At 41.5% G+C, this 72,089-nt stretch overlaps 1 protein-coding gene across 1 annotated transcript; it reads left to right on the top strand.

Moving 5' to 3' along the window:
- The first annotated feature begins 19,063 nt into the window (after positions 1–19,063).
- Positions 19,064–61,112, top strand: LOC128059959 (fatty acid desaturase 2-like protein FADS2B). The gene is made up of 12 exons (XM_052652197.1): positions 19,064–19,384; positions 31,988–32,098; positions 41,746–41,943; positions 44,065–44,166; positions 47,371–47,496; positions 51,562–51,622; positions 54,252–54,325; positions 54,486–54,583; positions 56,215–56,311; positions 58,208–58,287; positions 59,530–59,655; positions 61,052–61,112. The coding sequence occupies exons 1-12, from the start codon at positions 19,064–19,066 to the stop codon at positions 61,110–61,112; spliced, it is 1,455 nt and encodes a 484-aa protein (XP_052508157.1).
- Positions 61,113–72,089: the final 10,977 nt, after the last annotated feature.

Below are 72,089 nucleotides of genomic sequence, written 5' to 3'. Positions count from 1 at the left end.
CAGCCCGAACTTCCCTCTGAAGTTATCTACAGATATCCATGTTGTTCACTTCTTCATCTCCTTAAGTTTTTGCTCAAATGTCATCTCAGTGAGATGTTTTCTGATCAAACCAATTAAATTGCAATGTCTCCCCCACCCTCCTTAACATCATTACTTTTTTCCTGCAATATTTATCACCAGTTAACATACTATAAATTTCATTTAATTATTTTATATATTATCTGACATCCATTCTTGAATATATGCCTCGGGAAGTTAGATATTTGTGCCTGTATTTTTCTTCTCCTAACTCCACAACTCTCACTCCACTGACTTTTCCCCAGTGTCTAGAATAGTGTCAGTACCTGGTGGCTCAAATGGTGAAGAATCTGCCTGCAATACAAGAACTGCTGCTCATAAGTCGTTTCAGTCATGTCCGACTCTGTGCGATCCCATAGACGGCAGCCCACTAGGCTCCCCCGTCCCTGGGTTCAGTCACTGGCTCAGAAAAATCGCCTGGATAAGGGAATGGCTACCAACTCCATTATTCTTGCCTGGAGATTTCCATGGATGGAGGAACTTTGCAGGCAACAGTCCATGGGTTCCCAAAGTGTCGGACATGACTGAGTAACTTTTACTTTCACTTTAGTTTTCACTTTAGTTTTCACATCATAGATATTAAATAAATATTGGTTTTTATTTTAATTACTCTAATTTCTCATAGCACACTCAGTCTACCTCTGAACTTACAAAACACTTCCCTGGGGTAGGTCAAGAGACTCTGAGTTTCACAACTGTATGTCAAAACTAGGTATTTCGGCCCAACCAATATCCAGCCACTACCTCACTGCTTGAGAAGAACCAAAGGCCCTCACTGCTTGCCTGACTCAGAAAGGTCACTTCACCTATATAGGGCACACTCTGAGAAGATAAGTAGTGCACAGGGAGGTTTCATAATCCTCTTTGCATAAGTTGGAGTACACTGACCCTGTGGCCCCTCTAAAAATGACTGTTTAGGATGCTAATCAAATCCTTCTTCAGAGGAACTGACTACTCCCCCTAAATCCCTTGACTAGCCAGGAGAATTTTCATCATTTCTTCTCCCTTTCAACTCTGTAAGCTCAATGCAAGCTAGTTTGAAGAGATGTGATTAGGATGTGATGCTGGTAAAGGGTGTTCCCTAGGCCTGACAGTATTAATAGAAACAGCCCAAGGTCTATTTTGCTTTCAACACTTAGGAATACAGACTCTATCTATGGACTGAACTGATAGGCACATAGCCCCTTCCCAGATCTCTGCACTTGTTTTTTAACCAATGTCATCATCACCAGGTCTTCCCAGGTAGCTCAGTGGTAAAGAATCTGCTTGCCAAGCAGGAGATGTGGGTTCAATCCCTTGGTTGGGAAGATTCCTCAGAGAAGGAAATGGTAACCCACTCCAGTATTCTTGCCTGGAAAATCCCATGGGCAAAGGAGCCTGGAGGTGCAGGGAGCTAAAGTCCTTTGGGTTGTAAAAGAATTGGATGTGACGGCAACTGTTGATGTTCAGCACTAAGTTGTGTCCAAATCCTTGTGACCCCATGAACTGCAGCACACCAGGCTTCTCTGTCCATCATTACTTTGTTGAGCTTGCTCAAACAAGTCCATTGAGTCAGTGATGCAATCCAGTAATCTCATCCTCTGTCACCCACTTCTCCTCCTGCCTTCAGTCTTTCCCAACATCAGGTTCGTTTCCATTGAGTCAGCTCTTCACGTCAGGTGGCCAAAGAATTGGAGTTTCAGCTTTAGCATCAGTCCTTCCAATGAATATTCAGGGCTGATTTCCTTTAGGATTCACAAGTTTGATCTGCTTGTAGTCCAAGGGACTGTCAAGAGTCTTCTCCAGCACTATAGTTAGAAATTGTCAGTTCTTTGGTGCTCAGCCTTCTTCGTGGTCCAACTCTCACATCCATATATGACTCCTGGAAAAACCATAGCTTTGACTAGATGAACCTTTGTCAGCAAAGTAATGTCTCTGCTTTTTAATACACTGTCTAGGTTTGTCATAGCTCTTCTTCCAAGGAGCAAGCATCTTTAAATTTTGTGGCTGCAGTCACTGTCTACATTGATTTCAGAACCCAAGAAAATGGAATCTGATACGATTTCCAATTTTCTCCATCTATTTGCCATAAAATAGGATCAGATGGTATGATCTTCATTTTTTCAATGTTGAGCTTTAAGACAGATTTATCACTCTCCTCTTTCACCTTCATCAAGAGATGCTGGGAGGCAGTGTGAGGAATCCCACCCGTGGCAAAGGTCATGAGGAAGGAGGCTCAGCATATGCAAAGGTGGGATCGAGCTTCAGGGGTCCCCCTGGAAATTCTCGAGCATCTACCCCCAAAACCAGAGTCTGCCTACCTTACTGCATTATGCTTTCACCAACTCCTCTGACATTAACAGGGGGTTATCCCCCACCACCTTTTTCTGGAAAAAGTTAACTTAGAGCTCCAGCTAACAGTCTCCTGCATACAAAAGGAGTGTCTCCGCTCAAACCCCTCTGGTAGCTTTCTAACTTGCCTGACAGGTCTGTCCGGACCTTTTACAACTGCGCATGTGATTGCTCACAGCCTCCCAACCTCGAGAGGCACAGGAAGCTTAAAACATCCTAGGAATGTAGGGGCTTCCGAGGAGTCAAAATCATTAGAATAAGACTGATTAAGGGTTTCATTGTTGAGCCAATACTTGCTGCCAAGTTTTCATATCTTTTAATGTAACTTTATTTAGTACTTTGAAGGTGATGCAGATTAAGGAAAAACACTAAAGGGAAAATGAGATTAACATTCATTAAGAAAGAGAGCCATAGAATGTTAACAGGCCTTTTGGCCAGAAGATAATGTAAATTACCTGAGACCCTTTGTATACGGAAAGATTTGCAGAAAGAAAGCCTGGTCTTGATAAGGGTCAGGGCTGCTGACCCTGCATAACTTTGTATTATCCACTGATCTCTATGTACAACCAAAAGTATAAAAAGCATTCCTGGAAAATAAAGGACAGACCAGTTTCTCAGACCAGTTTCTCAAACTAGTTTCTTGGAAATCTGGCTCCCCCCGTGTCGACTCTCTCTCTCTCTTTCTCCCTCTCCCTCCCTCTCTTTTGCCAGCTGATCCCTTGGAATGTGGAGGCTCTCCGTGTCTACTTATTTGCCCGGGCTTCTAAGACCCACGCGAGAGGGAGCCCAAGGTGGGGCACCCTCCACTATTCAAGCGGGCGCCTGTGGCCTAATGTAGATGGTGCAAGTTTCTTGTCTTGAGACTTTATTAGCTTTCCATGTAAACCAAGGAATATCGGCCTCTTTTCACCACTAATTTTAGTACTAGACTATTCTTTCCTAATCTCTCTTCATATTTCTAAATAAATAAGTCTCTCCTCGCCGACTCCATCCCCGCTTCAAATACCCTGGATCCAGCGGGCCTGGACCCTGGCAAAGAGGCTCTTTGGTTCCTCTTCACTTTCTGCCATTAAAGTGGTATCATTTGCATACCTGAAGCTGCTAATATTTTCCTGGCAATCTTGATTCCAGCTTGTGAGTCATCCATGCTGGCATATTGCTTGATGTACTCTGCAAAGAAGTTAGATAAGCAGGGTGCTATTAACTAAGCAGAAGTTAAATAAGATTGCCAAGGTAATCTCTCCAATCTGGAGACATGGTTTATTACCGCAGCCATCATTCATTCATTCATGTTTCTTTCAAACTTTACCAAAAAATGAGGGCAGCAGAGGCAGAACAAGAAAAATCAACTGAAATATGGAAGAGCTTTTGCCGGCCCTCATCAGTTCTGTTCAGTTCAGTTCAGTCACTCAGTTGTGTCCGACTCTTTGCGACCCCATGAATCGCAGCACTCCAGACCTCCCTGTCCATCACTAACTCCCGGAGCTCACTCAAACTCACATCCATCGAGTCCGTGATGCCATCCAATCATCTCATCCTCTGTCGTCCCCTTCTCCTCCTGCCCCTAATCCCTCCCAGCATCAGAGTCTTTTCCAATGAGTCAACTCTTCGCATGAGGTGGCCAAAGTACTAGAGTTTCAGCTTTAGCATCATTCCCTCCAAAGAAATCCCAGAGCTGATCTCCTTTAGAATGGACTGGTTGGTTCTCCTTGCAGTCCAAGGGACTCTCAAGAGTCTTCTCCAACACCACAGTTCAAAAGCATCAATTCTTCAGCACTCAGCTTTCTTCACAGTCCAACTGTCACATCCATACATGACCACTGGAAACACCATAGCCTTGACTAGACGGACCTTTGTGTACTAATAAATACCTGCTCTATGTCTTCAAAAACTCAGCAGTGGCCACAGGACTGGAAAAGGTTTGTTTTCATTGCAATCCCAAAGAAAGTCAATGCCAAAGAATGCTCAAACTACCACACAATTGTACTCACCTCACATGCTAGTAAAGTAATGCTCAAAATTCTCCAAGTGAGGCTTCAACAGTATGTGAACTGTGAACTTCCACATGTGCAAGTTAGATTTAAAATGGGAGAAGAACCAGAGATTCAACTGCCAATATCTGTTGGGTCATCAAAAAGCAAGAGAGTTCCAGAGCAACATCTACGTCTGCTTTATTGACTATGCCAAAGTCTTTGACTGTGTGGATCACATTAAACTGTGTAAAATTCTTGAAGAGATGGGAACACCAGACCACCTCACCTGCCTCCTGGGAAAAGTTTGCAGGTCAAGAAGCAAGTTCGAACTGGACATGGAACAACAGGCTGGTTCCAAGTTGGGATAGGAGTACAGCAAGGTGGCTTATTTACATGTTGTCACCATGTTTATCTACATCATGTGAAATGATGGGCTGGATGAAGCACAAGCTGGAATCAAGATTGGCAGAAGAAATATCAATAACCTCACATATGCAGTTAACACCACCCTTTTGGTAGAAAGCGAAGAAGAGCTAAGGAGCCTCTTAATGAAGGTGAAAGAGGAGACTGGAAAAGTTGGCTTAGAACTCAACATTCATAAAACTAAAGTCATGGCATCTGGTCCCATCACTTCATGGTAAATAAATGGGGAAATAATGGAAACAGTGATAGACTTTACTTATGGGAGTTCTGAAATCACTGCAGATAGTGAGTGAAGCCATGAAATTAAAAGATGTTTGCTCTTTGGAAGAAGAGCAATGACCAACCTAGACAGCATATTAAAAAGCAGAGACATTACTTTGCCAACAAAGGTCCATATAGTCAAACTATGGTTTTTCCAGTAGTCACATATGGATGTTATGGTTGGAGTATAAAGAAAGCTGAACACTGAAGATTGATGCTTTTGAACTGTGGTGTTGGAGAAGACTCTTGAGAGTCCCTTGGACTATAAGGAGATCCAACCAGTCCATCCTAAAGGAGATCAGTCCTGGGTGTTCTTTGGAAGGATGCTAAAGCTGAAACTCCAGTACTTTGGCCACCTCATGGGAAGAGTTGACTCATTGGAAAAGACCCTGATGCTGGGAAAGGTTGGAGGCAGGAAGAGAAGGGGATGACAGTGGATAAGATGGTTGGATTGTATCACTGACTCGATGGATGTGAATTTGAGCAAGCTCTAGGAGTTGGTGATGGACAGGGAAGCCTGGCGTTCCACAGTCCACTGGGTTGCAAAGAGTCGGACACAACTGAGCAACTGAACTGAGCTGTGACTTGGAGCAATTTCTTAAATCATCAGTGTCTGTTTCCTTATTTGCAAAGTAAGGATCATATACTCAGCTTTGTTCTACTGGCACTTGTATTAAGTAATAAATATTAAAGACACTGGTGCGTTTCAAAGTGCTTTTTTTTAAACATAAGTTTATTTATTTTAATTGGAGCCTAATTACTTTACAATATTATAGTGGCTCTGCCATACATTGACATGGATATGCCATGGGTGTACATGTTTTAAGCTGAAGCCATTGCTATTATGGATACGGAAAAATACCGTCAGTTGATTGCCCACTATATGGTACTGAAGGTACAAATTTGAACAAGGCACATTGCCTGCCTTGTACTTTTAACAATCTAATGCAGTAATGCTCCAGGTTCACCTGATTTATTCTCTGCTTACTGCTCTGGCTTATCAGAAATCAGTTTTCTTCATGCTAGGGAAAAAAAGATTCCAATTGAGGACAATCAGAGGGTTTGATTTCAGTCCCTTACCTTGAAATGACTCATTTGATCATCTCCAACTCCCTGACCCATGAAAGCAGCACCTGCACAAAACTCTATTTCCTTACACACCAGGTAGGTGAGAAATATAACACACGCAGGGCGATGGAAATGGATCTCACAGAGACAAATGTCTCTCCAAACTCACATCGTGGACATCTTTGCTAATCTCTTAAGTGCAAAGCAGAATCTTTAAAGACTCCCTTGTATAATGTCTGTAATCTTGTTCACCTCATTAATTCAGTCTACATCTGTCTAGTGGGAAACTGAAGTAATCAACCAGATAATGAACACCTGAAAATTTGCCATTGAGAGGCCTGAATTACTCATCTAAGCTGGTGACTTTAGGCAAAATGATTGGGGGAAAACGCTTCTCTCCACCTCATTATGCTAAGCTACACACACACAGACACACAGACACACACATAAAATGTTATGTAATATGACATCATAATATACAGTTTAAGTTAAGCCTCCCTCTGGCCCCAGTGAGCTTGGATGGTGAGAAATGAAATTCAAGGGAAGAAATATGTGATTTAGAACTTAGTTTCTACCACTGCACACATATTGGGGTTCCCTGATAACATATTGTGTTCAGGGTCTAAGTACTTTAAATATTTCTCTATAAAATCAGAAAACCAGGGTTTAAAAAAAAACTAATTACATAAAAAGGAAAAAATACATTTTTTCTCTCTCTCTCTCTTCTGCTTCCCCAAGGTGAAATTAAGCTCAAAGATATTACTTGTCTTAGGGAGGTAGGAAAAGATTTCCCTCCAGAGAATTTTTAGAGGGAGAAGATAATTAGACTCTTTTTGATAAGATATGCAGATGAATTATGAGTGATTATCTGACACCAAGGTGCAAGCAGCTGCAGAGCTGCTTCCCCCCTGAGCTTGCATCTTAGAGAGGCCATGGTTCTTTGCTTTCTGTCTGTTGTGGAAGAAAACCCGAATGCAATTGTAATGTGGCAGGGGAAACAATGAAAGTCGTATTAATTGTAGAAGGTCAATCTATGGAGCAGGAAAGTGGCCTTTCTTTGAGAAACTCTTTAAATTTTATTTAATTCTTACTCCAAATATGACTAAACAACAACTCCAAATGCCTTCTATATGAGGCAAGTCACACTGTTAAGGTTAAACAAATAACCTGAGAAAGGACCTGAAAAAGTATTTGAAGAGATATAATAGCTGAAAACTTCCCTAACATGAGAAAGGAAACATTCACCTAAGTCCAGGCAGCAGAGTCCCAGGCAGAATAAACCCAAATAGGAACACACTGAGACACATAGTAAGCAAACTGACCAAACTTGAAGGCAAAGAAAAATTATTAAGAGAAACAAGGGAAAAGCAACAAATAATATACAAGGGAAACTCCATACGATTATCAGCTGATTTATCAGCAGAAACTCTAGGTGAAAGGGAGTGGCATGACATATTAAAATAATGAAATGAAAGGCCCTAGAACAAAGAATACTCTAACCAGCAAGGCTCACACTCAAGTTTGATGGAGAAATCAAAAGATTTACAGACAAGCAACAGCTAAGGCAATTCAGCACCACCAGAACAGCTTTGCAAACAAATGTTAAAGGAACTTCTCTAAGCACACACACACACACACACACACAGACACACACACACACACACACACACACACACACAAACAGAAACAAGAAAATTACAAATGGAAAATCTCCCCAGTAAAGGCAAACATAGAGTTGTTGCCATTGTTTAGTTGCCAAGTTGTGCCTGATTCCTTGTGACCTCATGGACTGAAGAATGCCAGGCTCCCCTGTCTTCACTATCTGTCGGAGTTTGCTCAAACTCCTGTTCATTGAGTCAATGATGCCATCCAACCATCTTATCCTTTGTTCCCCCTTCTTCTCCTGCCCTCAATCTTTCCCAGCACCAGGATCTTTTCCAACGACTTGGCTCTTTCCATCAGGTGGCCAAAGTATTGGAGTTTAGGCTTCAGTATCAGTCCTTCCAATGAGGGACTTCCTTAAGAATTTCCTCTCCATTGCCCTCCAATGAGTCAATTTCCTTTAGGACTGACTGGTTTGATTTCCTTGATGTCTAAGGGATTCTCAAGAGTCTTCTCCAACACCACAGTTTGAAAACATCAGTTCTTCGACGCTCAACCTACATTATGGCCCAACTCCACATTTCTACCTGAATACTGGAAAGGTGTGAAATCATTTGCACACAAATATAATAAGAAAGGCAGCAACTGTGATAGAGAGAAGAAATGCAATATGTTGGAAATGCATTTAGAATTAAAAGACCAACAACTTGAAGCAACCTTGTTTATATATAGACTGCTATATCAAAACCTCATGGTAACCTGAAACCAAAAATCTATTGGGTTGGCCAAAGAGTTCATTCAGGTCTTCAGACAAATCCAAATGAACACTTTGGCCAACCCAATACAACAGATACACACACAAATAAAGAAAAAGGAACTCAAACATGACACTAAAGTTAGCCATCAAATCACAAGAGAAGAGGGGAAAAGAGGAAAGGAGGGGGAAAGGCCTACAGAAACAAATCCAAAACAATTACCAAAAATGGTAATAAGAACACGGATATCAATAATTACTTTAAACATAAATAGATTAACTTCTCCAACCAAAAGGCACAGACTGGTTGAATGGATAAAAACACAAGACCTGTATACACGTTGTCTTTAAGAGATCCGCTTCAGTCCTAGGGACAGATACAGATGGAAAGTGAAGAAATGGAAAAGGGGAGTCCATGCACATGTGAATCAAAGGAAAGGTGCAGTGGCAATACTCACATGAGACAAAATAGACGTTAGAATAAAGACCATTAAAAAAGACAAAGAAGGACACTACATAATGATCAAGTGATCAACCCAAGAAGAAGATACAATAATTGTAAACATATACACACCCACCATAAGAGCATCCCAATACATAAGTCAAATACAGCCAGAAAAGGAGCAGGGAAAATGACAGTAACACATTAATAGACAGATCATCCAGAAAACGAATAAGGAAACACACAACTTAAGTAGCTTGTTAAGCCAGATAGACGTAATTGATATTTACAGAGCGTTCCACTCAAAAGTAGCAGAATACACATTCTTCTCATGTGCACAAGGGAACATCCTCCAAGATTCACCACATGCTGGGCCACAAAGCAAACCTCAGTAAATTTAAGAAAATAAAAATCACATCACGCATCTGCCCCAACCACAATACTATGAGATTAGATATCAACTATTAGAGGGAAAAAAAAATTGTAAAGCAGGTGGAGGCTAAATAACATGCTACTAAACAACTAGTGGATCACAGAAGAAATAAAACAGAAAATCAAACAACACTTGGAGACAAATGAAAATGAAAGCACAGTCATCCAAAATGTATAGGATGCAGAAAAGCAGTTCTAAGAGGAAAACCTGCAGCGATACAGTCTCACCTCAGAAAGGAAGGGAAATCACAGACCTGAGAAAACCTGACATTATACTTAAAGGACTAGAGAAAGAACAAGCAAAACTCAGAGGAAAACCTGCAGCGATACAGTCTCACCTCAGGAAGGAAGGAAGATCACAGACCTGAGAAAACCTGACATTATACTTAAAGGACTAGAGAAAGAACAAGCAAAACTCAAAGTAGCAGAAGGGAAGAAACCAAAAAGATCAGGACAAAAATAAATGAAATAGAAAGGAAGAAAACGATAGAAAAAAACTCAGTGAAACTAGAAGTGGTTCTTTCAGAAGATAAACAAAGTTGATAAACCTCTAGCCAGACTCATCAAGAAAAAAAGGAAGGGGGCTCAAACTGATGAAGAGATAAATGAAAAAGAAGTTATGACAGACACCCTAGAAATAAAAAGAATCATAAGAGACTATTGCAAGCAACTACAAACAACATGCCAATAAAATGGACAACCTAGAATAACTGGACGAATTCTTAGAAATGAACAATCTCCCAAGGCTGAAGCATGATGAAACAGAAAATATAAACAGACTAATCACAAGTGCTGGCATTGAGACTATGATCATAAACCTCCCCGTATGCCACATTCTCATCTATTCATCTACCTATGGATGGGCATATAGGGTGCTTCCATAGCTTGGCAACTATAAACAATGCTGCAGTGACCATTCCGGTGCACATATCGTTTTGGAATTCGCGGTTTTGTTTTCCTTGGGTATATACGCAGGAGTAAAATTAATGGTTAATGTGGTAGTTCTACTTTTACTTGTTTTTTTGTTTGTTTGTTTTGTTTTGTTTTGTTTCCCATAGGTGTCACAATTGAAGAAAGATTCCTTTCTGAAATATCTAATGGCTCTGCTCAAACTCAGGGGGAAAGTTGGAGGGTCATTAGGATGCAGGTTGACAATAAACTGCTATGTAACAAAATTAGTCATAGTGGAATAACACTGTGTCAAAACAGAAACAGCTTCAGCTATGAAGCCAACCATAACCAAGTTCAAATCCTAGTTGAGTCACTTTCCAGCTATGTTACTTTGAGCTGTTCATATCTATTCTGAAACTCATCTGCAACGGGGCTAAGATCAACTGTTAAGACTGGCTGAGAAGTTGCAATTAACATTCTGAAACATAGCAGTTGTGCAATAAAAGGTAAAAACAACTATGAGAATCAGAAGGTCAACTGCAGTGCTGAATGCAAAGGCATGAATCTGCCACTTGAAACAGCAAATGCTTCTTAGAAAACCACAGTTTGGGTCTTTAGTTTGTCACCTGAAGAGTTTGTTAGGCCATCAGAAATCACCTTTTGCCCTTCATGAGAATTTACTTAGCAGATTTTGCAATTATCATCACACTTAAAGATTATGTAAATGATACAAGAATGTTAACAGCACATCAAAAGATAAATGAGTGCACCTAGCATTAAAGACCTAAGGACACTCCTCATCAGGTGAGAAAGAACAATCAGGGATAACACTGACATCAGTCACAAGGCTTGGCACTGCTAAGGTGAGATAGGAGCTGGGGGGTTAGTTTAAGTGGGACTTGCACTCACCCCCTTTGTCTCCATCACAGAAAGTATATATGACAGAGTAGAGCGTGCACAACGCTGGGTCTTAGCTTTCCACTGAACCAGTCATTCACTCTGTAAGCAAATACTGAACACTAGTTAGTGCCTGCTTTGAAAAATGCAGACGTGAGAAAGGCATGCTCCCTGCCTTCAAACCATCGCTGATCTAGAGGAGGAGAGAGACAACCAAGGTGACGGCAACACGAACAAGACGCGACCAAAGCGGCGACCTCGCCACGGGAAGGGATAGCGGGGCACAAACGAGGAGCTTCAGCTCCATCGAGGCTGAGCACGAGGCAGCAGAAGTGTGTGCTTCAACCGAACTCAAGAATGAGCAGGAGTACCCTGGAAAGGCAGGGTGGTGGGGACTAACCTGGGCGTGGTGACTTCTTTGTGACGTCACACATAGACCTTAACAGGAGTGCAGAAAGTCTAAGAGGGGGGCAGATGGGAAACCACTGTGAGCAGAGATCACACACCCTGCCTTTCCTGTGTATCCTCTAAGAAGGCCGAGCAGGATGATTGGCACATATGTCTACAGGAGATAAATATTTATTATGAAATGTCATATTATCTGAAGATTTAATCCCATATATAACAGAGACAAGTATTTATTATGAAATCTCATATTATCTGAGGATTTAATCCCACACTCAATAGAGCAGAATCATAAGTACATTTTGTCTATGGTTAAGGGAGAAAAGTGAAGACCCAACTTTACCAGAGCAAGGAAAACAGACAGGGCTTCTGTTTATCTAAGAGCCAGAAGGAATCTCAGATATTCTCCAATGCAATGTTCAATGATCAGCCAAAAAAATAGCTTTTGATTTATAAGTCAGTATTCTTTGGGATCCCTGAGTCCTTGAGAACAGCATTAATGCATCACTCAATGTGAGATAAGGACATGGAGACCTCAAAAAGAAAAATGGTTGTGCAATGCATCCAGCTAATCAGCAATGTTCAAACTACCGTGCAATTGCACTCATTTCACAAGCTAGCAAGGTAATGCACAAAATCCTTCCAGCAAGTCTTCAGCAGTATGTGAACCAAGAAGGACCAAATGTACAAGCTGGATTTAGAAAAGGCAGAGGAAATAGAGATCAAATTATCAAAAGCTGTTGGATCATAGATAAAGCAAGGGAATTCCAGAAAAACATCTAATTCTGCTTCATTGACTACACTGAAGCCTTTGACTGTGTGGATCACAACTGTGGGTAATTCTTAAAGAGATGGGAATACTAGACCATATTACCTGCTTCCTGTATGTAGGACAAGAAATAACAGAACGGGATGGAGAAATGCGCTGCTTCAAAATAGGAAAAAGTACATCACGGCTGTTTATTTTCACCCTGCTTATTTAACTTCTCTGCAGAGAATATCATGTGAAATGCCAGGCTGGATGAATGACAAGCCAGAATTAAGATTGCCAGGAGAAATAACAACCTCATGCATGCAGAGGATATCATTCTAATGGCAGAAAGAGAAGAGGAACTAAAGAGCCTCTTGATGAAAGTGAGAGAGTGAAAAAGCTGGCTTAAAATTCAACATTCAAAAGATGAAGATCATGGCATACAGTTTCATCACTTCATGGTAAACAGAGGAGGAAAAAGTAGAAACAGTGACAGATTTTATTTTCTTGGGCTCCAAAATCACTGCAAATGATGACTGCAGCCTCAAAAGTAAAAGATACTTGTTCCTTGAAAGAATAGCTATGACAAACCTAGACAGTGTCTTAAAAAGCAGAGACCACTTTGCCAACAAAGGTCCATATACTCAAACTATGACTTTGCCAGTAGTCGTGTATGGATGTGAGAGTTGGACCATAAAGAAGGTTGAGCACCAAAGAATTGATGTTTTTGAACTGTGGTTTTAGAGAAGCCTCTTGAGAGTCCCTTGTACAGCAAAGAGATCAAACCAATCAGTCCTAAAGGAAATCAGCCCTGAATATTCATTGGAAAGACTAATGCTGAAGTTGAAGCTCCGATACTCTGGCCACCTGATGTGAAAAGCTGACTCATTGGAAAAGACCCTGATGCTGGGAGAGATGGAAGGCAGGAGGAGAAGGGGATGACAGAGGATGAGATGGTTGGATGGCATCACTGTCACAATGGACATGAGTTGGAGCAAACTCCAGGAGATAGTGAAGGACAGGAAGCCTGGAGTGCTGCAGTCAGTGGGGTCACAAAGAGTTGGACGCGACTGAGTGAACAACAACAACAACAATTAATAATGAGGGTTAAAACCCAGATGCCTTGATTAATATTTGCTTTATCACAGTTTAGGCACCACCTTTTTGAATAGGCAACCGCCAGCACCATGACTCTCAGAATCTCTAATTACAGACCCATTCACAGTTCTCAATGGTGCAATTTATGTTTATGGGCAGAGTTTCAGCTTCCAGTTTATCTTGAATAAAACTAAGTCTGTGGAAAGCAAACAGAAAGTGTCAGGATAAATGAGGCCAGCCTACAATGATGAAAAGAGGGTTTTTTAAAAACCCACATTCTTTGGCCTTGTCATATTGCTGATTCGTGCCTTCACACATGAAAGCGGGGTTTGTCTTACATTCTGATTAGATGGTACCTTAAACTTCTGAGCCAAAAGTCAGAATTGTTTTCTTCGTTGAAGGATGGTGGTAACTGATTTTTCGCCAGGAAACTGTAAAAGCAGAGCAATCAGTTTGTGCTGCTCTTTACCTCCGTTCGATCCTTTCATCAGCAGTCCCTGATGAATGGCAGATTGATGTTATCTGAAGCACTCTTAATGGAACAAAGAGGCTAGTACTAGACCTGGGGGATGAATGAACCATCGGGTGTGGCAGTTCAAGAAACTCTGAAAACCTATTTGTTCAGTAAAATCATCTGGGAGACCTAGAAAATGCAGAATCTGGAAACCCCATCTTGAACTAACTGGATCAGAATTTCCACAGGCTGATACCCAGAATTCAACGTTTACTAAAGCTTTCCCGGTAACTCAAAATTATCTAGTCCACCCAAGTAAATTTTTGCAACATTTTTTAGAACATAAGATTCTAATTTCAAATGATGGCATCAACTATGGCAATCAATTCTAATCCTACATGAGATATAAGAACTAGACCTGCTGTCCTTTTCCTTCCTCCAGGTATTTCATCTTTATAGGACCCTGCCTATTTATTCGTTAAACAAATAATTATTAAATACCTATTCTGCTAGACTTGAGAATATGATAGTGGGCACAATAAAAATGATTATTTTCTCATGGAGCCTATTGCTCTCAGTCACTAGAATACTACAAGAGATCTATCCAGGAAATTTTCCTGAATTTATATCTTTACTTTTTTTAAATCTCACTTTTTGCACTTGCTACAGATAAGCCTTTGGGCTTCCTGGTCCAAGTCGTGGAGAGCAACTGTGGTCAATAGCTCTTAAAATTACATATCCTCCACTCAAGATAATAGCTGATTCCAAAAGAAGTTCTCTGGCTCAGCTGGAGCTGAGTAGCTCTCCTGAATCATCCTCTGTGGCTTCGAGGAGAAGGGTCACATTACAGAGACAGAGTTGCTCCAATTGAGCTACATCATCGGAGGCTGGGGCAATTCTATTAGAAAGAGATGATGGATAGACAATTAAATACATTTCAACAGCACTTCTCTGAGGACAACTCATTTGAGCTGCTTACTGTCTGGATTTTGGGTCTGCTCAAATAATTAAGCTCTTATAGTCATTCTTTCATTATTCACTCATAAAACATTTAGTATACATTGACCCAGTCCAAAAGATAAAAAGAATCAAGAATTGTGTAGAGATTAGCAGTTAAGGCAAACAGGCACATAATGAACATTAGTGTTTAGTGAAATATTCTAAGTACTAAGAAAACACAAGAGACTTAAAGATATCTTCACATGTTTCCTTAAAAGAGTCTTAATGGCTATATAGATATTGTCCTGGCCAGGAAAAGTGAGAAGGTTCCCAAACAAAGTATACTGTAGAAACAAAGGTTTCTGTGCAGCAGAAGGAAGTTTCACAGTTGAGAAGTGAAACTATGGCTAGAAGACTAGTCATTGTGAAAGTGATTTGCCTGTCCTGCCACTGTGAGCTGTGAAAATAAGAGCAAGTTACTAAAGCATTTAGTGCTTGTCCCATAGGATTGTTGTGAGGATTAGCTTTTCTAATGCACGTGAAGGGTTTAGAATACTGCTGGCACATCTTTGGTGCTTAATAAACGTTTTCTTATTGTTACCACTGTCAAATCGTCATCACCATTATTTCAAACAAAAGTGCTATTCCTGGGGGTTTTCTTTTACTTGTGAGAGGAGAGCTCATTTCGCTTATCATCATACCACAAATATCATGATTCAGATATGGCCCAGGTGCCAAGGAGTAAGTTCAAAGATCACATACATTTGGTTGCTGATAAGGTCATGATAGATGCCATAGGCTTAGCTGAGGAAATTCCTTTCTTCAAAAAACCACATGCTGTTTTTACATACTCATATACTCCCACCAAGAATTACCAATTCTACTTGGTGTCATAAAAGATTTCTACTGGCTCTATCTGTCATTCAGCCCAGTCCCCACCATGCAGTCCATAAACCAGAATCCAACTTCATTCTTTCAGAATAATATTCCAAAGCACGAACCAATCTCAAAAACACAACTCCACACCACAGAAACAGGTAAATTCCAACTTTAGAATTATTTCCTGTGTATTATTAAGACTTTGGCTCAAGAGATGAGACCAATGCTCCCTTAGGTTTTAGTAAGACTTAGAGAATTGTTTCTATTCCTGCCAATCCTTTATCTCTTCAATTACCAACCATGAGGACATTATCATTTTGAACCAGAAAAATCCACTATCTTTGTGGATTCTTTTATTTCTAGCTTTGCCAAGGACCCCAACCTTGCTTCTTCTGTACAAATAGGGCTCTTTCTATTAAAATTTGCCAGTCACTGTCTAGGTGGTTAGAACGCAGATATAAAGGCCATGATCCTTAGTAAGTGTCCCTGGGTGACTCAGGTGATTAAAATGAACACATACAACATTGTAGGAACCAGCACAAGGCCGGCACAAAATAGATGCTCAACGTGAGCATGTTCAGATGAATTTTGTCTCTTACACTGAGCCATAAGACACTAATTATATTTGATTGGCTTGACGTTTAAAACACAGCAAGTATATGTGATTCAACCTAATGAGGGGTCTGATGGGATTAATCATTGGGTATTGTTGGAGTATGAGGAAATAGCTACATGGACTAAAGATCTGGCTTTTAAAAATTCAACTTTTTTCCTTGTTAGAAAAGCAATATATCAGAGAAGAATCTTAAAGAATAAGTTCATTTGCACAATTTCTCCACTTTAACTGCCACTCCTCATATGCAATCCATCATCACCTCTCCCTCGGAGTACTGCAAGAGCTTCTTAACTGGCTTCTCTGCTTTCATTCTTCTTGCACTTGGGCAGGAACTTGGGTGAGCATACATGTACACACGTACAATGGACATGAGTTTGAGCAAGCTCCGGGAGACATCAAAGGACAGGGAAGCCTGGTGTGCTGCAGTCCATGGGGTCACAAAGAGGTGGACACGACTGAGCAACTGAACAGCATAAAAGAAAAACTGAACACATAGGAGACTTCCCTGGTGCTCTAGCAGTTAGGGGTTTGCCTGCCGATGCCACAGACACAGATTCAATCCCTTGTCCAGGAGGATCCCACATGCCATGGAATAACTAAGCCACAGCTACACCACAACTACTGAGCCCACACTCTAGGGCCAACAAGACAGCCACCAAAGCCTGTGTGCCTAGAGTCCATACTGCACAGCAAGAGAAGCCACTTCAACAAAGAGCATCCCTTGTTCACTGCAACTAGAGAAAGCCCGTGCTAGGCAATGAAGACCAAGCACAGTGAAAAATAAAATAAATAAATAAAAATAAACAAACGGGACCTAAGTAAAAGCTTTCCACAGCAAAGGAAACCACCAACAGAACAAAAAAGAGAACTTAATGAATGGAAGGAAATATTGGTAAATGATATGAGCAAAAAGGGATCCAAACAACATAAATGGCTCATACAACTCAACCTCCAAAAAACAAACAACCCAGTTAAAATATGGGAAGAAGAAATGAATAGACATTTTTCCAAAGAAGACATGCAGGTGGCCAACAGATACATGAAAAGATGCCCAACATCGTTAGCCATCAGGGAAATGCAAATGAAAGCCACAATGAGGATTAAAGAAAAGGAAAAAAGAAAGAAAAGACAAAACCTCAAATTGTAAACAGAAACAAGAACAAGGTAACATATACACAAAAGCAACGACAACAGAACCAAAAACAAAACAAAACACAAGAGGACTAAAGAAACCAAAGAAGAAATTGAACAATTTTTAAAAAGCTAAAATAAATAAATAAATAAAACCAAAGCAGAGTGCCAACTGAAGAATAAAGCAAAGAAAACAAAACAGACAAAAATTATCAGAAATCATTAAAAGATAATTAAAATGATTGAAAGATGAAATCTTCACACTTTTGGAAATAGGGATGGGCTTCCCTGGTGGCTCAGATGGCAAAACATCTGCCCACAATTCAGGGGAGACCCAGGTTCAGTCCCTGGATTGGGAAGATCCCGTGGAGAAGGAGATGGCAACCCACTCCAGTATTCTTGCCTGGAAAATCCCATGGACAGAGGACCCTGGTAGGCTACAGTCCATGGGGTTGCAAAGACTTGGGCACCACTGAGCAACTTCACGTTCTTGAGAATATTATACTAAGTGAAAAAAATCAAGCAGAGAAAGACAGCTACCATATGACTTCACTCCTTTCTGGATACAAACGTGAAATGTTAAAAACAAACATACAGTGCTCCTCGAGTGGGAGTGCTGGGAGGATGGTAGAATGGGTAAAGGTCAACTGCATGGCAACTGATGGAAAATAAAACTTTTGGTGGTGAGCATGCTGTACTGCTTCAGAAGTTGAATTATATTATAATTTCCCACACCTGAAATTTATATAATGTTGTAAACCAATGTAACCTGAATAGAGTGTTACAAACATTTTAAAGTCAAAAATGCTTTTTTCAGAAATTTAAAACCCTTAGGGAGAAATAACAGCTGTCAAAAGAACAATTTGCTGTATGACTGAGGGAATTCAAACAGGGGTTCTATGACAGTCTGAAAGGGTGGGATGGAGAGGGAGACACAAAGGATATGGTCGTACCTGTGGCTGATTCTTGTTGATGTATGACAGAAAGCCACAAAATTCTGTAAAGCAATTATCCTTCAGTTCAAACTTTTTTAAAAAAAAATTTTAAGTAATCTGAGAAAAGAAGAATAAAAGGAAGATTTCCAATCTTAACAACAACAAAGAAAGAACATTTCCCAATTCCAGGAGGCGTTCATAGCCTCCTAGAGGTTTGGCAAGTTTCTGCTCATGTGTTGAATTAAAACAACTCTTCCTTTCAATGGGGGAGAGCTAATGATCCTGACCCAGCATGATGCCAGTGCAGACAGTCAGCAAAGGAGGAGCCAGCCCCTCCTCCCAGGGGTCAGGCCACACCATCCTCTGGGCTGTGATTGGCTCCAGCTCTTGACTAAGGGACACTTAATGATGGATAAGAACTCTGCTAAAAGATCAGCCAGCAGAGAGAAGAGAGAAAGGTAGACCAACATTCTGGAGTGCGGGGAAAGGTAGTACAGTCTTCATCAGGACAAAAAAGACACAGGACAGAGAAGTGAGAGGCTGGGAAGGAGCTCACCATCAGGTTTGCCAAGAGTCAAGTAGGCTAAACAGTTTTCTGTGTAGGCTTACTTCACAGGAGAGGGAAAAGGTCATTCTGTAGTTCAGTCAGGTGAGGATTAGAAATCCCAGGTGTCAAGCCAGAAATTCTAAAAGTACAAAGACAATGACATTTGAAGAAAAGCCTGAGGGCAATGGGAGCCTCATAGATGAGAACCAGCTGGACCTAGGTGCGAAGCATCAGCCAAATGGGAATCCAGGAGCAAGTGGGAAAGCCAAGCTCTCTGCAAGGCAGGAGGCGAATGCAAAGTGTGACTTGCCCAGAAAAAGCCTCAACACATACACCTGGCAGGAGATCCAGAGACACAATCAGAAGACTGATCAGTGGCTGGTGATCAATCGCAAGGTCTACGATGTTACTGGCTGGGCAGACCGGCATCCCGGTGGGCGGCAGGTCCTCCACTACTGCGCTGGGGAAGATGCCACGGTAAGGTGCTCAAAGCCTGCCCTCTCGCTCTCTGTTCCAGCTGCTGGGTGGCTGGGACCTTGGCTGTCTTTCCAAAAGCATTTCAACTATGTGTTCAAGCTCCATGATCACTCATCTCCTCCCAAACCAATTTTCTAGGATTCCTATCCAGCAAAAACTTGAAAGCTAATTGCACTAGGTTTGGGGTGGGCTCACATGCTGACAGTAGATACTATGTATATTGCAGGTTTTGGTTTTTGTTCTTGGCATTATGTTTTTTGTTTTATTTGTTTGGTTTTGAAATGTAGTTATTGTCTTATAAGAAGAAAATTACAAATAGGTGAGCAAAATCTGGGAAAAACGTCTTCACCCACGTAGAAATTTCTCAGACTCCTAACAACTGGGGTGCGTGAAGTAGACAGCAGTCCATCTGGCGAGCATCAGAATGTTGAGCGGTGTTTGAAGCGTACAGTGACACAGGCTTTTAGACTTTGTAGAGCTCTTTTTAGTCGTGCAGTTCATTCAGTGGGATACAGGTGATACAGCCCACTTTTATGGAAGAAGTAACTGAAATCAGAGTGGTTAAGTGACTGACTCAAGTTCACCAAGCCAGCAGATCTCAGATTCAAAACACTTATCTTTCTTAACTTTCAGTCTTAACCACTTTCCTTCACTGGTTTTCCTCATAACTCTCCTCCACCAAAATAGCTGAAAAAAATAGACTTTCAATGGAGGCCTAACATACCATGCATCATGCATGTTAAGTAGCTTTCAGTTCAGTTCAGCCGCTCAGTCATGTCTGACTCTATGCGAACTCATGAATTGCAGCATGCCAGGCCTCCTTGTCCATCACCAACTCCCGGAGTTCACTCAAACTCATGTCCATCAAGTCGGTGATGCCATCCAGCCATCCCATCCTCTGTCGTCCCCTTCTCCTCCTGCTCCCAATCCCTCCCAGCATCAGAGTCTTTTCCAATGAGTCAACTCTTCGCATGAGGTGCCCAAAGTATTGGAGTTTTAGCTTTAGCATAAGTCCTTCCAAAGAACACCCAGGACTGATCTCCTTTAGAATGGACTGGTTGGATCTCCTTGCAGTCCAAGGGACTCTCAAGAGTCTTCTCCAACACCACAGTTCAAAAGCATCAATTCTTCGGCCCTCAGCTTTCTTCACAGTCCAGCTCTCACATCCATACAGCCACATTCAACTCTTTGCGACCCTATGGACCACATCCCGCCTGGCACCTCTGTCCTTGGGATCCTCCAGACATGAATACTGAAGCACGTTGCCATGCTCTTTTCCAGGGGATCTTCCTGACCCAGGGATCGAACCTGTATCTCTTACCTCTCCAGCAATGGCAGGAGTGTTCTTTACCATCAGCACCACTTGGGAAGCCCTAAGATACCACAGACACATTCAAAGGCATGGCCTCATTTAAACCTCACCATAAGGAAAGTGAATGGTATTCCCATATTAAAGATGAAAAAAACTGATGCTAACACATGAAAATAATGTATCTCACAGTCCACAAATAACAGCGACAAATTTTAAAAATCAGATAGGTTTTTTACCATAAAGCCCTTGATAGCTGATCTTAAAAATAAAATTTCCATTTAATATTGAAGAAGGAGGTTTCTCAATCCTTAAATATATTTAGGACTCCCTTCTAAAATATTCTATAAGAAAGTTGGTTTTAGCCCAATTAGGAACTTTTTCTCCATATTATACACACGAAGAAATGGAGAATAAAAGGTGTTAAATAAACTAATTCAAGATCAGAAAATTAGCATATTATTGAGTAGAAATTTAAACAGATTATTTTTATGTTACCCTTATTGTTTTCATGTTAGTATATAATTTTTCCAACTGGTTTCAAAGCATAGGACTAAAAATATTGATTCATGAAGCTCTGCTCTGTGAGTGTTACCTGACTGATAAAAACAGAATACACAAGCATACGGCAAGCTTGCAAAGTAAGAAAGATTTTGGTTTTTGACACTAGCAACATCTTTCCCCAGTTCTCATTTTCTCCAAATTTCTCAACTTCTCTGTCTAATCAGGGTCTTCTACGATCTTCTTGTCTTGATTCTGTAGTCAGAGAAATGCCTTTATGAACACACCCTTCCACATCTCCACCACTCCAATCTGATCTGATATTTTTAAAGCAAAGCTCAACCTTTTCCTGGGAAAGTGTGCATGAGCTTGTAGTCCATGATGGGAGTCTCACATGTGTCAGGAAGACCCTAGGAAGCCAGAGAGCTGAAGATAGAAGAAGCCAAGTGACAGGCATTTGTGTAAGAATTGAGAGAAAAATTAACAAAAATAAAGGGAAAAAATACTTGTTGACGAATAACAGAAAATCACAAAATTCTGTAAAGCAATTCTACTTCAATTAAAAAAAAATAAAGTGGCAAAGAAAGAGGGAAAAAATACCACAGATCTCATCTCCACAACACAAAGAAAATATGGACGATGCTTTTCTAACACAAGTCACAGAATCAGCTCAGAGGATGTGTTAGGAAAATATGAACCTTCAACCACCTTGAATATAACTGGTAGATGTAGCTTGCAGAAAGCAGGTCAGCTGATGAATTTGCAATTTGCTGGTGAGTTTTTATCTCCCAGAAGTTAGAGAAAGACCACGATTCTGCATCCAATTCTAGTCAACAAGGAAGAATTGATTAATAAAATAGAAACAATCAGAACCTGTGGGAAAATACCCATGACACCTCAGGATTAGTGCCTTAAGGATGAACACCCTGAGCATGGTCAGTCATGTACCCTAGACTTTTAGAAGGCAGATCCAGAATGTTCAGAGGAAAGTCCCCAGTGGATGATGGCTAGAGAAGATGGAAGGGTGCCAGGAGAATTCTGACAACTGAGGTATTCCATAGCCACTCAGAGTCCATGGAGCCTGAGGTGTGGTATAGTAGTTAGATAAGCCTGGGAAAGTCTCTGAAATGCTCTGGAACTCAGCTTCATCATCTGCATAATGGGAATGACCTTACCCATCTAATTAGAAAATGAGACTAAAGCTTGTAAAGTGTTTAGCATAATGCCAGACACCCTTTTCATTAAACCATAGATATTGTTATTTGTATCACACGTCCATAGACTCAGAGGTATGCTTAACATTTCCTGTTTACCACCTGCTTAGAAATCTTGATTGTTTGCTGCCAACTCTTTGGGAACAGAGGAGTATGTGGTGGGGAAACGGCGAGACTCTAGTTAGAGAACCTGAGGTCAGATGCTGTCTCTCTACAGCCTAAAAAGTGTTTGCAGGTGGTGCCCTGAAAGGCAAATGTGCACCAAATATGATCTCTGTGCACAAGCCCTGGACCATAGCTGCACCTGCCCAGAGGGGGGCATCTTTCCTTATTTACATAGAAACTCTTCTCCAAGCGTCCATCCTTCTCATGAAAAGTACATAATGATACCAAGGTAGCTTGTTCCATAGAGTCACTCATTCATTCATTCATTCATGTGGTCAATCATTCTAAAACTTTTTGAGGTGTCCAGTCTAATGATTAAGAGTACAAATTTGGGCATGAAAGAGGTGTGGTTTGCATCTTGTCTCCACTACTTACTAGGAATGTCCTGAGGAGCTTGCTGAAGCCTTGGAGCCTCAGCTCCTTTATCTAGAAAGTGGGATAATGATACTTCTGTCTTAGTATGGATGTCAAAGTCAGCAGAGATAAAATAAAGGTCTTCTTTTTATACCTGGCACAGATTAAACACTCAAAAATGACATTTATTATTCCTTAGTTATTCTGAGATAAGTTGTCATTTTGTCCAAAGAATTTTACTGAGTTAGTTAGTTAGTTCAGTTGCTCAGTCATGTCTGACTCTTTGCCACCCCATGGACTGCAGCACGCCAGGCCTCCCTGTCCATCACCAACTCACAGAGTTTACTTAAACTCATGTCCATTGAGTCAGTGATGCCCTTCAACCATCTCATTCTCTGTGATCCCCTTCTCCTCCCACCTTCAGTCTTTCCTAGCATCAGGGTCTTATCAAATGAGTCAGTTCTTCACATCAGGTGGCCAAAGTATTGGACTTTCAGCTTCAACATCAGTCCTTCCAAAGAATATCCAGGACTGATTTCCTTTAGGATGGACTGGTTGGATCTCCTCGCAGTCCAAGGGACTCTCAAGAGTCTTCTCCAACACCATAGTTCAAAAGTATCAATTCGTCAGCGCTCAGCTTTCTTTATAGCCCACTCACACATCCATACATGACTACTGGGAAAAAATCATAGACTTGACTAGATGGACCTTTGTTGGCAGAGTAACCTCTCTGCTTTTTAATATGCTGTCTACGTTGGTCATAACTTTTTACCCAAGGAGTAAGCGTCTTTTAATTTCATGGCTGCAATCACCATCTGCAGTGATTTGGGAGCCCAAAAATATAAAATCTGACACTGTTTCCACTGTTTCCCCATCTATTTTCCGTGAAGTGATGGGACCGGATGCCGTGATCTTTGTTTTCTGAATGTTGAGCTTTAAGCCAACTTTTTCACTCTCCTCTTTCACTTTCATCAGAGGCTCTTTAGTTCTTCACTTTATGCTATAAGAGTGGTGTCATCTGCATAACTGAGGTTACTGATACTTTGCCCGGCAATCTTGGTTCCAGCTTGTGCTTCATCCAGCCCAGCTTTTCTCATGAGGTACTCTGCACACAAGTTAAATAAGCAGGGTGACCATATACAGCCTTGACGTACTCCTTTTCCTATTTGGAACCAGTCTGTTGTTCCATGTCCACTTCTAACTGTTGCTTCCTGACCTGCATATGGATTTCTCAAGAGGCAGGTCAGGTGGTCTGGTATTCCTATCTCTTTCATAATTTCCCACAGTTTATTGTGATCCACACAGTCAAAGGCTTTGGCATCATCAATAAAGCAGAAACATATGTTTTCCCAGAACTCCCTTGATTTATTGATGATCCACAGGATGTTGGCAATTTGATCTCTGGTTCCTCTGCCTTTTCTAAATTGACCTTGAAAATCTGCAAGTTCATGGTTCATGCAATGCTGAAGCCTGGCTTGGAGAATTTTTAGCATTACTTTACTAGCATGTGAGATGAGTGCAATTGTGCCCTAGTTTGAACATTCTTTCACATTGCCTTTCTTAGGGATAGGAATGAAAACTGACCTTTTCCAGTCCCATGGTCACTGCTGAGTTTTCCAAATTTGCTGGCATAATGAGTGCAGCACTTTCACAGCGTCGTCTTTTAGGATTTGAAATAGCTCAACTGGAATTCCATCACCTCCGCTAGCTTTGTTCATAGTGATGCTTCCTAAGGCCCACTTGACTTCACATTCCAGGATGTCTGACTCTAGCTGAGTGACAATACTATCATGATTATCTGGGTCATGAAGATCTTTTTTGTACAGTTCTTCTGTGTATCCTTGCCAACTCTTCTTAATATCTACTGCTTCTGTTCCGTCCATACCATTTTGTCCTTTATTGAGCCCATCTTTGTATGAAATGTTCCCTTGGAATCTATAACTTTCTTGAAGAGATCTCTAGTCTTTCCCATTCTATTGTTTTCTCTATTTCTTTGCATTGACCGCTGAGGAAGGCTTTCTTATCTCTTCTTGGTATTCTTTGGAACTCCACATTCAAATGGATATATCTTTCCTTTACTCCTTTGCTTTTCACTTCTCTTCTATTCAAAGCTATTTGTAAGCCCTCCTCAGACAGCCATTTTGCCTTTTTGCATTTCTTTTTCTTGGGGATGGTCTTGCTCCCTTTCTCCTGTACAATGTCACGAACCTCCATCCATAGCTCATCAGGCACTCTATCAGATCTAGTCCTTTGAATCTATTTCTCAATTCCACTTAATAATACTTACAGATTTGATTTAGGTCATACCTGAATGGCATAATGGTCTTCCCTACTTTCTGCTATTTAAGTCTGAATTTGCTGATAAGGAGTTCATGATCTGAGCCACAGTCAGCTCCCAGTCTTGCTTTTGCTGACTCTATAGAGCTTCTCCACCTTTGGCTGCAAAAATATAATATATCTTTTTTCGGTGTTGACGATCTGGTGATGTCCATGTGTAGAGTCTTCTCTTGTGTTGTTGGAAGAGGGTAAGTCTATCATACAAGACACAGGCACATCAATTCCTATTATAGAACATATTGTTGATTTGATTGTTTCTTCAAAATATATGATTTAAAACTAATGCACAATGCTAATAACTAAAGTCAAGGCTTAGACCTTCTCACCTAGAAAAGCTTACCTATGAAAAGCCAGAAACAACCTATATGTCCAGCAAGAGCAATTAATCACATAGATTACAACATGTCTGTATGAAGCATCCTGCATGCTAAGTTGGGCTAAGTTACTTCAGTCATCTCTGACCCTATGGAGCCCACTAGGCTCCTCTGTCCTTGGGGATCCTCCAGGCAAGAATACTGGAGTGGGTTGTCCTGCTCTCCTCCAGGGGAATCTTCCCTACCAGGAACCGAACCTGCATCTCTTATGTCTCCTGCATTGGCAGGTGGGTTCTTTACCACTAGCACAACCTGGGAAGTCCCAAGTTTTATACAAGTAAGTGAACTATATTTCCGGGTTCCACAAAAGAAGTAAACACACACCTCTTGTGAGGTATGCACAAGAGCAGACAATTCAGAACAAAGGAGTCATGGTTATCACCAAAGCTGCATGCTAAGCCACCTCAAGTCTGAACATCAGGGTCTGAGAGGGACACTGAGAAACTCAAGCTCTTCATCAGAATAAAAATCCAATATGACAGGAAAAAGTTGACAAAAGCCTGGAGGAAATATAGCAAAATTTGTTTCAACTGCTTGGAAGACTGCAAGGTGGACGAGGATAGAGCTGTGTGCAGGTCCAGAAGACTCCTGTGGAATCAGCAGAGGCAAGGCTGGGGTGGGGCAAGAGAGGAGGTGTACAGAGGTGGCATACAGATCAGGTTCACATCACGAGGAAGCACCAGCAGAATAGGTCTCCCGGCTTGGCCACATCCTTTGCTCAGCTCAATCCTGGTCGATATGATGGCTTGAGGATGAGAAGAGGGGAAGGAGGAAGAGAGGATGAAGGGTGTGCGAGGTAAAGAAAGAGAGGAGGAGGGGGAGAAAGGGTCTTGAGTTCTGAGCGAAGGACTCTGGATTTTACCATCGCTGTAGGTCTTCCTTTCCTCCCACTGCCGGTAATGACACTTCTCTAGCCCAGCATCCTTCCCTACACCCAATCCTACAAGGAAACCAACCAGGATTCTAGCTGTTTGTAAAAGGAAACTTGTCATCAGTCATAACTGCATCTTTTGTGGGCTGTCAACATTTTTTACTTTAAAATTAAATTTTAATTTGATTTTCATTTGAATGATGGTTCAAGTTGAAAACAAGGTACAAGAGTAAAGAGACAAGTGCAGTTAAAGGGCTAATGGGTGGCAAAGGCCATGAAGAGGGACTCTTTCAAATGTCAGCCTGGTGGTTAAGTAAAGGCTGAAGATCAAGAAGAGTTAGTCAAGGCAGAATGGTTACAGGCATCTGTATGGCTGAGTCCCTTTGCTGTCCGCCTGGAGCTATCACAACATTGTTAATAGGCTACGGCCCCATATACATTTTTTTTAAAAGAATCAAAACGAAAGAAGGAGTCCAGGGAACATGCTGAAGTCCTGAGAAAGGCACTGACAACAGAAATGAGGAAGAGGGGTGGATAACCAGGAGACATAATTTATAACAGGGGATAAGTGGCTGGGTAAGTAAGCAGGGGTAAGGAGTCTAAACTGTCTGATGGATGCCTTATGTAGGTAGGTGGGTGGCAGTTGCCATTACGAGATAATGAAGCCGGAAAGATGAACAGCTTTGGTGGGGGCAGTGGAGATAGAGAGAGAGTCTGGCCTGGAGCTTAGTTAAGTATATCACAGGAAAAAATCTCAAATAATGAAAATTCTCAAATAATAGAGTGAGTTATGGCAAAAATAAATAGATAAATAAATACCACTCTGTTTATCCGTGTGGGTGGAGGGGAATCTTAGTGACTTCATGTAAACATTCTCCACTCCAAAGTGGCTCTTTTCCCAAATGAAGGCAAAGACTATATTCTCCAGATAAATCAGCCTACTCAAAACTTGTGATCTCCCAGAAATACAAGGGACCTTGATTTAGCATTTGCCTTGAAACAGGTGAGATCTGAGAAGGAACCAGAAGAGGAACTACCCAAAGGTGTAGGAATGGGTGTCCGCGGTTGGGTATTGAATATTCTGGTGAGGTGGTGTTTTTTTTGTTTTGTTTTGTTTTGTTTTTCGGCTGTGCTGAAAGGCGTGTGGGACCTTAGTTGCCCAACAGGGATGGAACGCACACCCTCCATTGGAAGCATGGAGTCTTAATCACCAGACTGACAGGGAAGTCCCCTGTGAGCTTTTTGAGATAAGTAAATCAAAATTTATGTTCTAGTTATATTGTTTTGTGACTATATACATAAATTCACCATGGGTGGGTTTTTTTTTTTCTGAATTTTGGGAAATTTCAACCCACTTCAGAGGAACCAAACAATGATAATAATATAAAAACATCATCATTTTAATAGCATCTGATTCCAAAGCTTAAGCTTTCTGTTGCTCAGCTAAGTCTTCGGCAAGGTTATGTAATGACGGAATAAATGAATGAAGGAATAAATGAATGAAGGGATAAATGAGCCCATGGAGCAGACTAAGTAGTATCCACAGTTAGAAAACAAATCAAAGCCTCAGAGATTAAGCAAATTTCCCGACATAAACAACATGCCGCACTGCTCCCTGCAGTGTGTTCTGGTGTAAGCTTAATAGGCACACACTTTGATTGATTGCAGAACAATATTTGGCAAATGGAGTGTCTCCTGAATTTCAACCCACACATACCCTCTAGGCCAAGTGCCTTGATGCGGGGCACAGCCTGTACAGAGTAGTTAAATTACAAGGACATGATCCTTCTCAGGCCTTCTCACTTTACATACTTGTCTCTCCCACTAGGGATCATACTGCTCTTCCAATAATGGGCACATTTCCAGCCCCCATTAAATATCAGCAAAAAATCAGCAGGATTTCAAAGTCACTGTGAAAGCAAAGATAATCACATCTTTCCTCTCTGCTGATACTGTTTGGGAAATGATCAGTTTTAAGAGGAGCTACAGTGTTAATTTATGAAGAGGTTAGGAAATAGAGATGATGGTTGAGAAGTGAATCAAAAGATAACAGATGAAAATGAGAGATGATAAAGTAGTTAAGAGATCAGAAAATAGAGATGCTGAGGGAGGGGAAGAGACAGCAGTGCTTAAGACCCATATCCTTTGAAATCAATACTTCTCAACTTTCTCCTTTTTAGAGAAGTCATATACTGCTCTGTTCATTCACCCTTCCCCTTATTCATCCGCCATCTCTTGATCACATGTCATATTCCAGGCACAGTGAAAAACATCAGGTATAATTTAATCAATAATGCATTGTCTCAGTCTTCAAAAAAGTAAAAGCCACTAGAGAAAGGCCTTTGTGAATACACAGGTTCACTGCAACATCATTTGAAAAGCTTTAGGAACAAAGTGTCATGGGAGCCCAGAAGAGTCATGGGAAGCCCATAAATAACTTTCCTAACTGTGTTAAGAAGCCATATTTCATCTGGATATTCAAGACTGAGAAGGAACTTTTAAGTAGGAAAAAAAAAAACATGGAGGAAAGCAGTCAAGGCAACGGGAGCAGCATGTATTAAAAGCTTCAGAACTATACAGGGTCCTGCAGTGTTTACCGAATAGGGAGAGTTCCACCGGACAGGATGAGGCATGAAGCGTATGGTGAGAGGTCAACCTGGAGAAGTAGGTTGGGGCCACAGACAAAGTGACACACGTGATTAAAACCTAAGGTGGGGAAACACTTTACTAACTGCCTAGCATGCATATACTGATCTTAACATCCTCCCCAAACAATCTTGTGTCACCCTTCTTTCAGGAAAAGAACTGTACATGTTAAGGCTGGAATGGACCTTTATGGCTTCCTGGCTGTAAAGCCACATAGCCTTGAGTTTAAATCCTGGCTCTCCCACTTACTGTGGCAATGTTCTGAGATTTGGAGTCTTTATATGTATAACAAAGTGATGGAACCTCACAGAAGTAAGTTGATGATGATGAGCTGGCCCATAGAGCACCTTGTACACAGGATACACTAAGAACATGGTGTTACTCCCTCTCGCCTTCATTTACCCCTAGACTTTCTTCAGGAGGAGCATACTTGTCAAATAAAGTTAATTAAGAAAAAATAACAACTCATTTTTGAAGGTCTTTTGAGAAGATTTCACAACTTACTCAGTATCTAGACTCTAATAGTGAATTCCTTCAAACTGAATATTCTAAGACTGCCTGAGCCATATTTGTACTGCCCATTAATGCAATGAAAAGAGTTCCACACAGCAGGGCAATTCTTACTCTTCTGGAAAACTCTGTAGGTCTTCAGGCTCTGTTGTCACAGTATTGACCTGTGAATCTTGCTGAAGATCAGAAGAAACAGTGAACCCAGAGGAATATTAGCTTCAGCACACTGTTCCAGGGCTCTGGGCGACTTCTCAGAGTAACATGCAAGTCCAGGGCCTCACCCCTGCTCTACACCCTGACCTTGATCCCTCAGAGCGTTTCTCACTCTCCTCTGTTCCTTAACAGCAGGCAGAACATGACTTTTCAGTATGGGCCACCCTGAAATGTTTTAGTCACATTGTTTATCACCGAATGACTCTCATCCTGGTTAGGTAAACTAACTTTAGTGTCATTGAATGTGACAACGAAAACACATCTTTGGAAGCAGCATTTCCCAAGGGGGTCAGAGCAAGTGTACAAAGGCAGAAGGAGCAGCAGGTCCTGGACTGGTTCTCACAGATACAAATCCCTTCTTACATCACCGAATCTAGAAAAGTGAGTCTAAAGAGTTGATACTGCACCCTTCTGAATAGCCTCATTCATGTCATATATATACATACAAGCCTATGCATATGAAAATGCTCTATGTGTAGGTTTGTATGTAGTTCTAGATGTATCTAAAGTTGCTTTAGATTTTGAAGATGGAGGGTTCATTGTCTTCACTAAAACAATTCAGAGCTCACTCCGAGTGGAGTATGGAAAGAAAATCTCTGAACTGTTATATTTAATTGAAGAGAAGGAAGGCAGGTCGCTCTTATCCTGTGTATCTTAGTCATTCAGTCATGTACAACTCTTTGCAAGGCTGTGAACTGTAGCCCATCAGGCTCCTTTGTCCATGGAATTCTCCAGCCCAGAATACTGGAGTGGGTGCCATTCCATTCTCCAGGGTATCTTCCCAACCCAGGGATCTAACTGGGGTCTCCTGAATTACAGGCGGATTCTTTACCATCTGAGCCATCAGGGAAGCCCAGAGGCACACGTATAGGAAAGAGAGCTAATATGTTTGAGAATTTACTATAAACCACTCAGATTCTAATCAGCTCAATTAATTTTTATAACTTTATAAATTGAGTAGCTATTACCATCACTCCCATGTTAGGGAAGAGAAAACAGGAGCATGGACTGGTCAAGAGACTTGTCCACAATTACACAGCAAGCATAGACTTACGTGTAGGAAGGCTGCTCGGGGATCCGGTTTCTTAATCAGCACTCTGCAACACCACCACTCCAGGGTATTGTGTGTGGATTCCACATATTCAAATTAATAAACCTTGGTTATTTTTCTTCATAAAGACCATTCCTATTCTCAAAACCATAATAGCATGAAGTCCAGTGTCTTACTCTTGGAGAAAGCTCCTTCCCCCAAAGCAGTTTAAATCCCTCGAGGAAAAAAAAAAAGTCTATGTCTTCTTTCCAAACTTAAGCAGGACATGAGAATCAACACTGCTTCTCATAGCCACTTGGAGTTACTTACTACTTAACATGGGAATGGAGTTGGAAAAATATAGTGGGTCAGCTTTATTTTGTGCCTGTCTCCAGCCCCTACAGAGAATGCTATGGTGCTTTTTTGTTTTTTGGTTTTTGTTTTTTAGAAAGAATGCTAAGGCTTCTTCAGTGATAAACTTAGCCAAGAAAGTGCCACTTTAGACAACTAAGGGTTCAAGGGCTTTGCTCCCATGCTCTCTTAGACATTTGTTATCATCATCAACTTTAACTTGTCTTTCCTTGGAAATAACTCAATGCAAGAGCCTCTGTCCCCTGGTCCTTGACCAAGAACTAAAAGAGAAACTGATAGATGTGGTTTGCATAGGCAGTCTTGGTTGCTGCACGCTCCAAACAGTGTGAGCAACTTCCACACCAAGCCTGAGGTTTGACTCTAAAGATTCACCATGGCCCACAATCTCAAAGCCAACTACTTCTTCTCATGCTCAATAAAATAAACAACAATCTCTTCCAATGCTTGGGGATCAACTTTCCACCCAGGACTTGCCTAGTAAGCCATGCACTCAGTGGGTGGATCTTCAGTGTGAGGCTCTCATAGAAGAATTTCAAGGGTAACTCTGATCAGTGAACTTGAAGTATCAACCTAGAGTTAGAAGTAAATGCTCTATAACATAGTCTGTGCTGATTCCTAAGGTCGGTACAGAATGAGGTAAGAAAGGGGAGATATCTGTGAATAAGCATGTCATTTTTAAGCCTCTAACAGTTCTCTCTGATTCACAGGACGTCTTCAGAGCCATGCATCCGGACCCTGACATTGTGCGGTTGTACCTTAAACCACTGCTCATTGGAGAGCTTGCTCCGGAAGAGCCCAATCAGGAGATAAACAAAAATGTGAGTGAGGTCTCGGGACCCAAGAGTATGTGGAGAGATGAGGAAGAGGTATATTTCAGGGGCAACTTATCATTTTCTGTGGGAAACCAGCCATTCTGCCTGGGAGGACCTGCAATAGCATAAATGCTGTTAAGTCACTTCAGTCATGTCCGACTCCAGGCGACCCCATAGACGGCAGCCCACCAGGCTCCCCCGTCCCTGGGATTCTCCAGGCAAGAACACTGGAGTGGGTTGCCATTTCCTTCTCCAGTGCATGAAAGTGAAAAGGGAAAGTGAAGTCACTCAGTCATGTCCGACTCTTAGCAACCCCATGGACTGCAGCCCACCAGGCTCCTCCATCAATGGGATTTTCCAGGCAAGAGTACTGGAGTGGGTTGCCATTGCCTCCTCCAAATAGCATAAATGAGTGGATTCCAAATATTTCAAAATAATGACATCCTCCTGAGATTCTCAGAATTCTTAAACCTCTGAGAAACAAAGGAATGGGATGCTTGGCCCTGTGCCAAATGGTAATTCCATGTTTCTAACTACCTACTTCTTGTCACACAACTTACAAGTAACTTTTCTTTTTCCATGACTGCTTACAATTGTTTGATGTTCCCTGTTAAACCAGTTTCCATGAGAGCAGAGACTATGTCAATTTTGCTCATCCCTCAGTCCTCAGTACCTACTGGTGCAGGATTGGACCTGTAGTAGGAATTCCATAAATAGCTGTTGAATCAATGATGTGACTATATCCTAATTATAGTTCTTTTTACCATTGGAGAAATTACAGTTCCAGGAGAATAAACTACCTTCTGAAAAGCAAAGACAGGAACTCCAGTTCACCTCTACCTGTCTCCAAACCTTTGGGTATTCCCCACGAAAAGCACCACTTTTTTATTTCACCAAGACTTTGGTTGACTGAAAAAGTGTCTTCAAAGGGCAGGGCCTCCATAAGACTAGAATTCACTAGAATGGTTGCACACAAAGCTTAAAGGGATTTTAGGTAATATTAAGCACTTCTTCTTTTTTTTTTTTTTTTTTTTTTTTTTGCACTTCATGTTTTAAAACAGCTTACAATTGTACCATTCTTTTGAAATACTTTGTACAAGGTGGTGATCCAGATATCACTGTGCAGCAGAAAGAATATGAATTATATTTCCATTTTAAGAAATGAAGAAACAAACTCACAAGGGGATAGCAGGAATCTGAGGAAAGAGGACTGGTTAAGTGCAAGCCCAAGACGAATACTTAGGCTGACACCTGAGGCCCATGTGCATCCCTCAAGGCTGTGTGCCAGGAAGCAAAGCACGGTACTGAGACGAGTGGGCCATCAGGCACACAGACTGGACACAGCCCGGTTCCTATGACAAGGTGTAGGAGCCGAGATATTGTTGTTCGGTCAGTAAGTCATGTCTGACTCTTCACGACCCTGTGAACTGCAGCACACCAGGCCTACATGTTCCTACACTATCTCCCAGAGTTTGCTTGAACTCATGTCCATTGAGTCCATGATGCCATCCAACAATCTCATCCTCTGTCGCCCTCTGCTCCTCCTGTTCTCAGCCTTTCCAGGCACCAGGGTCTTTTACAATGAGTTGGTTCTTTCCATCAGGTGGCCAATGTATTGGAGCTTCAGCTTAACCATCAGTCATTTCAGTGCAAATTCAGGGTTGATTTCCTATAGGGCTGATAGGTTTGGTCTCCATGCTGTCCAAGGGACGCTCAAGAGTTTTCTCCAACACCACAGTTCAAAAGCAACGATTCTTTGATGCTCAGCCTTCTTTCAGGTCCAACTCTCACATCCATACCTGACTACTGGAAAACCCATAGCTTTGACTATATGGACATTTGCTGGCAAAGTAACGTCTCTGCTTTTGAACATGCTATTTAGGTTTGTCACTGCTTTTCTTCCAAGGAGCAAGCATCTTTTAATTTCATGGCTGCAGTCACCAGCTTCAGTGACTTTTGGAGCCCAAGAAAATAAAGTCTGTCACTGTTTCTATTTTTCCCCATCTATTTGCCATAAAGTGATTGGACTGAATGCCATGATCTTCATTTTTTGAATGTTGAGTTTGAAGCCAGCTTTTTTACCCTCCTCTTTCACCTTCATCAACAGACTCTTTAATTCCTCTTCACTTTCTGCCATTAGAGTGGCATGATCTTATCCGAAGTTGTTGATATTTCTCCCAGCAATTTTGATTCCAGCTTCTGCTTCATCCAGCACAGCATTTCACATGATATACTCTGCATATAATTTAAATATGCAGGGTGATAATATACAGCCTTGACATACTCCTTTCTCAATTTGGAACCAGTCCATTGTTCCAAGTCTGGTTCGAACTGTTGCTTCTTGACCTGCATACAGGTTTCTCAGGAGGCAGGAAAGATGGTCTAGTGCTCCCATTTTGTTATGAGTTCTCCACAGATTGTTGCGATCCACAAAGGGTCAGAAGAAACAATAAACCCAGAGGAATGTTAGAGTAGTCAGTGAAGCAGGTTTTGTTTTTGTTTTTGTTTTTTCAATTCTCTTACTTTTTTCATGATCCAACAGATATTGGTAATTTGATTTTTTGATTCCTCTTCCTTTTTTTAAATCCAACTTGTATATCTGGAAGGTCTCAGCTCATGCACTGTTGAAGCCTAGTTTGAAAGATTTTGGGCATTACCTTGCTAGCATGTGAAATGAGAGCAATTATGTGGCATTTTGAATGTTCTTTGGTCTTGCCTTTCTTTGGGATAGGAATGAAAACTGATTTTTCAAGTCCTGTGACCACTGCTGAGTTTTCCAAATTTGCTAGCATATCGAGTGTAGCACTATAATAGCATTATCTTTTGGGATTTCAAATAGTTCAGCTGGAATTACACCACCTCCATTAGCATTAAATCACCTCCATTAGCATTTTTCATATCAGTGCTTTCTAAGGCCTACTTGACTTCACACTCCAAAATGTTTGGCTCTAGGTGAATGACCATATCATTGTGGTTATCTGGATCATTAGAACTTTTTTTGTAGAATTCTCTTTATTCTTGCCACATCTTCTTACTATCTTCTTTTCGGTGAGGTCTTTACCATTTCTGTCCTTTATTGTGCCCATCTTTGCATGAAATGTTCCCTTGACATCTCCAGTTTTGTTGAAGAGATCTCTAGTTTTTCCCATTCTATCATTTTCCTCTACTTCTTGCTTTGTTCGCGTAAGAATGCTTTCTTATCTCTACTTGCTATTCTCTGGAACTCTGCATTCAGTTGGGTATATCTTTCCTTTTCTCCTTTGCCTTTCACTTCTCTTCTTTTCTCAGATATTTGTAAGGCCTCTTCAGATCCCACTTTGCCATTTTGCTTTTCTTTTCCTTGGGGATGAGTTTGGTCACCACCTCCAGTACAATGTTATGAGCCTCTGTCCATCGTTCTTCAGGCGCTCTATCAGATCTTATCCCTTGAATTTATTTGTCACTTCCACTGTATTACTGCAAGTTCCTACCTGAATGGCTTAGTGGTTTTCCCTACTTTCTTCAATTTCAGTCTGAATTTGGCAATAAGGAGTTCATGATCTGAGCCATAATCAGCTCCCAGTCTTGTTTTTGCTGATGTATAGAGCTTCTCCATCTTTGGCCACAAAGAATATAATCAGTCTGGCTTCAGTATTGACGATCTGGTGATGTCCATGTGTAGAGTCATTTCTTGTGTTGTTGGAAGAGGGTGTTTGCTTTAACCAGTGCATTCTCTTGGCAAAAATTTGTTAGCCTTTGCCTAGTTTCATTTTGTACTCCAAGGTTAAGCTTGCCTATTACTCCAGGTATCTCTTGACTTCCTACTTTTGTGTTCCAATTCCCTATGATGAAAAGGATATCTTTTTTTGGTGTTAGTTCTAGAAGGTGTGGTAGGACTTCAGAGAACCATTCAAATTCAGCTTCTTCAGCATTAGGGGTCAGGGCATAGATTTGGATTACTGTGATACTGAATGGTTTGCCTTGGAATCGAACAGAGATCATACTCTCATTTTTGAGACTGCACCCAAGTACTACATTTTAGACTCTTTTGTTGACTATGAGAGCTACTCCATTTCTTCTAAGGGATTCTTGACCACAGTAGTAGATACAATGGTCATGTGAATTAAATTCACCTATTCCCTTACATTGTAGTTCACTGATTCCTAAAATGTTGATGTTCACTCTTGCCATCTCCTGCTTGAGCACGTGCAGTTTACCTTGATTCATGGACCTAACTTTCCAGGTCTCTATGCAATATTGTTGTTTACATCATCAGGCTTTACTTTCCCCACTAAACACATCCATAACTGGGTGTCATTTCTGCCTTGGCCTAGTCTCATATTCTTTCTGGTGCTATTTCTCCACAGTTTCCCAGTAGTATATTGGACATCTACTTACCTGGGGGGGGGGGGGGGTGCTCATCTTTCAGTGTCATAGCTTTAGCCTTTTCATACTGTTCATGGGATTCTTGAGGCAAGAATCCTGAAGTGGTTTGCCATTCCCTTCTGACCGTGTTTGGTCACAACTTTCCACCATGGCCCATCCGTCTTGGGACCCTGACTTTGAAGGGCTTGAGACTGTGGGATATGAGTCTAGGCCAGTTACCAAACCTGTCTGTGGTTCAGTGTCTCTCTGTGTAAAATAGCAACAATAGAATCAACCATATAAGTGTTATTGGGAGATTACTGAAAGAGTTAAAGGCATTTAAAGTGCTTAGAACAGTGCCCGGAATGTAGAAAATGTTCAATAAACTTTAGAGACTACAATTATCATAAACTCAGCAGTCACGCAAGTACCTTGCAAGCCTCTAACTTTACAGAGTCATTTAGGGCAGGACGCACTAGGGTAAAAAGAGGAAATGATGCAGAGCTTTGTTGTTTTCCCTAAATATTTTCTCTAAGGAAAACATAATCCCATTCATGGTTGAGAGCTATAATTGTTCATTATCTAAAACAGTGTTGATCCCTGAGGGTAAAGAGCTGATATGAATTTTCTTTGTGCATCTGTGATTACCTGGAGATATGTATATAGACAATTAGTGTTTGAGCACAAAACTGAATGTCAGGAAGTACAGGCTAAAGTCCAGCTTCCATCACTTGCTGAGGATTTCACATTAATCACTCTTCTGGGCTTTAGCGATCCCCAACAGTACAGTGGCTGTGATGGTAAAATCAGCCAAGCTTGGAAACACCCTGTTGCTGGTGTTCAGTTGCTAGGTTGTGTCTGACTCTTTGTGACCTCATGGACTGCAGCACGCCAGGCTCCCCTGTCCTTCACCATCTCCCAGAGCTTGTTCAAACTCTCATATCCACTGAGTCGGTGATGCCATCCAGCCATCTCATTTTCTGTTGTCCCCTTTTCCTCATACCTTCAATCTTTACCAGCATTAGGGTCTTTTCCAATGAGTCAGCTCTTCCTATTATGTGGTCAAAGGATTGGAACCTCAGCTTCAACATCAGCCCTTCCAATGGATATTCAAGACTGATTTCCTTTAGGATTGACTGGTTTGATCTTCTTGCAGTCCAAGGGACTCTAAAGAGTCTTCTCCAACACAACAGTTCAAGCATCACTTCTTCGGTGCCCAGACTTCTTTATAGTCCAATTCTCACATCCATACATTACTACTAGAAAAACCATAGCTTTAACTAGACAGACACTTGTTGGCAAAGTAACGTCTCTGCTTTTTAAAATGTCGTCTAGTTTTGTCTTTTCTTCCAAGAAGCAAGCAAGGTTCAGTTTCATGGCTGCAGTCATAGTCTGCAGTGATCTGGGAGCCCAAGAAAATAAAGTCTGTCACTGTTTTTATTGTTTACCCCATCTATTTGTCATGAAATCATGAGACCAGTTGCCATGATCTTCATTTTTGAATCTTGAATTTTAAACCAGCTTTTTCACTCTCCTCTTTCACCTTCATCAAGAGGCTCTTTAGGTCCTCTTCACTTTCTGTCATAAGGGTGCTGTCATCTGCATATATGAGATTATTGATATTTCTCCTGGCAATCTTGATTCCAGCTTCTGCTTCATTCAGCCCAATATTTCTCATTATATAGTCTGCATAGAAGTTAAATAATCAGGGTGACAGCATACAGCCTTGATGTACTCCTTTCCCAATTTGGAACCACTCAGTTGTTCCATGTCCAATTCTGTTACTTCTTGACCTACATACAGGTTGCTCAGTAGGCAGGTTAGGCGGTCTGGTATTCCCAGCAATTGAAGAATTTTCCACAGTTTGCTGTGATCCACATGGTCAAAGCCTTTAGCATAGTGAGTGAAGCAGAAGTAGATGTCTTTTGGAATTCCCTTGCTTTCTCTATGATCCAACAGATATTAGCAATTTGATTGCTGGATTCTCTGCCTCTTCTAGATTCAGCTGGAACATCTGGAAGGTCTTGGTTCACGTATTGTTGAAGCCTAGATTGGAGAATTTTAAGAATTCTTTTGTTAACGTGTGAAGTGACTGCAATTGTGCAGAAGTTTGAACATCCTTTGGCATTGCCTTTCTTTGGGATTGGGATGAAAATTGATTTTTCAGGTCCTCTGGCCACTGCTGAGTTTCCCATGTTTGCTGGCATATTGAATGCAGCACTTTAACAGCATCATCTTTTAGGATTTGAAATAGCTCAGCTGGAATTCTATCACCTCTGCTACCTTTGTTGGTAGTGATGCTTCCTAAGGCCTACTTGACTTCACACTCCAGCATGTCTGGCTCTAGGTGAGTGATCACAAAACCATCATGGTTATCTGGTTCATTAAGATCTTTTTTGTATAGTTCTTCTATGTATTCTTGCCACCTCTTCTGGATATCTTCTGCTTCTGTTAGTTCCATATGGTTTCTGTCCTTTATTGTGCCCATCTTTGTATGAAATTTTCCCTAATTTTCTCAAAGAGATCTCCAGTCTTTCCCATTCTATTGTTTTTCTCTATTTCTTTGCATTGATCAGTGAGGAAGGCTTTCTTATCTCTCCTTGCTGTTCTTTGGAATTCTGCATTCAGATAGGTATATCTTTCTTTTTATCCTTTGCCTTTCACTTCTCTTCTTTTCTCAGATATTTGTAAGGGCTCCTCAAATACTGCTTTGCCATTTTGCAGTTATTGTCCTTGGGGATGATTTTGATCACCATCTCCAGTACAATTTATGAACCTAGGTCCATAGTTCTTCAGGCACTCTGTCTATCAGATGTTATCCCTTGAATCTATTTCTCACTTCCACTGTATAACTGCAAGTGATTTACTTTAGGTCATACATGAATGGCCTAGTGGTTTCCCCTACTTTCTTCAATTTCAGTCTGAGTTTGGCAATAAGGAGTTCATGATCTGAGCCATAATCAGCTCCTGGTCTTGTTTTTGCTGACTGTATAGAGCTTCTCTATCTTTGGCTGCAAAGAATATAATCAATCTGATTTTGGTATTGGCTATCTGGTGATGTCCATGTGTAGAGTCATCTATCATGTTGTTGGAAGAGGGTGTTTGTTATGACCAGTCTGTTCTCTTGGGAAAACTCTGTTAGCCTCTGCTGAGCTTCATTTCGTACTCCAAGGCCAAGCTTGCCTGTTACTCCAGGTACCTTTTGACTTCCCTTGCATTCTAATCCCCTATGATGAAAGAAAGCTAAGCGCTGAAGAATTGATGCCTTTGAACTGTGATGTTGGAGAAGACTTTTGAGAGTCCCTTGGACTGCAAGGAGATACAACCAGTCCATCCTAAAGGAGATCAGTCCTGAATATTCATTTAAAGGACTGATGCTGAAGCTGAAACTGCAATACTTTGGCTACCTGATGTGAAGAACTGACTCATTTAGAAAGACCTTGATGCTGGGATAGATTGAATGTGGGAGGAGAAGGGGATGACAGAGGATGAGATGATTGGATGGCATCACCACCTAAATGGGCATGAGTTTGAGTAAGCTCCAGGAGTTGATGATGGACAGGGAAGCCTAGCGTGCAGCAGTCCATTTGGTCACAAAGTGTCAGACACGACTGAGCGACTGAACTGAACTGATGATAAAAAGAACATCTTTCTTTGGTGTTAGTTCTAGAAGGTCTTGTAAATCTTCAGAGAACCATCCAACTTCAGCTTCTTCAGCATTAGTGATCAGAGTACAGACTTGGATTACTCTGCTAGTGAATGGTTTCCCTTGGAAATGAACAGATATCATCTTTCATTTTTGATTTTGCACCTAAGTACTATATTTTGAACCCTTTTGTTGACTAGCACACTTGTGTGATCTATTAAAGTTATCTGTGGCCACCAGCATTCTGATGTTCATGGGGTCTTTAGAGATGAGCCCATCCAGACCCTTCCCAGGTATTGGATCATTTAAAAGTTGTATCAGTGAATTTTGAAATGAATTTTCTTGCTTCTAGGATTGTTCATAGCTTTTTTTATTAATATTTCAAATTTTACTCTTTTCTTTTACATCTGAACAATCAAGTTTTCATTCTTATACCCTGGTCACTTTCTCAACAGTCTGAGTTTCAAACCCACTATAGTTATTAAGCTAAGGAGATATTTCTTCCCAGGCCTTCTGCTGACTCTCGAGTATGTGCAAGTTCATAAATCCATGCTGGCACTTGACGTACATACGTAAGCACAGTACATGTACACAGAATAAGGACTCCTTCAGCCAATAGACACACCACAAATACCACAGGACACCCTGTCTTGTTCCTCAGAGCTTCTGAGCATCTCACAAGAAATTCATCCTTTGAGCTAATCTAAGTGAACTCTATCTTTCATAAAGGAGTATTTTGCACACACTAAATAGCTGATAACATAGAAAGTAACACAGAGCCGTATAGATAGCAAAGTTCCCCAAAGTATAATCAGAGATCAAACAACACATTGATTTAAAAAGGCAATTATTATTAATAGCTACACACTTCTACATACAAAACAGACAAACAACAAGGACCTACTGTTTGGCAGGGATCTATATTCAATATCTCGTAATGGTCTACAATGGGATAGACTCTGAAGAAACGATATGTGTGTGTGTGTGTATATATATATATATATGATTTGCTGTACACCTGAAACCATTACAACATTGTTAATCAACTATACTTCAATAAACCTTTTGGTTTGGAAAAGTAGAAAATTAATTTAAGGGGTTTTCCCTGGCAGCTCAGTTGTTAAGACTTCTCCTTTCAATGCAGGGGGTGCAGCTTTGATCCCTCGTCAGGGAATCCAGATCTCACATGCTTCACAGCCCCCAAAAAAACAAAAACGTAAAATAAAAGCAATATTGCCACAAATTCAATAAAGACCTCAAAAGAAATTATCTGCATCAAATTTGTTTAATTAATCAGTTTTTAAAAGAATTGTTAAAGTTATGTATCTGTTCACTGAACCTCCTCCATCCCCCCAAAAAGAAGTAAGTTATAAGTCCCATTACAATGTGAGGACAGTTTACAAATCACTACTCATTTGTCTCTTCTCCAGGAAAAAAAAAAAAAAAATTATCATAACTTGTTTTAAGCATTTTGCTTTCTGTTAATTTTTTAAGGTTTCATTTTCTTGTTTAAATTATGCCTAATTAAATTTATTAAATAAATAAATGTCTATTCATAAAATTAAGGTATCATACATTGATAAAATAGATTAATAATATATGCTCATCTGTGCTCCCTTTCCACTGAAGGAACTAATTCCTTTCTTGCATGCTTATTTCACAGTCCCGGTTGGTGGAAGATTTCCAAGAACTGCGGAGGACATTAGAGACCTTGAATATGTTCAATGCCAACCTGGGGTTCTTCTTCCTTCACCTTGCCCAGATCTTGATTTTGGAGGCCCTGGCTTGGGTAATAGTGTGGCATTTTGGCAGTGGCTGGCTTATCACAATATTCATTTCTTTTCTTCTCACGGTTGCTCAGGTAAGTATGTACCTTAAGCCCAGGCAGTGGCTCTATGGGAAGCCTCAGAATTTTTCTTCTCTCTTTACACTGGTATCAGTGGCTGCCTGGCACTTCCTGTTAAGCTAAGTTATCTGTAACATGGGGTAACAATTTTTTATGGAAATATTCTGAGGAGAACTAAGCAAGTTACTCTGTAGAGTACTTAGCACAGAGACTGGCATGTGGTAAATATCCTTGACAGTTGCTGCTCTTTGGCCGACGTTATCCACACAATGTCAGTAACTGCAGTTCCGTTCTAGGCCACGTAACCTTCACCTTTGTCCTTCGTTCATTAACCAACCAACATTTCTCATGGTTGTTCGACGATTTTGTTAAGATTATAGGCACACACACGAGCTTATTTTGGTCTCTTTTTAATCACTCAGTTGTTTCCAACCTTTTTGACCCCATGGACTGTAACTGGCTCCTCTGTCCATGGATTTCCTCAGGCAAGAATACTGGAGTAGGTTGCCATTCCCTTTACCAGGGAATCTTCCTGACCCAGGGATCAAATCTGAGTCTGCCACATTGCAGGCAGATTCTTTACTATCTTAGCCACCATGAAGAAAGGAAGCCCCACATTAATTTATACCTATAAGTGTGTGTGTGTGTATATATATGTGTATATATATATATATATATATATATCACTATTTATACATGCTGTTTAAACATGCTTCCACTTTAAAAAAAAAAAAGATTCTACTAAAAAGAAGTTATATATCTGTATTTTTTTAAAAAATTACGTGAGACCCTAGCCAAAAGCCTCATTTCACCAATACTTATCAATACAGCAGTCTATGAAGAGAGTCTATTTACTATTACATGATAATAGGATGGTTTTTCCAGTGGTCATGTATGGATGCGAGAGTTGGACTGTGAAGAAGGCTGAGCGCCAAAGAATTGATGCTTTTGAACTGTGGAGTTGGAGAAAACTCCTGGGAGTCCCTTGGACTGCAAGGAGATCTAACCAGTATATTCTAAAGGAGATCAGCCCTGGGATTTCTTTGGAGGGAATGATTCTAAAGCTGAAGCTCCGTTACTTTAGCCACCTCATGCTGAAAGTTGACTCATTGGAAAAGACTCTGATGCTGGGAGGGATTGGGGGCAGGAGGAGAAGGGGACGACCGAGGATGAGATGGCTGGATGGCATCACGGACTCGAAGGACGTGAGTCTGAGTGAACTCCAGGAGTTGGTGATGGACAGGAGGCCGCAATTCATGGGGTCGCAAAGAGTTGGACATGACTGAGTGACTGAACTGAACTGAAGGATCATGTATTCTACCAGAAATGGCAATCAGCAACTGGCATGTAGCAGGGCAATTGATAAATCCTTTGAATGAAGCACAGATCTCTGAAGATAGCATTCTATGACCACAACACTGTATTGTGGACACAAAGGGAAACACACCTGACCCTGCACTTGGGAAATGGTCTTCCAGGGGAGGAGCTGGTCATTGAAATATCTAGACATGATATAAGGCAGAAGGAAAAGAAACAAGCATGTGCTGTTGGAGCAGAAAGAGGTATCTAATTCTAATTGAGGCAATTGGGGATGATTTCATGGAGAATTAACATCAGTGTTAATTACAAAATTTTATCTGCTCATTTTTTTCTTGAAAAGTCAACTTGCTTTATTCTTTGAAAAACAACTTTTGGAATCAAGAAAGGAAACAAATATTTGACTGCTTAGCATTATCAGGAATTTTACATGTATTCAGCTGCAAAACAGCTGAATGAGCAAGGTATATTATAATCCCTGCTTCTCAAACAAAGAACTGAGTTCAGAGGTACCGACTAGCTTGCCAAGAGTTGTATAACTTGTAAAGTGGTGAAGGACAGTTTAGAGCCCTAGTCAACCTGACTCCAAAGGCATCCTCCTTCCATTCCACAATGGAGATTCTGGCAGTTGAGAGAAGAGTATTGTCAGCTAACAGAACCACCTGTGCAAAGGCACAGAGATGGGAAAGAACATAGCAAGTGTCGATACACACACAGATCTCTCAATATTCCCAGGGGTTCCCGAGTCTACCAGAGGGCTCACTTACTAATTTCTTCTTACCTTGTCAACTTCTCTGACAGTAACCCTGTCTCTTCTAGGCTCAGGGTTCATTTCTGCAACATGACATGGGACACCTTTCCATATTTAAGAAGTCCAAGTGGAACCGCCTGATGCACAAATTTGTGATGGGTCATCTCAAGGTACAGAATGTTCCAGGAGTATGATGGGATTCTGAAAGTCATTTCACTAAGCAGTGCTTTCTACATACACTTATCAGCAAAAAATGTTACTACACACCCCACAAGTAAATGTAAATATACTAACAATGTAGTGACTACACACACACACACACACACACACACAAACATTATAACATATATGCTAAAATTAGAATTTTAAATGTTTAGGAGAAATGGTTAATTTTATTTCAGAAGTTCTGTTTTTTCTTAGCCAACAAACTATTTGGCCCAATCCCTGGTACACCATTAAAGAACCACTTCTCAGGACATATACCCTATAAAGTCATGAGTAGAGATATTCTTAGAAGGGGTCTGGACATGTACTTCTAGGAGGCTAGGGGAATCCAGCAAACCATTTAATCCTGGGAAGACAATGTACAAATAAAAGAAATGATGCAGAATAGATAAAAGTTTAACAAAAGAGAGAAACCATGGAAAGTTAGATGGCTCGGTTTAAGAGTTGAGGGTTGCAAAATCCAGACTACTGGAAAAAGCAGGGGCAGTTGGTCTTATCCCCCTCAGATATGCTCCAGAAGGACAGGAACACTATCCTATGCACCCCTGAAATGCAGCACCTAACAGAGTGCCTAACACACAGTAGGCCTTCAATAAGCATTTGTTGAATGCATGAAGGAATGGATGGATGGATGGAATGATGGATGGATAGATGGACAGATGCTAGATAACAGGACATGGATTGATGAAAGTAGGTTTTAGCCCAGGCTCTGATAATGCTCACTGTGCAACCCTGAACAAGTCAGATTCTATCTCTGGCTCTCAGTGTTCTCATCTCTAAAACTAGGACTTCAACTGGATATCAGCTTTTCTATGATGTTCTAGGATTTGGTGAGAAACCAAATGACAGAATGATCTCTGTTCGTTTCCAAGGCAAACCTTTTAGAATCACAGTAATCCAAGCCGAGCTAACTCTGCTAGCCTTTGCCCTGCTTCATTTTGTACTCCTTTTCAGTATTCTTGCCTTGATAACCCCATGAACAGGATGAAGTGGCAAAAAGATATGACACTGAAAGATGAAGTCCCAGGTCGGTAGGTACCCAATGTGCTACTGGAGAAGAGTGGGGATGTAACTCCAGCAAGAATGAAGAGACGGAGCCAAAGTGAAAACAGTGGTGAGCTGTGGATGTGACTGGTGGTGGAAGTAAAGTCCAGCGCTGTAAAGAGTGATATTGCATAGGAACCTGGAATGTTAGGCCCAAGAATCAAGGCAGATTGGAAGTGGTCAAACAGAAGATGGCAAGAGTGAGCATCGACATTTTAGGAATCAGTGAACTAAAATGGACCCGAATGGGCAAATGTAATTCAGATGAACATTATATCTACTACTGTGGGCAAAAATTCCTTAGAAGAAATGGAGTAACCCTCATAATCAACAAGAGTCCTAAATGCAGTACTTGGATGCAGTCTCAAAAATTAAAGAATGATCTCTGTTCATTTCCAAGGCAAACCATTCAATATCACAGTAATCGAAGTCTATGCCCCAAACACTAATGCCAAAGAGGCTGAAGTGGAATGGTTCTATGAAGACCTGCAAGACCTTCCAGAACTAAAACTGAAAAAAGATGTCCTTTGCATCAAAGGGGGCTGGGATGTAAAAATAGGAAATCAAGAGATACCTGGCGTAACAGGCAAGTTTGACCTTGGGATGAATGAAGCAGGGCAAAAGCCAACAGAATCTTGCCAAGAGAACACACTGGTCACAGCAAATACCCTCTTCCAACTTTATTATTCTTGTATATATTTCAAATATTTTCATTTTAACACAAAAGAAATATAAAAATTCTTTCTTCATTCTGAGGCTTTGAATCTAGTATGTATTATATCCTTACACAGCCCGCCTCAATTTGACTGGTCACTTATTAAGTGCTCAGTGGCCACAAATAGATAAGGGCTACTCTATTGAGCACTGGAGATCTAAAATACACATTAATCATTTTTTGAGAGATGTCATATATTCAGTAAAAGCTATAACTATTGCTTATTCTTTTATAAATGATTAACATAATCGGGGAAGGGAAGAGAAATTTAATATCTCAATATGCCAGTATTCTACACAGGAATTCATGTCTCCTTAAACAACCCATGCAGGTAAATGTCATTGTATTATACTATATTTACTGAAGATGAAACTGAACATCAAAGGGTAGATAATTTTCCCAAACCACACAGATGCATTTATACATCCAGTGGATGCAAGTAAGTTGATGTGCTTCCAAATCCTTTTCTCTGTTAAAACCTTAAGATTTTGACTGAAAGAGAAAAAGTCCCAAACAACTTAATCAGAGATGACATGAGCTCAGCATCAACTAAAATACTTTTATTCTTTCATATTTAATGAGATCACTGAAGCTTGAACACGTGATGATCAGAGGCAAACCCCCATAGGAGATGACTTCAGATCCATGATTCTTTAAAATATTCGTTGAAGTAGGAACCCTGGGGCCATTTTCCCCCAAGAACTAATTAGTTTTAGAGCTGAAGTTTCTTTATTTATAAAATAAGAAGTGTTTTATCTGCTCTACCTATTTCATGTTTCTCTTTTAAAAGGAGGACAAAAAAAAAATGGAAAAACATTTCATTTCAATGGTTTTTATTCTTCTTCATTATCAGGAGTTGTTTTAACCTGGAATTTGTGTTCCTGGGTAAGATAATTATTTGCTGGTAAGCTTTTAGAGCCTCTAGGCAATGAATCATTCTGTGACCCAGGAATGAGGGGTGGCGGCATGTTCCAGGAATCCATATCCTAATTAAACTTTGGAGATGTAGGCAGAAAACTCTGATTGTTACTATTCAGACGCTGGTCAGGTCCGACTCATTGCGACCTCATGAACACAGCACACAAGGCCTCCCTGTCCATCACCAGTTCACAAAGTCGCTTTTTTCACGTCCATTGAATGGGTGGTATCATCCAACCGCCTCATCCTCTGGCATCCCCTTTCCTTCCTGCCCTCAGTCTTTCACAGCATCAGGGTCTTTTCCAGTGAGCTGGCGCTTCACATCAGGTGGTCAGGATTGGAGCTTCAGCTCCAGCATCAGTCCTTCCAATGAATATTCAGGGTTGATTTTCTTTAGTTTTGGAAAACTCTGATAATGAAAGATATTTCAGGAGAGAAATCTTGCATCTAATGAATGTTCTTTTCTCCTTAGGGCTTATCTTCAAAATGGTGGAACAACCAGCACTCCCTACACCATGTAAAAACAAACATCTACCCCAAAGACCCAGATATTGACACAGGCCCATTTTTTGTTACTGGAGATTTACAACCTGTCGAGGTATGTTTAGAAATCCTAAGCACTAGAGAAATGTTTCAGGAAGTAGTTCTTGGAAAGGTCTACGCCTTTGTCTTGAGGAGATCAGGCTGGAGATTCTGGCTTCAAGTATGTTATCAGAGAATCTCTTTTTAAGTCCAGGATATAGATTTTATTCATTTTTTAATATAAATTTATTTATTTTAATTGGAGGTTAATTACTTTACAATATTGTTTTGGTTTTGCCATACATCAACATGAATCTGCCACAAGTATACACATGTTCCCCATCCTGAACCCCCCTCCCTCCTCCCTCCCCATACCATCCCTCTGGGTCGTCCCTGTGCACCAGCCCCAAGCATCCAGTATCATGCATCAAACCTGGACTGGTGATTCGTTTCATATGTGATATTATACATGTTTTAATGCCATTCTCCCAAATCATCCCATCCTCACCCTCTCCCACAGAGTCCAAAAGACTGTTCTATACATCTGTGTCTCTTTTGCTGTCTTGCATACAGGGTTATCGTTACCATCTTTCTAAATTCCATATATATGCGTTAGTATACTGTATTGGCGTTTTTCTTTCTGTCTTGCTTCACTCTGCATAATAGGCTCCAGTTTCATCCACCTCATTAGAACTGATTCAAATGTATCCTTTTTAATGGCTGAGTAATACTCCATTGTGTATATGTACCACTGCTTTCTTATCCATTCATCTGCAGGATATAGATTTTAAATAAGTGAATCTGGTGTTGTAAGAAAAGAAGAAAATGTGGAAGGAATGACTTCATGATCTTAAAAATCATTCAGGCTAAATCACATAGAAGGCATAGCAGTACATTCAACAAGTGCTAAATCATGAAACATCTATATATCTAGTTATGTCAACTAATTCTAGCTGTTGGAGGAAACTAAGCTGTTATTTTTAGTTTAGGTTCGTTTTGGTTCATTTATACATGAAACTCAGCTCAAATGCCTCATAATACACAGGACCTCGCCTCTAATTCAGATTTCTTAAGGACAAGAAAAAGGAGGGCAAAATCCAGGATGTCTCAGCTGTTGACTTTCTTAAACCTCAGCTTAAACACCAGCATGTAAGGATTATTACCAAGATTTTTAGAGTCTGCTTTCAAGATAGAAGGCAGAAGGATAACCACAGAAAGGTACCTCTTTCCTTGAGAAGAAATGATGGATCCTGAGAATTACGTGCTTAGGAAGAGGCTCTGTTTCCTTCTGGAAGAATTTAGGAGCTTTCTAAAAACAAAGGAGTGTAGCTTGGTCACTTGCTGTGTGGACTTTGTTGTAACCAGAATTGTGCAACTTTCTCAAAATAGGATTTCCCACTTTGGGAAGACAACCTTCTTCCAATTAGGGAAAAGTCTCCTGCCAAGATATAAAGAAAATAAAAGAAAGAAAGAAACCTTGACTGCATTCTTCAGTCAGTTGTTCTTCACAATGACTCCACAAACAAGTCAGAGCTCTCCAAAGTTTGCAAACACCTAAAGTGAAGTCGTTCAGTCCTGTCTGACTCTTTGCGACGCTATGGACTGTAGCCCCCCAGGCTCCTCCACCCATGGGATTTTCCAAGCAAGAATACTGGAGTCGGTTGTCATTTCCTTCTCCAGGGATCGAACCTGGGTCTCCCACATTGCAGGCAGACTTTACAGTCTGAGCACCAGGGAATCCCTGTGAACTCCTCTGCTGATCACTAAACTTATAACATTTTGAATTCTCTCCTCATTCCCTCACAGCAATGAAGATCTGTCTCACTGGAGTTCATGAGGCAGCCTGACCCCCTCCAGAAGTCCCTCCTGTAGAACTGTATCCAGTTCACATGCTGCCTCTTCACAGAGGATGGAGACATCATCACTTCTCCATCATTCAAGAGACGTATCCCTTGAGGCTTAGGTTTCTATTTACTATAATTTCAAAGCCAATGCACACCACATTACTTACAATCAGTTAATCTCTAAATTCAGTTGTTTTACAACACAACTAATTCTGATAAGCCTTAAATGTTTCTGTTCTTCCCATTTTACTGTCAGTCTTTCTACCACTTTCTTCAAACATTCATTCCTTTAACAAGTATTATTTAAATCCTCTAGGCCCAGGTCCTGTGCTCATACTCTGGAAAAGTTAGACTTCTCCTTTGGAACCATACTCATAAATCAATCCTTCACCTACATTTGCCAACTCTCCAAAATTCTCCACCAACTCCCTCTTTCAAGTTTCCTACCACTTAAATATCCAGAAGCTTGGGAGTAACTGCAAATAACTATCATTACTTTATCACCATGACATTTATTTTTATTTATGATAGTAAGAGAACCAAGGGTCAAGTCTAATATCTAAATAACAGAAGAAATATATAGAAGGGAAGGTGTCAAAAGAATGGGAAAAGCAAAAAATTAAAAACGGCTCACAGTATTTTAACTGAACATAAGGTAAAATTATAGAGGGGGTTTGAATTATCATTTATTCATTAATTCCTTCAACTAAACATTTATCAAGTGTCTCTTAGGTTATAGAGTTAAACCATTACTTCTATGCCTCCTCTCAAGATATTTGCTGCCTTTGTGCATTTGGGCACAGACTAAATTAACTAAGAAGACTCCTAGGAAATGACTCAAATTCCCAGTGGTAAGTTTATATATTATCAAGCCTTAAAATGAGTAAACCACAGCATGAGATCCATGATGGAATTAAAGGATGAAAGATGAAGTAGATACCAGGGTTATGACTATGTGTTTTATAATGTAACTATTCAACAAATCTCCGTTAAACGGATGAATGGATACAAGCAGACTGAGCTTCAAACAGAATTCTAAGCACATAGGTTGAAGAAGACCTTGAAAACTTATCAGAAATATTTCTCCTCCATCACCATTCTATTTACACCAGGACAAAAATTTTAAAATGGCTCCCATGAGAATAATAATAAATGATCAGTTCACTTCAGTTCAGTCGCTCAGTCGTGTCCGACTCTTTGTGACCCCATAAATCGCAGCATGCCAGGCCTCCCTGTCCATCACCAACTCCCGGAGTTCACTCAGACTCACGTCCATCGAGTCCGTGATGCCATCCAGCCATCTCATCCTCGGTCGTCCCATTCTCCTCCTGCCCCCAATCCCTCCCAGCATCAAAGTCTTTTCCAATGAGTCAACTCTTCGCATGAGGTGGCCAAAGTACCGGAGCTTCAGCTTTAGCATCATTCCTTCCAAAGAACACCCACGGCTGATCTCTTTCAGAATGGACTGGTTGGATCTCCTTGCAGTCCAAGGGACTCTCAAGAGTCTTCTCCAACACCACAGTTCAAAAGCATCAATTCTACGGCGCTCAGCCTTCTTCACAGTCCAACTCTCACATCCATACATGACCACAGGAAAAACCATAGCCTTGACTAGATGGACCTTAGTCGGCAAAGTAATGTCTCTGCTTTTGAATATGCTATCTAGGTTGGTCATAACTTTTCTTCCAAGGAGTAAGCATCTTTTAATTTCATGGCTGCAGTCACCATCTGCAGTGATTTTGGAACCCAAAATAATAAAGTCTGGCACTGTTTCCACTGTTTCCCCATCTATTTCCCATGAAGTGATCGGACCAGACGCCATGATCTTCGTTTTCTGAATGTTGAGCTTTAAGCCAACTTTTTCACTCTCCTCTTTCACTTTCATCAAGAGGCTTTTTAGCTCCTCTTCACTTTCTGCCATAAGGGTGGTGTCATCTGCAAATGGAATAAACCATCCCTGCAAGAATTGCCCACATTTAAATAAAGAAAAAGGCACCACAATATTTCCTTCCCCTTCAGCTCTGGTTCCTCAGTGCCTTCACTTTGACAGTAAATGAACTCTGACCAGATGGCTCTTTCCATAGAGATTCTACACACACACACACATGCACACAGAGACACACACGCACACACACAGACACACATGCATGCACACAGACACACACATATGCACACACACATGCACACACATGTACAGACACACACACGTGCGCACACACACGCACACACCACAGCCTTGAGTATAGTAACAGAAGTCTAGATTGTTCTTACTTTCGTTCTATCCTCTCTCCATTCAGTATGGCAAGAACAGAGTCAAAGTCTTCGACTACGAGAAGCAGCACCTGATCTTCTGCCTGGGTGAGTCACCAGAGAGCCACAATCCTATCACCCCGTTTCCCGGAAGCAAACAGCTGTCGAGCCAGAAGGCGTGACTGAAATGCTCCCACAGAGAGACGATCCCAGGCCTTGTGCCTCGGAAAAACAGCCTGCTTTATTTCAGACTTACTGGGGTGGAATCTGAAGAGGAAAACAGAAGAGTGATTAAGCATTCTTAATGGGCATCTCATCACTCTGGCTACTGTACAGGGAAGGTGATGGTCCAAGAAGGATGGGAGGCAGGATGCCAATCAAGGGGTCTGGTATCTGTGACTCTCGTCCTGGATAAACTGAAGGCAATACTTATCAAGAAGAAAAGGACAGTGGTATATGGATAGGGAGGAAAAACAGGAAAAGAACGCTCAAGCACTGACAGTAGGTGCCAAGAAAAGCAGAGTCTCAAGAATAAAAGTCAGCTGTAGAGCTTCTGTGTGGAAGAAAGTTGACTGTTCCCACAGCTTACATACAGCTGTAGAAGGTATTTGAGTGGACAGATATACACACACACACATACACACACACACACACGCACACATTTAATAAGACAGGTCGGGATATGTTCTAGGCTTGAGAGAAAATAGAGTAGCTGAATAATGCTAATAACAATACAAATATTAGAAGCAAAAGTGTTTTGCTCTTAACCAAGTCAAACTCATGATTGCTCACGAAGAAAAGTTTAGGACCCCAGAATATGCTCATCTGAAACACGCTTACTCATTTGGAAAAGAAACCCAAATTAGGAAAGATTCCAAACATTTCCTATAGATCAGTGGTTCTCAACTAAGAACACTGCTGCCCCCAATGGGACGTTTGACACCGTATAGATACTTTTTTGATTATCGCAACAAAGAGGGAAGAATGGTATTGACACCCATGGGGCAGAAGCCAGGGATGTTATGAAATGTCTTATAGTACACAGAACAGCCCTGAACAATAAAGAATTATCTGACCCTAAAATGCCAACAGTGTTAAGATTCAGAAACTGTTACAGATGATCTGACTTGCCCAAACATTGGCCACCAAGGGTCATCTGTCTCATGCCTGACCGGGATAGCCTGTAAGTCCATTTTCTGAGACACGAGGCTCAACCACCACTGCAGCGTCTTCCAGGGCTAGAATTCTGGGGATTTCTCCTAATGCAGTTATTCCCTTTCATGACCAAAAAGGGTGTGGAGAACATTGGTGCCCCAGTTTGAAAGGGAACTCTTCCAGCCCAGACAGACGTATATTCACATAAGAAAAAACTGTTGGAGTCTCTTATCTGAACTATCCTCCTGTGTGTAGTAAACCAATACAGCCTTAGCTTATGAGGAATGGATGAATACCGTAGCTCGCTGCAGAATGCCCAGCTTACAAACCACATCATCCTCAGGAGCTGTTTCATTTTGTCATTTTCTTTCAAATGTCTTCAACGTAGTATGACAGGTACAAATGAGTCATACTCAACCTGTCAGAGAGAGATGAGGCTTGACACTTCATAAAGGTGGCGAGACAGCTTTCATGCAGATTCCTGTAGTAGGGAAAGGTAATTCAGTATAGGCTGAGCTCAACTCTCCAGCAATGAAAGGTGGGAGACTTTTAAAACACTGGGACATGCTAATGGAAATCAGGGAAAGAGGATAAAGGGAGGGGAAGCTGGTCATGTGGTTAAGCCACCCGTGGCTTCTCACTGGTGCTTATCAAAGTCAAACTCCTACCCTCCCAGAGGCTGCAGGACAGAGCCCAATCTTCAAAGATTGTATTTCAAAGGGATAACTCCCAAGTCCTTGAGAAAAACATTTCTGGGTCAGAGAAGATCCATCTCAGAGGGACAGATTAAGAATTTTATAATTGTAAGTTTTCTAACAAATGATTGCAGAAAAGGAGGTCAGAAGCCTACTGAACAAGCAGTAAGTTCTTTAGACAGTCTTGAACTTTCTCAGGCAGGGACTTTAAGGTGTCAGTGTCATCCCAGGAGCACGACCTTAAATTGTTCTTAGAAACTATTTCTAGCATTTGTGTGAGTTTCTTAGTGTGTAGGGTGGAGAAAATCATTTGTGCTGACAGTTCACAGACTCTGAAAATCTATGGGTCACATTTGAAGCCTAGTTAGGACGGGGACTCAGAGCATCTGACTAAATTTTGATTAAGAAGAGAGTTGTCAAAATCTGAAGGGCCTCCATATGACTCCTACCTGCTCCAGGCAACTTCACTGGTCCTGGGGGAGATGCAGGTCTGCTCTGTATCTGCCACCTCAACATATTGTGACAGGGCCCAACATGAAGGATCGTGAAGAATTGAAGGATTCCAGGGACCTTGAGAAAACTTGAAAGCTCACAGCAGAAGCCCTTCCAGGATGCCTTCATGGAATGACTCAGATCTTCAAAGCTTCCCTAGTCTCCTTAAGGGAGCTTGAACTGAAGGCCCGGTTCACCCTCAGAGGCTCTGAAAGCCCAGCAGCATCCAGGATGTGGTTGTGGATTTCCACCGTGCATCCTTCTCAGGGGCAACACTCCAGGGGCAGCATGCTAGGAGATCACCTCCCGCTAGGGATCAGTCCGCTCATGTGTTCACTATCTTCTTGTTTTTTTTTTGTTTGTTTTCTTCTTCTTCTTCTTCTTCTTTTTTTCAGTTTCCCCCTTTGTCGTACCAGTATATTTCAACCTGAGGTCCATTCTACATATGTGCCACGGAAGGCACTGGGAGGTGAGTCACTCGATTCCTTCTCTAGACCTAGATCAGGCTGGTAGAAAGGGGAAGGGTAAATGCTTGATCCTTTCCAGAATCAGCTTCCTTGAGTATAAGGATATAAGACTTAACCAGTTTTATTTCCACTAGCTTAACTTTCAAGCACTTCTTTCTGCAGGACATTGCCTGGGCCATCAGCTTTTATATCCGCTATTTCATCACATTCGGTCCTTTCTACGGAATCTTCGGAACCATGGTTCTCATATATTTAGCCAAGTAAGAAAACAATAATATTATCCTACTTTTACTGCCTGGATGGTCCTCTTACCTTTCTTACTTGATCTATTTATGATTAGCAAAGGTTTGCAGTTTATGACACCAGACTGCATTCTTGTAGCTGAGACACTTCAAGAAAATGTGGGATAAAACAGCTGAAATAGTTGAATGAGTTTCTGGGAAACTGCATTTGCCCAGTCTTGCTTGTTTTCCCACGTGATTAATTCCCAATTACAGTATAGTAGTCCCTCAGCATCTGAGGAGGATTAGTCCCTGGACCCACCTCAGTTACCAAAATCCAAAGATATTCCAGCCCCATAGTCATCTATCCATATATGTGGTTCCACAACTGTGGACTCAAGCAACCACTAATCTTGTAGTACTGTGTGTTTTCTTAAAAATATCCATATTTAAGTGGACCTGCATGTTTCTCAAAGGTCAACTGTATTCTGCCTGATCACCAAGTCCTTCAAACTGTAATCGAGCTGGACATCATAATTCTTACCAAAGATAACAGGAGGCCAATCTTTTTAAATTTATTTTACAACTACAGATTTTCCCCAAACCAAAATGACTTTAAACTGAATAACCCTCTTCAACTTCCCAGTGTATTCCTTCCTCATTCATTTGCACTACTATTAATAAAATAACGGTAGCTACTATGCATCAGGCAATTTGCTAAAGGCTTTACCTTGTGGGCTGCCCTGGTGGCTCAGACAGTGAAGCGCCTGCCTGCATTGTGGGAGACCCAGGCCAATCCCTGGGTCAGGAAGAACCCCTGGAGAAGGAAATGGCAACCCACTCCAGTCTTCCTGCCTGGAGAATCCCACGGGTGGAAGTGCTGATGGGTACTGTCAGTGGGGTTGCAAAGAGTCAGACACAACGGAGCAACTTCATTCACTTCACATGCATTGTCTTATTTGATGTAATCAAAAACGCACACCCAGGCAAGGCAGATAGTCTCAATTTCATTTTTCTGATAAGAGAACTAAAGTTCAGAGAAATTAAATCCCTTACTCAAGAGCAAATAAGGGCCAGTAGCAGTGCCAAATCAGAGCTTGTACTCAGTTCTATCTGACGACAACAGCCAAGCTGTTAATCACATTGCGTATATCCTTAATTTGCTGTTGCTTTAGTCGCTAAATCATGTCTGACTCTTTTGTGACCCCATGGATTGTAGCCTGCCAGGCTCCTCTGCTCTGGGGATTTCACAGGCAAGAATACTGGAGTTGGTTGCCATTTCTTTGTCCAGGGGATCTTCCCAACCCAGGAATCAAACCTGGATCTCCTGCACTGGCAGATGGAATCTTGACCACTGAGCCACCAGGGAAGCCTGACCTTCAGTTATCTAGGTATCTTCTGAGCCTGGCACCAATGCCTACAGAAAATACTGGGGACACTGCTCTGGTCCAGTAGGCTGCAAGACAGGTAGTGTGACTGAATACCTAGTGTGCCATCTTTAGATATGAAAGGTCTGCAAAGATGAAGAACAAACAACCACCACATGATGGAACCTCTGAGTCACTGCCATTTCCTCTACTGCTCAGCCAGATCTGCCAGTGGTTACGCAAGCCCAGTGACTGGAACTTAGACTCCCCAAGGAATGATCATATCTTCTTATTCTCTTAAAGGTTTTTGGAAAGTCCCTGGATTGCATATGTTACCCAGATGAGCCACATACCAATGAAAATAAGCAAAGAGGGGAACCAGGCCTGGTTCAGCTCTCAGGTAATAATGCTGTTCCGGGAAAACATCCACCAAAGCATTCTGATTACTGTCTGATTACCTCAAATAATGTTTGTTGGAGGCTTGCCAGGGGCCAGGCACTGTCAACTGTTTTGCATGTAGCTACATGAGATGTTGCTACATGTACCTACATACTCAGAATATTCCCACTTTGCAAATGATAACATTGAGGTATGAAGAAGCTGCACAGCTTGTGCAAGATCACACAGCTAAGTGGCAGAAGCAGGTTTTGTTTATTTATTTGGCCACACTGTGTGGCAGGCAGGGTCTTAGTTCTCCTACCAGGGATCAAACCTGTGTTGAGCACACAGTCTTAACCAGTGGACCAGTGGAAATTCCCTAGAAGCAGGTTTAAAACCTCAGCAGTTTGATTTCAGAACCTTGGCTTTTAACCAAGGCTTAATAAACTACAGTCCAAGGGACAATCTAGCCCAGTTTTTTTTTTACTTTATTTTTTTAAGTTTTATTGGAACACAGCCACACTCATACATTACATATTCTCTATGATAGTTTTCATTCTAAAACAGCAGAACTGCATAGCTGAAATGCAGAATTGAAACATTTACTGTGCGGCACTTTACAGGCAAGGTTTACTAAACCTGCCTCAACATGATACGATCTTTCAATGAATCTCACACTCCTAGAATAACAGAAGGGAGAACCCTGGAATCCCCCTCATTTCATTGTACAGATAGTGGGGCCCAGAGAGGAGACTCAGTATTCTCAGCAAGCATGCTGTTAACGATTAAAAGATTCATGACCCATGTGGAATACCACTGCCTCCTAAGCCTGACACTGGCTATGCCATGATTAACTGGAGAATCCAGTCATCATACTGCTTCCTTCTCCATGCTCATTTGCAAATTCAGTGAACATTCCACACAGTAGTGATTCTCAATCTTTTTGGTCAAGAAATCACTCTTAAAACTTATTGAGAACATAAAAGAGCTTTTGTTGCTGGAGGTTATATCCACTGATACTTACTGTATTTGAAATTGAAACTGAGAGTTTTTAAATATCTATTAATTAATTTTTAAATAACACAATAAAGCCGATAAAGGTTAACATCAGGGTGATTACATCATCCCATGCTTAATAGCCTCTGGAAAAAACCATGCTATAAGCGTGCATGAATGAAAATAAAAAAGGCAAATACTGCCTCAGAAGTATTATGGGGATCATTTTGACCTTGAAGATCCCTTGAAAGTGTCTTAGGGACCCCAAGGTGCTCTAAAGTACACTCAAGGAACCCTGACATAAAGCAACTGCAAAAATACCGTTCAAAATGGCAACAACCCTAACAAGAATTAAATCTTAGAAAGGCACTGAATAAAAATCACATTCATAAGCATTCTAAGTAGTCTGAAGAATCCTATGAACTTTGTACAAAATAAAATACATTAGATTAAAAAGGAAGCTACTTGTATATATTAACAAATGTATTTCTATGCACAAAACTCTTGATTTAAGCCCTTGCATGCTTTATTCCCCATTTAGAAGTCCTTTAAGTCTATTCTGTGGTAATAATATTCAAACTCCTATAATTTCTATGAGTCCTACAATCCCGCTTCCATCTGCCAAAGTCCTTACCCATGATACCTTAGTCTTCTGATTTTGAGGGCTGATAGTGACTTAGTCCTCTCAGATCCTATTCACTTCTTCGTATCTGTTGCCTTATCAATACTTCTTAGCAAAATGCCTATTTTCTTTATAACTGTAAGGTCCCTGAGACCTGGGACTTATTTTTATCCCACATGGTTTGTTACATAAAATACGTACTCAATTAGCACTTGTTGAATGATGGATAAACAAAAGAATGACTAAATATCTTGTTTGATATGGGTTCATTTATATCTAATGTAAGCTTTTTCTTTGCAGGTCTTGGCCACCTGTAATGTTGAACATTCCTTTTTCAATGACTGGTTCACTGGGCACGCGAACTTCCAAATTGAGCACCAGTGAGTAAAAGAAATAGTTTATGATAAAGGGCAAGGGCTGTCACTAATAACCACCATCCATAGAGTCCAGAGAGGAGCAGGAGACTCGCAATCTTAAGGGAAAAAAATGAACCAGGATTCTCTAAAGGATGCTATTTTTCAATTAACGACAATGATAGATAAGGGAAGAAAGAAATGAAGGAAGTGTCACAATTGCAAGTAAATGGAGTGAAATCTTGGAAAAGTATCAGTGACTCAGTTTCCAGATTCCTATGGGCTTAGGAAATGGTGATGTCTTTGCATTTTCTTTGTTGGCAAAACCTAAGAAAAATCAGGACACTTGAGTAACCAACTTGTGTTCAAACTTAACTATGCTATAATTCAAATATTTACTTATCTGTGTCTTTAGAGCCAAGTTTACAAAATAACTAATGAAGTGGAGTCCCTGCTGCAATTTATACATGGTATCTGGAAATACTTTGCCAATGGGTCAGTTACCAAGAGAAAATGGGTAGTTCACACCTTGATGCAAGTTAAAACACTGAGAGTCAATTTCCCCAGAGTGTCAGGGGAAAGGCTTTCCACATTCTCTTTGTCTAACCATGTGAGTCTATGATAGTCAAAGAAAGAACAAGACCTTTATTTGTTCAAGGAATTTTTTTTCATTCTCTCTCTCATATTAGGGCTTGAAAATTTCAGCAAAAACAAAACAGAAAGATTCTTACTCACAGTTTCATCAAAGGAGAGGTTTCCATCCGAGACGATCATCCGGGAGACTGATGAAAACTCGGGATTAAAAGTCCATCTCTCCTCACTTCTCATTCCTTTCCGGGGACTTTGAGCTGTCCCATCACTTAATAAACATTCATCTATTCTTGCTAGGAAGGTAGAAAGAGAGACTAAGACAGAGATTAGCAGGGGCAGGGTGGGCAGTTCAGTATTTCCAGTTCTCTAGGTAGTTCTAAATGGTAGAAAGTTCTAAATGATTTACTTTCATTGGATCAGGCCAAAAATAACAAGTTGATGGAGCTAAAACATATTCTCTTAGTTCTTCCTAAACATCTGCCACCCACAAGGCTTGTAGAGGTTTAAGGGATAAGATGAGTCTGGCAGCAAGTTTAATTTCCCAGAACAAATGTATTGTGCAAGGTCAAGGTTGGGTCTGTGTGGCTGATACCATTTTATTTTGTAAAAGGGGAAAGGGAACTTTGGGTTTCTCCTTAGGTCTGAGAAGTTTTATATCTCCTTTCTCTGTTTCCCTAGTCTATTTCCCACAATGCCACGCCATAATTATCACAAGGTGGCACCTCTGGTGAAGTCACTGTGTGCCAAGCATGGACTACCATATGTGAAAAAGCCCATGATGAAGGCATTTGGAGATATTCACAGGTAATAACAGTCCCTCAACCCACAGCTCTCATTTCCCTTCACTGTTGGTCACCAGACTCTTCAATGCTTTATGCATCATTCAGCCAATAGCTATTTATTAAGGAGCATCCACGTGCCCAGCATGGACCTGAGGCTCAGTACGGAACAACACTAACACAGAAATGATAACAGTCATTCCTACCATTTACCTGCTGCCTTCTGGGTACTTCTTAGCAAAAATACCTTGACACCCTACTAAATTTCAAGCTTCTTATAAACCAGGGTTATGCATTATTTGTCTTTGTATCACCCACAGAGCCTTGACATGCTTTAGAACTTAACCGGTGGGAGGGACTCTCAAATCATCTGGTCCAGGGTTGCAAACTAAGATGCTTGCAGGGTCTGGTGGGACAGGCAGGCGTGACTCTTCCTACAGGAACTGAGAATCCGTACTCATCCTGAAGCATTCACAGTTCCCTGGAGGATCCTGTGCTTCTCAAATTAACTGCCAAAACCTTGGCTGCCATTTTTTTTTAAGATTAGGAAAAAGAAAAACAGTGTCCTATTAATATGGATAAATCATGCAGCAAGGCTAGACCTAGTCACATCAGATCCCTGAAGAGTGGCCCATCTTCACTGTCTACCATTGCCCTCCTCCTTTCCTGCCCTCCAGATATCTGACCTCCCTACAGTTGCCACAGAACTCCCTGCCCCTTGCCATGACCCATCCTTGGTCACCTTTTCTTCTACCGGAATAATCTTCCAACTTGCCACCCGCCTCCTGTCACCTTCTCAAGTTCCATTCACTCTCCAAAGCTCACCTGAAAGGTCTTTTCTTCATCTCAGTCCTCCCTTGCCCCCAAGACTACACCTGTAGAGAAGAAGAGAAATGCTTGGTTCTCTTCATGTCTGACCTTTATCACAATCATGGTTCAAGAGCATATTGGGTAATACGTGTCTCCCAGTGCAGACCAGGAATTCCAGGTGGACAAGACTCTCATCACTCCTATTCACTCCTGTATCACCAGAGCCTAGAAAAATATTTCCCTTTTTAAAGTAGGTGAGGTAGGTGGGTACAGGATGAGTTGGTTTATAGTTATATGATTTATCTTATAGAGATTCAGCAGAGCTTTTTCTTTTCATACTGGAGAAAAGGGAAATGATGCTTTGGGGTACAGAAAAGCAGGCAACAAAAGAAAATCTCAATCTCCTCCATATAGAAAATGTGAACTCACCTTCTAAAACATAAGTCAGAGTGTATTTGACTCCCTCCACCGGGCAAGATAGAAAGAGGCCTTTCAGATATAGCTGAAAATGACAGCGTTGTAAACTATTAAGTAAAAGAGCAAATGTTCCATGAAGTAGCTCCTTTGACCCGAATCTCACCTACTCATGATTTTGTCTGCTCCTCTTGCAGGGCCCTGAAGAAGTACGGAGCCCTCTGGAAGGAGGCTTACTGCACACATTCAGAAATATAATCCAGATGTGCTGGTGCTAAAGAGAAAAACCACAGGCCCCAAAAGTGTCACTTGTACTAAAGCCCATGATACCAAACCTCTATAATACCTGACAGAATTGCACTTAAAGCCTTCCCCAGAAATACAATCTTAATCAACTAGTCTGGAATTTTGGGGTAGGCAGTGTGGTGATAATCTGTTGCATTTTACCCCTTCTCCATTCCTGCCCCTGGCCCAGCGAAAGATTTATCTGCATGATAAAACCCTTGTAATCCCTCCCCCCTCATAAAAAAAAAAAAGGTGTCTGCCCCAAATATACTTTGCTGATGGCTTCCTTGCCTTTCCTTTCTTCCTATAAAAACCTTCCATTTGCACAACCCCTCAGAACTCCCTTCTGCTTAATAACTGGGATACTGCTTGATTCATAAGTCATTGAATAAAGCCAATGAAGTCCTCAAATTTACTCAATTGAAGTTTTTTTAACAGCTTGTTCAATAAACTTCCCAGAGGAAGACATGAAGGCCTAATTACTTTCACAATTTCCCAGATCACTGAGCATGGTGTTCGAATTCAGATGATCAATCCTGTGGATCATGTCTGCCCTCTGCTCACTGGCCACATGGATAAAGATGGCTTAACTGGGCAGACTTCCATTTAAACTAAATGACTCATGAGAGTTATGTTACAGTCCTACCTGAAATTCTTCAATGGATTCCCATTGCTCTTGCAATAAAGTTGCAATCTGCAACCTGGTGATTGCCAACAGACTACCAGCATTGGCCCTCCTCCAGGAGCCCTGCCCCACCTTGTATAGTCCCTCCCTCAGCTTCAGCCCCAGGCAGCCAAAGTAGGCACAAGGGAAGAATTTTTGATCTCAAATAACACCCAAAAACTAAGTCTGCATACCACCCCCAGGGAACCAAAGGATCAGGACATGACTGGAATTTGAATGCCAGAATCCTTTTAGAAGTGAAGGGTTCTCCATCCTAGAAGATCCCATGTTGAAGCTTCAACCATATCCCATCATAAATGGACAAGTTACAAAATCCACTAATTGAAACCTGCTTCACCAACATTTCTGCCAACTAATACATCCTCCACCAACTCATAATGTTTGACCGAATCTCAAATCAAAGACACAGATTTGAGCCCTCCCCACGTCTCCTCGTCAGCTGGCCTCAAAATAGAACTCTTCTCAAAAGCTGGTGCCATAGTATTGGTTTCTACGTGCTTCAAGTAGTGAGCCCTTTGCTTGGTAAAGATTTTAGGGAAGCCTCCCCATTAATTCAAGGCCTCCTTTTGATATATTCTGTAGTAATTACTAAAGGTATAATTTGACATCCATTTATGTGATTCCTTAGTTTTCCACTGTAACCTGCAATATCCATAAGAGTAGAGACTGCCTAACATGACAGAGACACTCAATGACAACGTGCAGAAGGAAGGGAGGGAGGGAGCTGGAGAGGAGAAAGGAAGGGGGAAAAGAAGGAGTTTGTCAACTACAATTTGGCACTTAACAGCTACCTCTACAAGGAATAAATCAAGTGCTGCTGCAGCTGCTGACATTCAATACCCTCTGAAAGGAATATACAGTGGAGAACAGGAATGAGGCACTCTGTACTCTTGGAAAAACTGGCAGGGCAGCTCTTCAGATAGTTAGATATTTGCAGAAGATTTTATGAGCCCAGTTATTACATCTCTTCATATCCAGAAAAGTACTAAACTCATTAATGGCGAATTTACTCATGACTAGCAGCAAACCTCTGCCAAAATGTGTGCATGACTGCAGGTGCCCCCTTCACTAAAATCATATATGACACTTATCTTATCCCCTAACAAGACACTGAACTTTTTTCAGAGATAAGAGAACAAAACTTTAAGTCAGGCAGAAGTTCCTCTTTGGAGCAGTTTCTCAGAGCTATCAGAAATCCTGTCTCCCAGCCTGTAGTCCTCATTTTGCCCCAACAGAGCTTAACTCACAGCTCTCATACTGGGCCTTTCTTTCAGTCTATAGAAAGAAGGGAGGGAGGGAGGGAGGGAGGGAGGGAGGGAGGGAGGGAGGAGGCAGGAAGAAAAAGCTGTGTGTAAATGTTGCTGTTCTTCAGTCTCTAAGCTGTGTCCAACTCTCTTTGTGACCCAAGAATTGCAGCACACCAGGATTCCCTGTCTTTTGCTGTCTCCCAGGGTTTGCTCAAACTCATGTCCATTGAGTCAGGGATGCCATCTAACCATCTCACTCTCTGTTCCTCCCTTCTCCTGTGCTCAGTCTTTCGCGGCATCAGGGTCTTTTTCAGTGAGTCAGCTCTTCAAAAATAGGTAGCCAAATATTGAAGTTACAGCATCAGTCCTTCGAATGTATATTCAGGGTTGACTTCCTTTAGGATTGACTGGTTAATCTCCATGATCTTCAAGGGACTCTTGAGAGTCTTCTCCATCACCACAATTGAAAAGCATCAACTCTTTGGTGCTCAGTCTTCTTAATGGCCCAGATCTCACATCTGTACATGATTGCTGGAAAATCCATAGCTTTGACTATATGGATGTTTGTTGGCAAAATGCTGTAAGTATCAGTTCAGTTCAGTCACTCAGTCGTGTCCGACTCTTTGCAACCCCATGAATCGCAGCACGCCAAGCCTCCCTGTCCATCACCAACTCCCGGAGTTCACTCAGACTCATGTCCATCGAGTCCATGATGCCATCCAGCCATCTCATCCTCTGTCGTCCCCTTCTCCTCCTGCCCCCAATCCCTCCCAGCATCAGAGTTTTTCCAATGAGTCAACTCTTTGCATGAGGTGGCCAAAGTACTGGAGCTTCAGCTTTAGCATCATTCCTTCCAAAGAAATCCCAGGGCTGATCTCCTTCAGAATGGACTGGTTGGATCTCCTTGCAATCCAAGGGACTCCCAAGAGTCTTCTCCAATACCACAGTTCAAAGGCATCAATTCTTCAGTGCTCAGCTTTCTTCACAGTCCAACTCTCACATCCATACTTGACTACTGGAAAAACCATAGCCTTGACTAGACAGACCTTAGTCGGCAAAGTAATGTCTCTGCTTTTGAATATGCTATCTAGGTTGGTCATAACTTTTCTCCCAAGGAATAAGCATCTTTTAATTTCATGGCTGCAGTCATCATCTGCAGTGATTATGGAGCCCCCCAAAATAAAGTCTGACACTGTTTCCACTGTTTCCCCATCTATTTCCCATGAAGTGATGGGACCGGATGCCATGACCTTCGTTTTCTGAATGTTGAGCTTTAAGCCAACTTTTTCGCTCTCCTCTTTCACTTTCATCAAGAGGCTTTTTAGCTCCTCTTCACTTTCTGCCATAAGGGTGGTGTCATCTGCATTCCTTCTAATTAGAGAGTAAGATAAATTTTATCAAGTTTATGAAGAGCATTTCTACATTCTAACTCTGAATTATTAAAATTCTTAGCAATAGTTATGAGCATCTTCTAAGCAGCAAGTACTGAGTTGTACCCTTCATAAGTATTAATTCCATTAGTCCTCACAACAATTCCAAAGGGCAAGTTTTATAATTAATCTCATTTTATAGATAAAACCATGAGACTTAAGGGAAGCCGAGCGACTTGCCTGATGGCACAGGTGAGCTGAGTGTAGTCTCAGACACAGGGATGTCTGACTCCGTAGTCAACACTCATTAACCTCCAACAAACCAAAAGTGAAGGGGAATTAAATGGCATTACAAGTCATGAGCAGTGGGCACATTTGAACTCTAATAGCTTCTCAGAAGCTGATGGAATAAGTATTAAAGGAGTTATCATTCCACCTCACTGGGATCAGCCACCTGGGGAGGGGAGGATACACGGAACATACGACAGGCACAGCAGCAGCATAGTAAGGATGCCTGTTGGCTAGTCTCTACTCCCTAACCCTAAAAAAGTATTACTCACCTCAGAGAAACTCACTGGGAGAGAATCAAGCAGAGATCTCTCCTTTCAGAAGGGACAGACACTGCAAAAGACATGGAAGAACAGAATGGAGAACTGGATTCGAGTCTTTGCAATTACGTAGCATGAATTCAGCCTGGGAAGAGTTCACCTTCCTCGGGCTTTTCTCTGATATTCTAATTCCTTGAAATAGCCTCCCTCCTTTTCATAAAATCAGGTAGTGAACTATTCCCTACATTTTCAGTCAGGCATTAGACAAGGGTAACTGCTTGGATTAGAAGTCAGGAGCCTCAGTCCTAATTTCAGCTCCTCAATACCGTACCGTGAAATTGCCCATGTCTCTCACACATTGCCTCGATCTGTAAAACAGGTGGGTACATACTATTACCTGGTTTATCTGCAACATAGCATTGTTGGGAAAACCAAATAAAGTAAGGCAAATAGAATACTTTCATAAGCCATGAACACTCATTCACATGCTGGTTATTGTTACTACTGTAATGATGGTTCCTCCCATCCTGGACCCATCAAAAGCAAGAGTGGCCCCAAGGTCAACAAGATTTACAGGACAGAAAGACAGGGAACCATCTTAATGATCCCAAGGTCACATTTCCTTAGATGAGAGAATTATGAGTTACAAGTGAGACAATGATTTCTCCTGTTACAACAGGTAACAATTGGGAGTCACCTTCCACTTCTGACTTTACTCAGTCCCCTGGAACCAGCAGCCAGATCTTAAGCCATAGGAATAGTGAGTGATGGGCTCTAGTTTTCCCAACTTCTAATTAACCATGTGAGTGCACAACTCTCTACTGGAAATCATACCAAATATATCACTTGTTCCTTAAACAATACACTATAAAGTATTTTCTTAGCTATTTCCCTGATAATCATCCACTTGAAGGACATAGAAAGTATAGATTAAAAGTAAACTCTAAGAACTAGAACAAATAATTTCAAGATTTGTATGGAAATACAAAAAAACTCGAATTGCCAAAGCAATCTTGAGAAAGAAGAATGGAACTGGAGGAATCAACTGGCCTGACTTCAGGCTCTACTACAAAGCCACAGTCATCAAGACAGTATGGTACTGGCACAAAGACAGACATATAGATCAATGGAACAAAATAGAAAGCCCAGAGATAAATCCACACACATATGGACACCTTATCTTTGACAAAGGAGGCAAGAATATACAATGGAGTAAAGACAATCTCTTTAACAAGTGGTGCTGGGAAAACTGGTCAACCACGTGTAAAAGAATGAAACTAGATCACTTTCTAACACCACACACAAAAATAAACTCAAAATGGATTAAAGATATAAATGTAAGACCAGAAACTATAAAACTCCTAGAGGAGAACATAGGCAAAACACTCTCCGACATAAATCACAGCAGGATCCTCTATGATCCACCTCCCAGAATTCTGGAAATAAAAGCAAAAATAAACAAATGGGATCTAATTAAAATTAAAAGCTTCTGCACAACAAAGGAAAAGATAAGCAAGGTGAAAAGACAGCCTTCTGAATGGGAGAAAATAATAGCAAATGAAGCAACTGACAAACAACTAATCTCAAAAATATACAAGCAACTTATGCAGCTCAATTCCAGAAAAATAAACGACCGAATCAAAAAATGGGCCAAAGAACTAAATAGACATTTCTCCAAAGAAGACATACGGATGGCTAACAAACACATGAAAAGATGCTCAACATCCCTCATTATCAGAGAAATGCAAACCAAAACCACAATGAGGTACCACTTCACACCAGTCAGAATGTCTGCAATCCAAAAATCTGCAAGCAATAAATGCTGGAGAGGGTGTGGAGAAAAGGGAACCCTCCTACACTATTGGTGGGAATGCAAACTAGTACAGCCACTATGGAGAACAGTGTGGAGATTCCTTAAAAAATTGCAAATAGAACTCCCTTATGACCCAGCAATCCCACTGCTGGGCATACACACCGAGGAAACCAGAATTGAAAGAGACACATGTACCCCAATGTTCATCACAGCACTGTTTATAATAGCCAGGACATGGAAACAACCTAGATGTCCATCAGCAGATGAATGGATAAGAAAGCTGTGGTACATATACACAATGGAGTATTACTCAGCCGTTAAAAAGAATTCATTTGAATCAGTTCTGATGAGATGGATGAAACTGGAGCCGATTATACAGAGTGAAGTAAGCCAGAAAGAAAAACACCAATACAGTATACTAACACATATATATGGAATTTAGAAAGATGGCAATGACGACCCTATATGCAAGACAGGAAAAAAGACACAGCAGTGTATAACGGACTTTTGGACTCAGAGGGAGAGGGAGAGGGTGGGATGATTTGGGAGAATGGCATTCTATCATGTATACTATCATATAAGAATTGAATCTCCAGTCTATGTCTGACGCAGGATACAGCATGCTTGGGGCTGGTGCATGGGGATGACCCACAGAGATGTTATGGGGAGGGAGGTGGGAGGGGGGTTCATGTTTGGGAACACATGTAAGAATTAAAGATTTTAAAATTAAAAAAATAAAAAAATAAAATGCTAAAAAAAAAAAAAAAGTAAACTCTACCCAGAGGAGGAATATACACAGGTACTTTTTCTTTCCCACATTCATTCATGAAAATTTGCATAAAGATAGTCATGTTGAAAGAATTTACCAGTGAACATCTATCTGTTCAGCTATCATCCAAATTTTGATGTTACATTTAGTAAGTTTGTTTTATTTTATATCTATCCATCTGTCTCTCTATCCATTAATCTATCTCTAAATTTTCAGGGGCTTATTTATAAAACTAAACCTCAGATTATGCAAATAACAAAGTTCATTTCTCATCTTCAATAAAGAATTGTGTAGCAGCTTCATCTTTAAGGGGGTTTTATCAGAATGTTGCTATGTGAAGGGAATATAACATGGTTAACGTTGTGGAAAATAAATTAACTCAGTATAAACCTTCTTGTGCAAACATTTATCCTTCATTATTTATTGAGCTTTCAAAATTTATTGAGCACTTACCATGTGTCAGACTTGGACCAGATGATGTGACCAAGAGATCCAGGAGCCCAGGTTCTTGAAGCTCACAACCTAGTAGAAAAAAAAATTAAATAAATAAATGGAAGAAAAACCAAGATCGTCACATCTGAAGAAAACAAAAGGGTGTTTTGAGAGTGATAAGCAGGGACTAATCAAAATAAGGAGGGTCATGGAAAAGTGACCATAAGAAGAATATGAAGGAGCCTGCAATCAGATTCTAAGGAGCAGCAGCAGCGGCATCAGCCAAGTGCAAAGGCCCTAAGGCAGGAATCAACTTCTGTTCAAAGAACACAGCAGGAGGCCTGAATGACAGTAGAATAGTGTCCCAGTTTTTTCCTCAATATTACTTCATTTCTTCAGTGTATTTTGCCTTGGCTTTCCAGAGGCATTCAAAAATAATTTTCCAGATAAACAACGAGGATAAATTGTAGAGTATGGGGAATTATAGCCATTATCTTGTAATAATTCTGGTGGGGTATAAACTTTAAAAATGCTGAATCATCATGATGTACACCTGGAACTAAAATTAATATTGTGAATCAATGATACTTCAATAAAAAATAATAAAAGTATTTTCTATTATTTGTACAAGCACAGTTTTCTCAGGAAATCCTCCCAGATTTAACTGACTAGGTTAAATCTCCCTTCATGAGCTCTGTGTCCTGTGTGCCTCACTTATACAATTTATTTCTGCCTGTGCAGCCACTGAAAACTGAAAACACCAGAGGGTAGTGACCACCCTGTATGTTGTTATCATTTTATCACCAGGCCCAGTCCAATGTTTGGCACTGGGCCTTGTACCCTCTGCAGGACCGCTCTGAGATGTGTTGAAAAAATAAATGTTTTAAAGAATAGTTAATCGTTCTTCTCATGACAGGCATTCCAAAAATTCCTTGTAATTGCTGCCTAGAATCCAGCTGCAATCCTGATGTTCTCTGTTCCATATGGAGATTTAAAAATAATAATAACACTCCTATGTGAAAAGAATTGTTAAAGCCTGCAACTTGGAACCCTTTGCTCAGTCAGTTGAAAAAGGCTGCACAAGAGTGACTTGGGTCTATGTCTCAGTGGAACAAACTCAAGTGCTGACTCACACCAACTGAATTTGCATGCTGACACATGTTTTCTGGTGGAAGGAATAGGCAGAGCTAAAGAGATGAAAGAGTAAGTCTGCCATAAACCAGAGTTTTCAGCCCTAGATTTGGATTCTCTTAATAGTTCTTTATCTATTCCTCACTTACTCTCTGATCATGAGCTTGCTCCTTACTTTCTAGAGATTACCTCTTATACATAGGTTCAGTTCACTACAGTCGCTCAGTCATGTCTGACTCTGCAACCCCATGAATCACAGCACGCCAGCCCTCCCTGTCCATCACCAACTCCTGGAATTTATTCAAACTCATGTCCATCGAGTCGGTGATGCCATCCAGCCATCTCATCCTCTGTCATCTCCTTCTCCTGCCCCCAATACCTCCCATCATCAGAGTATTTTCCAATGAGTCAACTCTTGGCTAGAGGTGCCCAAAGTATTGGAGTTTCAGCTTTAGCATCAGTCCTTCCAATGAACACTCAGGACTGAGCTCCTTTAGAATGGACTGATTGGAACTCCTTGCAGTCCAAGGGACTCTCAATATCAATTTAAATACAAGGCATTATTGAGGCTTATAAAAAGGTAATATATGTTAGGGAATTCAGTACCTGGCCTGGCACTGGTCAGGTTTTGTGGGCTACTGCACGAGCTTTCTAACTGTTCTCGTTGTTTACCCTCTTCTTCCCCTCACCAACAGCTTTGAACTTAATATCCTAGCTATCTGGATCTCCCAGATATTTTCACGATGGGTACCTATTTATTATCCCGGCCCCCTGCTATCTAATCGAACTGATGCATGAAATCCCTGTTCCCTCCCTGTGAGAGTCTGTCGTTCCCTAAACACTAACCTCTTTTATTTCCTTCACAGTATTCAACACTATCCAAAATCATTTGTTATCTCATTTCACTCGGATATAAGTTTTAACACAGAAACATGCCAAATGAATAAGTATACCCTTGCTCTTCATAAAATTTAAGGAGAACCGGAAAATAACATCAGCTCCTTGAAAGCAGTGGTTTTGTTATAACTCTAGCACCAGAGTTGCCCTGAGGGCCTGTTCAGTAAATACTTGTTTTTCAAGGGCTGTTGGTTTTATCTTCTCTTCAAGCCACCAAACACATCTCAGAGCAGTCCTGCAGAGGGTACAAGGTCCAGGCCTGGCTGGAATTTCTGAGGGAAAAAGCCACCAGTGTAGCGGTGGCCGCCGTACTCCGAACCTCAGACGTGGTGGGCTTTTGCCTCTATTGCACCGTCCTACTCGTTTCCGCTGAGGCCAAGGCCGCTCCCCTGCACCTCTCCGCCTGGAGCCCCCCTTGCCACCAGGCATGCCAGCTGCTCCCGCTGCCCATCTGGGGCCACCCTGGCGGTCACAGGCTGGCTGTAGGGTGAGCCCCTGTCACCCGCCGCCTCAGACGGTGATCCCAGTTGATGGCACCTCTGCTGTCTCTAAGCGGCCACTGTTGCCTCTCCCGCCTGCACGACTTGCTCCACTGAGACCTGGAGGACGACTGCCGGAGCGGCTGGTACTTCTGACTGGCTGCTTTCTGCTGTGGCACTTTTCTGCTCTGGGCATGGAGGCCAGGAGGCGGGCACAAGCTGGGGTAGCCAGGCTCCACCGTTGGCCGGTGCCTCAGTAAACCCCTCCCCCAGGCAGGAGGCCATTAATGAGTAACTGACGACCAGCGACCGTAAGTGGCCCCTCGGCCATTGGTTAGTGCCACAGTAAGCCCCGCCCCCTTCTATAAATAAAGGCGCCCACTTTCCGTCGAATGGAAGATGGCTCTCTGACAGGTGAGGTTGCCCTTTCCCTGTCGGCTAGCTTTCTGACGAAAGTCTTCATCCCTTGTTCCAACAACTCATCTCCGGATTCGTTGGCCTGGAGCAACAAGCAGAACAAGCGTGGACTCCTTAATCCCAGCCCTGTCCAAGGGAGTCGAACTTGGGAGGACTTCCCAGTCCCGCTTCAGAGAACCAACGTGCAACCATGGAGACCCTTGTATCGGGGCCAAAGTGCACTGCAGACACATGGACTGCGGACACGCTAGTGTTCTGCCCTCAAAGAGCAGACAGCTTTATTCCCAGACTAAAATAAATTTATTGGAAAGATAAAATTAACACTCCAGACCGACGTCGGACACACCGAGGGGAGGGGCGGGAGGCCGTGCCTGCGCAGTACCTGCCAACAGTGGAGGGTCCGGGGTTCGGTCCCCAGGAGGCGGTGCGAAGAGAAGCCGCCTGAGGCCACAGGTGCGCAGCCAGGGCCAGAGGCCGACCTGGCTCCCTCTCACTGGTCCTGGAGAAGCTGCTGGAGAAGCCCCCGCCTGAGGCGCGCCGCGATAAAGAGAAGGAAAAGCTGGCGGAAGAACAGGCTGAGAAAGCCAAGGGCGAGTCTAAGCAGACCTTGCCAGGTGACTGTCCTCTGTCAGTTTCACCCTCTGTCCATGGACTTGGACGGGCTCCTGCTGGAGAAGGGCCTCCCCCAGACCCCAGCCACCTGGCTAAGAACCTTCTGCTGCCTGTGTCTGAGCTGGAAGGGAAGGAGTCTCTTCCAGGGCATCCCTGCTGCTCCTCCATCACCCTCTTCAGCCCTCAGAAACCTGTCCAGCCGAGGTTGGTGCTGGGTCTTTGGGAGGACCACCTCCCATACGAGGAAGCCCACTGCCTATGGTGGGCTGCTGGTGACCACACACCCAGTGAGGCCTGGCCCCCGGGGGGTTGTGGGGGAGGTCCTGGTGGGCCCGCAGTGGGGGAAACCGTCTGCTCCCCACCCTGCAGCACAGCCCTCCCCTCCAACCTGGGGACTCCAGCTTATGTCACGGCCGTGGCAGCAGCAGTGGAGCCTTTGTGTTGGTTACTGTGCTGAGGTGCTCAGGACAGGGTGGTGGGCTGCATTTTCATGGTTGCTCTTGCTCCCACTCCGATTATTGGTAAGCTCAGGCAATAATGTTAATGTCAG

The sequence above is a fragment of the Budorcas taxicolor genome, chromosome 15, assembly GCF_023091745.1.
Source record: "Budorcas taxicolor isolate Tak-1 chromosome 15, Takin1.1, whole genome shotgun sequence".
Lineage (NCBI taxonomy): Eukaryota > Metazoa > Chordata > Mammalia > Artiodactyla > Bovidae > Budorcas > Budorcas taxicolor.
The sequence above is the reverse complement of the archived record's forward strand: the minus strand, read 5'-3'. Positions and strand labels throughout refer to the sequence as shown.

Coding starts and splice junctions, on each gene's coding strand:
- LOC128059959 (XM_052652197.1), top strand. CDS start 19,064: ATGACATTTGAAGAAAAGCCTGAGGGCAATGGGAGCCTCATAGATGAG. Junction 32,099..41,745: donor ATCAGGAGATAAACAAAAAT/GTGAGTGAGGTC, acceptor CTTATTTCACAG/TCCCGGTTGGTGGAAGATTT. Junction 54,584..56,214: donor GTTCTCATATATTTAGCCAA/GTAAGAAAACAA, acceptor ATTCTCTTAAAG/GTTTTTGGAAAGTCCCTGGA.